A 64,858-nucleotide genomic window follows, 5' to 3' on the forward strand; every position below is an offset into this window, starting at 1 on the left:
CTCATTGATCTAAATTTTTTATATCAATCTTGAAATGGAGCGGGATCCGTGGATTACGAATACTGTTTTAAAAAGTGGGGACGCCGACGAAACGCTTTACACACTATGAGGCAAAAAACATACCAAAGAAAAATTCATGCTTTTAATTTAAGAGATATCAATAAATTATGATTTTAGTATTTATAATATCTGACTAAATATATTTATGTTTATTTAATTAAAATTTGTGCTTTTTGTTTTGATATTTCCCTCTAGTGAGTAGTCACGAATTTAATAAATTATTAATTATTATATTATTTAATTAATTAACCTTGTTTTATATCTTAATTACACAATATAATACAATATAATATAATATAATATAATACAATACAATATACATGGTGGTGTGAAAATTCTACAATTTTCTGTCTGTCATTCTCATTGTGCTTTGACTGCTTTCCATGAGAAGTCATCAACTTTTGTCTTTCTCCCGATCAATTGTACATATGTTTTAAATTATTTTTTGGTGCAAAAAGAGTTGTCCAATGATTACATTCCATATAAGACTTTTAATAACTAGTACTTGCAACATTTGAGTTTTGGTAAAACAATCTTTTTACCGAAAGAGGCATAATTTAAAAAGGAAATTTGTCCATTATTTTAATTACAATAAAATGAGCAATAAGAATTTCAATAATGGAGAAGATTTTTTCGCCTCAATTTATACTTTTTTTTTAATAATCTAAAAAAAATTGACATTTTTCTACATTTAATACTAATAATTTAATTTTTAACTTTTCATTTTATTCTTAATGAGATAATTTCTAGCCACATAAATTTTTATGACTCGTCTTATACCACAAGTTTTATCATACTTCATTTTTCACTTAAACTCCGTACCTAATCAAACACCTTCATGTAAATAAGAATGGAAGAAGTATACGCTATCGATACTTGGATCTAGAAGACGCTACCGATACTTGGATCTATAAGAGGAATTTTAATAACACAATTGATTAATTATCTAAATTTTTACCTTGTTAGTGAGAGTTTGATTCCCATATTTTAATCTCCTTCCCCATTTCCCCTTTCCCGCTCTCCAAAACATTTTCTTAAAACAATAAAAATGTGTGAGATGAACAAAAAAAACTTTTAAAGCCAATTTTAAATTTCAATATCACAGTCCATACATATCCATCTTTATTATTTTATATTATTTTTGCCGGATAACATAATAATGTTATATTATTCACTATGTTACAAATTATCCCATTGTATTATTATTCGTTGTGTATCATAATTATTTATGCATTGATTTGGTTAAGAAAGGGTAAGGAACCAACGGTGCATAATGTAAAGCTCAGGAATTGCGCGTCCCACTTGCAATTTGTTCATTTCTTTATCACTTAAAACAGACTCAAATAGGTTCGTAACTGATAGTAACAGCATCGGCCCATTAACTTAATGGGCCCACTCCGAAAATAATCAGCAGCCTAGTCCTTCACGCTGACCAATCAATTACTCTGAGCTTCATTGAATTATTGTTCTTTCTGTTTGAATTGTGACGCTGTTTCATTATACAATAAAAAAAGAATTTTAAAAAATTTAAAATAATCTTAAATATTTATATGATTGTAATAACTGAGATATATGAAATATTAATAAGGTTCTATTTCGTAATTTAACTTACAATGATATAGACAACATTTTCTCCCACCGTTCAATTTTGTTTGATATTATTTTTTTATTAGTTTGAAATGAATTACATATTGTTTAGTTAATTTTTATAATGTAAAATTAAATTATTTTTTAAAATAATATAAGAGCGTTCCTTTTTTAACAACTAATAAAAAAATAATACCACTTGAAAGAAGTAATAGAGTATTATATTTACTGATCAAAAAATTAGCTCATTAAAATATATATGTCTAATTTTTTGGTTTGATTATTAACCCGCCTTTTTTTAGCAAGGTCCATTTCTGTCCAACAAAAATTGAGTTGATACGTAGAGAATGTATACGAAATAATTTTTCTACCCTACAAAGTTAGATATGATGTCTGCAAACATCATAACCTCCCTGGACTTTACTTGTTGAGTTATAATAGTTGTTGTATGTAGCTTAAATTAACCTATGAAAAATCTTATCAGACTAATTTTTTTATTTGCTACATTATAATTAGTTATAATAAAGATAAAAAAAATATTAGGTGCTAAAAATATATAAAAATAACAAATAAAATAATTAAAATTTAACAAGAATGGAACGAGTTAAATTATGACCTACATTTCAATCCAATCTATTTAGGCCAGATAACTTGTGAATAAGTCAATTCCACACATTTTAACTCATCTAAATTTAGTCTAACCCGCACTTTTGATACCTACTTCCTCCGTTTCTATTTATATGTCAAATATTTTCTAATTTGATTTTCCTTTTTTATTTGTCAATTTTATCAAGAAATGATAGTTTTTTTCTTTTTATTATACTCTCAATTTATTAATATTGAGTTAATGTTTTTGAAAATGTAGTGAGTAAATATGTTTAAAACTCTATTAATTAATAGAAATAAAATAATAAATTCATTATATCAATTATTATTTTCTTAATAAGTGTGTCAAGTTAAAATTTGACAAATAAAAAAAATGGAAAGCGTATTAATTATAACCATATTTCCTGGCTGTTATGTCAGATTTTTTTATTTCCGTGCGAGATATTTTTCTTTGGGTGAAATCATGACACTCAAAATTAATATTTAAATCACGTGCTTTTATATTTATATTATAGAAGCAAATAAATTAAATAAACATGTTTGCTAGTCGAATTCACTTGGTCCAATTTGTTTTTGACTGGTACCCAATAGGGGCCAGTTGTGTTTGGTATTTGTGGGAGACAGTTTTAAATCACTGTATTTCTTTAATTAATTAATTTCATTTTGTTTATTAAAAATACCAATACCACTTTTATGTGAAAGAGGTATTCTAATCATTGACTTTGCACAGAAGTCATATGTGTTAAATGACTTACGCCTTATCGATCTTATTAATCATAAATATGAGATTTTTATCATTCTTCAATCATATGTGATTTAGTAAAATTTATCCGCAATCGATATACATATTTACTTTTATAATATTACTATATCATATAAACTTTTAGTAATATTTTGGATGAAATGATAAAAATGTAAATTTATATATGGCACCAGAAAGGAAAAATAGAAAAGGTGGAAAAGGACGTAAACATCATTCTCATGGCCACATTCTCCTAATCACGACTTTTTTGGAAGATTTCATTTCGTCATGGGCTCACATAATTAGGAAACAAAATAAGTTTAATATAATATGATGTTGAAAAAAAGTATGCACACACTTGGCATAATAACTGTTTAATTGCATAAACTAGTGTGAACATCATTTTGAGCCCGTTTAGATTGGCTTTAAGTTGGTCAAAACTAATTTAAAGCCCCTTTTCAACTTTTGAACGTATTTGCATAATGACAACTTTAAGCCAGAAAATCTTAAAGTCAGTCAAAATTGAAAAGTTAGGATTTCTAATCTTTTTTTTTCTAAGTGCTTAAAGTCATTTTCTTTGACCATAGAAATTACTTTTATATCCCTTATATTTTAACTAAATTCCTAAACTACCTTTTTTATTCTTTTAACCCTAAAATTCACATAATTTTCCTCATTTAAGCACTTTTATCCAAACACTCAACTGCTTATTTATAAAAATAACGTTCAACACTTTAAAGTTCTAAAAACACTTCATACATAAAAGTTACTTTTTTTAAGCCCATCCAAACAGGTTCTTACACCTTCCCCAATATCGTTTTAAAGATCACATTGTCTCCCTGGCTTTGAATAATAGACCTTTTTTATTTCTTCCTATTTATTCAAAGTTGGAGGAAAATAATGTCTACTTGATGGTATAATTTTTTTTACTTTGTACAAACTAGTATCATACACAACTAGTATGCATCACAATAATTCGTTGTTATATGCATATTATAAATTGATGAAATCATACGGGGCATGTAAGAATTTTATACAAGTACATTTAAAATGTAAATCAATTCATAAATAGTGAGAATGCATGCAAATAGAGTAGGTTGGAATGAGAGTATTTTTTTTTTAAAAAAAATGATATACATAATCAGAGCCTAAACTAATTATGAGTTCAATCGATCGAGCTCATAAAATTCATCTTAGATTCGCCATAGGCGGATCCAATTAAATGTACGGGGTTGATAAAACTCCGTTCTTCAATGGTTAAACTTGTATTTATATATACGTGGAATAAACAAGTACAAATAGAGTTATATATGTAGTCTTTATAACCTATTTTCAAAATTATATATATACCTCCATTCTTCAATTATTGGGTTTTGGTCTATCATATTCTCCAAAATTGGGTATGGTGATTGAATAGAGTCATAACGAGCATAGTAGGTACAAAGGTGGCACTATGTGATAAGTTTGGCCTTAAAACTGCAAAAAGAAGAAAAAAATTGGCACCTACTTTACTAAACTTCTTTTTCACATGCCATGTTCTTAATAATTATATATTAATTATTTTCCAATCCGTGGCTCAGTACTCCATTTACAACGAAACATTCAGGTCTAGCTGCTAACACATAATATAATTGATTGAACCATAAGTTTTAATTTATTCGTTTGATTTGATTTGATTCGAAGTTTAAGAGAGTAAAGAATTTTTTTAATTTTGTGGTCTTAAACTAAGAATATGTCAAATGTACAAAATACCCTATTCGTGTGGTCTTAAACATGTTATGTGTTATTTATAGAATTAAAGAATTGTCAAAAAAAGTAACATTTTTTTTTAAACGAACTAAAAAAATAGAACAAACAAATTGAACGAAGAGAGTAATAAATAATGTCACAAGGTTTTTACTCCTTAATTAACAAATAACGTCACATTCAGATCGAGCTATGTTTCATGGTAGGGTCTCGATTTTAGAAGTTTATATTCTTGATCTAGCTACAAGCCTATAAGGATAGGACAATATGGAAAGATAAACATTTGTAACCTAAGTAGAAACTACTATTAGTTGAACCAAAAAAATGATATTGTGTGATCTTCTTCTTTTTGTTCTCAATCATACAATATACTATATGGATTGATGTATTATAAAATAACGAGTTAAAACTAAATTAAAGTAAAAATATAATCTCGTTTTATAAGTATTCACTTTGAAATAGAAAATAAATCCGATACAATACAATATAAATTTAAGAAATGATCAAAATAATAGAAGTGATATTCCATTCAACTCGGTGTTTAATATCTACACTGAACCTATTTAATGGGGAAGTGTCCCCTTTTAACAAAAAAAACTTCACACTTATAAGTAATAACTCAAACTTGAATCGACCTCAAACTAATTAAAGGTGAAAAGAACCTATCAGTCTCGTGCCTTGTTTTAAGTCTTTAGGTGATCAAATATTGTAAATTCTTTTCTACATTATCAGTATATAAGAATTAAACTTTATGATGTTACGGTATATCTATATGGTCTCTTTACTTTAATATATCGAACGTAAAAATGGTTACAAATTCGCTTTATATCTGTTCATAATTTAGACAATTTTTGTGTGGAGCACATAACACACGTACATATAAAGTGGGATATTATTTAGATGGGAATTTTATTTTTCTAATTTCAAAATTTATTATTTAGATGGAAATGATATAATAGGATAATTAGGTTTGAAGAAGTGGACAGAGATTGAAGAGGCCAATGCCACGGCAATATAATCTCCTTATCTTTCTCATTACCGTCTTCCATTTTTTATCTCCCTATTTTTGAGAAAAGAAACTTCTTTTTTCTGATTGAACTAATTAACGTCACCATTCCCTTCTCCACCAAAACACCAATCACTACTTATTGGATGACAGCTCTTGTCATTTAGCTTTTTTGTTATATATTTTGAAATTAAAATTTAAAAATTTGAGTTTTTGAAATTGTGTTTTTTAAAATATGAAATTGTACATATATGCTTTTAAAAAAAATTGAAGTGAAATTTCTTCAAGAACAAACTTAGGGAATTTGAAGATCAATTTTTTAAATTCTGATCGAATTTTGTGGCCAAATAAATATTTAAAAATTATTTTTTAAAAATTTATGATCAAACGCTGATTTAAATTCTTACGAAAAATCTTATTTGTAAGACTATATTAGATATGTTGATGTCATTAGGCGTCTAAGATTCTTATTTCTTATAAATTTTCCCAATATAAAACAAGGGAGGACTATAACATTCTCTAGTCCATTTCACACGTACGTGTAACTCGATTACACAGAGTATTCTTTTAACTTTTTGGATACGCTCGGTAAGGAAAATGTTTTTATGAAAAATATTTTATATGGAAATAAGTGAATTTTTTATTTATTTTAATTTGTTGGTTATGATGCACTTGAGTCGGATTTTTTTATAAAAAATAGTCTATCTATTTCTATGAGGTAGTAATAAAATTTGCGTAAACTCTATTCTCATTAGCTATGTTATTGTTGTCGTCTTATTCAATACGTATGTAAAAAATATATTTAAATATAAATGTATATATACTAATTAATTATTATGAGAGATAAGGATAGGGAACTACGGGTTATGGTGGTGATGAAAACGAGGTTGTATTGTTGGAAGTTCGGAATGACATAATTCCATATCGTCATAGAAAAATCATATATTTTTTTTTAAAAATTATTCTCTCAAAATAAATGTATTTCAATTTTTTTTACCAATCTAACATGAAAAAATTGACGATCGTTTTTCTGAAAAATGTCTAGCATTGATTTTTTCTTTGAGTTGAATTGAGAGAGAAAGTCCTAATAAGAAGAGTATGACGAGGAAAATATTATCCAAAGAACATGATATTTTCTCCTTCATCCACATGCATCAACAAATTAAATATTAAAAAATGTTTTAGAAAATCAAGAGAAAGAAAATTCCTCCCCGTGTCTTTTTAGCATCTTTTATAATAAGAGGAAATTAAAAAATGACAGTGATAACGATGTAATATCCAAAAGAAGAAAAAATCCAATAAAACAATAGGGAGCTCACATGAAAGATTGTATAGTGAATTGATATGTGCAGAATCTAAATTCTTTTAGGTGGTTGCTCTCTAGTCTCCATTGAAGAATAATCAATTCCATCGAAAGAGGAAATATTGGGAGATATAATGGAATATCTAAATTTTTCTTGTTCAAGAAAATAGATGAATTTAATTACTAACTCCTAATTATTATATATACCAATATTGTACATTAATTTGCCAAACAAACAATACTAATAAACACACAGTAATATACGATAAAGAAAAAAAATTGGACCAAATTTAATAATTAACCGCAAATGAGGTAAGGAAGTCAAATTGGCGCACACACCGTCGATATTGTGAAATATTAACACACGCCCTACACATCTAGACTTGTCAATTGGAATGTGAACAACATAGTATGCATGCTCAATTACATTGAGTAAACAAAAAATTGGAATGTGTTAGACTATGATATCATGTCCGTGAAACTTTATTTTTGACATTAGAGCAATCATATGTTTAATTTTGAGTTTGAGTCTCCACGTTTCTGGTCTATGAAAAAAATTAAAAAAACACGTGAAGGAACATGTTAAGAACATAATAAATATATTATTAAAAGTCTGAGAATGCTTAAATTTTTAATAACACGTAATCAATGATTTAGTGATAATGAATCCAAATATATGTGGGTTATGGCGGAATGGTTCCATCATGATTAGAGATTTTGCGTTCGAGTTCCTAGCAGTAATTTTTTTTATTGAACTCTACAATATGTGAATTCAAATTTAGTCAAACTCAAATACAAAGGAACATCAAATATGAAACCAAATAAAAACAGTTCAAAGCACTGATTCAATATTCTCTCACCTCCATATGAAGAGTTACCCTTTGGAATATAACGGAATCTCAATTCACTAGCTTCTTATTTATTGTCAGATTTTTTTGAACTTTTCATATATCATTTATGTTATTGTATACCTACTTTTTAATTTGCCCAACAAACAATATTAATTAACTAACGTATGCTACTGTGCATTCACACCGAGCATGTGCGCATATATGGCGAAAGATTATGGGTAGTTTGGTTTGTGTTAAGGAGTGACAAAATTGACCCAAACACATAATACGTTTAATTTGTCCAAATTTTAATGAATTTAGGCAGTTATGCCCAAGTTAATCTATCGCAAATCAGTAGCCCAACCCTGAATCGTGAAAAATACATAATCTAACCATCCAAAGATAAATACCATACACTTTTTTTTAAAAAAATATCAAAATGTCCCTGGTTAGTAGGGGTGTTATATATCTAAGTACAAAAGGGGAGCTTGGCCTTTCCTCATAATACAACACAAGGATTTATAATCTATCCTCTGCAAAAGGAGAGTTAGGAGATCAATATATACAAGGTAGCCCCGCACATCTAAGAACAAGTAAATTATCTAACAAATCAGTAATATCTAAATATAGATTATCTTTTCTTTTTCGTAAATCTATTTAGCTAAGTGTGAAGAGCAATTGTTGATAGATTCAATTCATTTGTAATTTCTATCAAAGCAGGTTATTTTTTTGAAAGAAAGACTATATAAACTTAATGTTTAGGAATTTGAGATTTTAGCTAGTTCTTTTAAGTTATTGAGTTCTAAATTATAACTTTTAGAAAAACAAATATAAAGTTGGGTATCAAATTTGATAAACTTAATCCATATGCTTTTAATAGTTTGATATGTTGAGATGACATATATAATAGGTAAGTTTTTACCTATTATATATATATATATATATATATAACAACTCTTTTTCCCTTTTTGGTACAATGGAAAGATTAAATAAGCATCCTAAATTCTTTTAAAAGCTACACGATACAAATCTGTTCGAAGAAGAAAATTCATATCCTTAAATGCATTTTTCTAGATTAATAATTCTTCAGCATGTTTGTGACTTTATTTGCGAGAAAATCTGCGGATTGATTTGCCTCTCTCCAGATTTGTGTAATATTGTATGATTAGCCATTTAGCCTCTAACAAATATCTGCCATCTTTAAATATCGTTCTAGCTCTGAGATGATAAAGTTGTATGCCTTCCTTGGCGATAAGCTTGGTACAAGCAGACAACTCGTTTCCACTTTAAATGCTTTATAACTTATGTCTTTTGCTTATACGTGTCTTTGTTTAATACTCCATATATAATTTTGTGTAGTAAGGCTTGAAGTAGGTTTCAACTTTCTAAAGAATTGATTGGTTAAGGGTAGAGTGGGAATTTGGCAAGGCAAGGAAAATATCTTAAGGACTTTGAAGAGTCAGTTTTCAAAAAATGGAACAGTCACATTGATATATAATGGACTAAGTAGTCGTTATGAGGGCGGTGAACATCAATTCTACAATTTGACATATAAATTATTGGTGAAAGTAATTTGCATGCATTTTATACAATCCCATATGAGTTGTTTTGATAATCTCCAAAGCTCCATACAAATATATAAATCCCAAAAATCTCAACTCTTATATTTTTCTTAAATTCCATGCATGCATGTGAAAATATCTTACCCCATTACCTCTCTCTGATTACACACACCTCTCCAAGTCACTATTTTTTCAATTAATTAGGCGGGTGTGTTTGGAGTTTGGTACGAAGAAAATTGTTCTTCTGAGTTACTTATTTTTTATATTTGATAAATAAATAAAAATATTTATATAATTTTTAAGGTAAAAATTGGAGTTGGTGGTGGTGGGATGACGGTGGAGACACCCCATTTGGAGGTGCTGTGTCGGAGACAATTAACATAAAATATATCATTTATTGAAAATAAGAAATCCAAATATATACGTACCAAAAACACCCTAAATCTTGCGTTCTAATAGTGCCCACCATGACAACATATAAGTTTAGAAAATGTCGAAATCTTGTCTATCTTTTAACTGTATATGAGAAAGAATATACTTGCAACTTGCAAGTATTATGGACTTTGGCGATAAATAGAAGTTAGATCTAAAACTTATTTACAGGCAGTTTTTTTATTTTTTTTTATTTTTTATATTTCACCATAAAGAGCATATATATCAGAGAAGATTTTCTAAGTGAAAAAACAGCTAAGGCAAATATCATGAAAGTATTAACTAAGACTTTTGGATTTTGATCCTATACATTAGTAGTATTCTTTTTCTTGGTAGCTAAGGCATCTTTGTTAATTCAACTAAACCACAATAGTAGTTGAAACATCTAAGAGATATACATGTTGAAGACTTGACATAAATCAGTTAGAAAAGTAATAACCTTTTTTTTTATTGGGTTCAAAGTTTGAAAAGTAATTGAATTGCCTTAGGCCTTAGCCGAACATTAGAGAAGTTGGATTCCACATAGTTAGGTGCGCGATTCACGTTATTAGCTGGGTCAGAATGGTACAAGTTCAGCTTGGGTCATTCGAACAAATGTCTATTTTGGGGTGATTTTTAATTTTCATAGTCTTTAAATACGATTCTTTAATTTTTATATTTCAGCATTTCAAGTACAAATTAAGTGACAAGAAATACTCATGACAAACAACTTTCACTCAGCATATGTTTATATTTTGGTATCATAATATAGTACAAGTTATGTCGTATAAGACATAATAAGTTATATCGTACTGCGTAACGTAATTCCCATAGAACTTATGTTGTAAAAGGCATAAATTCAATTTCAAAATCTACAAGTTATTCCGTAAGAGACATAACTTAATTTTTATAGAACTTATGTCGTAGGAGGCAAAAGTTCAGTTTCAATATTACATGTTATGTCATTAGAGGCATAACTTAATTCATACAAAACTTATGACACAAGAGGCAAAAGTTCTATGAACTTATGCCGAATGAATTAGGTTACAAAAATACTACACAACTTATGCAACATATCTTGATTCCTCCGGAATCTATGCCAATCAAGACAAAAGTTTTCTAAACCTATGCCAAATGAATTATGTCATAAACAAGGATATTTTGATTCACAAATTTTCAATAAATGTGTAGCAAATCATAAATAAAAGTTCTTTGAACCTATGCTTAACGAATTAGGTCATATATAAGGATATTTTGATTCACAATTTTTTATTAAGTGAGTAGCAAAACAAAATTAAAGCCCAATGTATAGGTTTGTTTAGTTTCTAATATTTGGGCCGTGATTTATTTAATGGGCCGATATTTGCAAGGCCACCAATAGCAACTCATCACTTGAAAAAATAACTACAAAACGGCGGGAAATGCACTAGTTCAGTTTCCTCTTTCGCGCGAAACCAATTGAATCTGAGCACACAATCTATCTATAACCTATATAAATAACAAATAATTATACGTAATAAACTTACACTTCAGTCCAACACTGCAAAGAACCTTTCATCCCATCGGAACATCAAAGATGCCGACAATCGTCGACCGTCGTTCAACACGTGTCTCCGGTGGGAGTAAAGTCGCCGATCAGATCGCCATCAAAGGTGAAATCGACTCCACTCTTCGAAAACGCAGACTCAGATCCAGTTCCTGTTCCACTACTGAAGACAGTGTTGTAACTTCAAATTTAACTCCGTCGCCCAAGAAAAGCTCTCCGTGCAAATGGAAATCGCCGCGCCGATGTGTCAATGATAGCCCTAAGAGTACTCCAAATGTAACTCAACTTCTCCGACTATGTTATGGTTTCAGTATATGTTTTCTATAATAAGCATTTCCTAGCAGATTCGTGATAGTTGATCTTCTGTTTTCCGTGGAATTCAGGCCAATCGAGGAGCTAAAGCAATAAATATGAGCAAATCACCTGTGAAAAGGAGATTATCCGAAAGTTTTCTAGAGAAGCCTATGTGGAATCCAAGAGGTGAGTTTGATTATTTGGTTTAATTAATTTCTCAAATCGAGTTTGTTTACTGAATAGGTCAGTGTTTGCCAGGAGTCCTATTAATTTGTTTCTAGAGGTCTATGTATTCCTTAGAAAATGTAGAGAATCTCTTGCATTATAAATGACAAATGTGTCATTTGATGTAACTATCATAGTCCAATTGGAGTAGAATGGATATATTTTATTCATATAGCACGTCTGGGCTACTCTTGGATTTAGGTGTTATAGTTGTTCTGATTTCTTTAATAATCTACTATATTTTAATTTTGTTAAATTGATAAGGATCTTCATACTATATCTAGTGTCGTGCGATTTTTTAATTTCAAGATGTGCTAAATGCCTCTCTATCGTAGACATGGAGCAATTGAATGCAGTAAAAGAGGCATTGCATGTGTCTAGGGCTCCATCAAATCTGGTGTGTCGAGAAGTTGAGCACAATAGGATTCTGGAGTTCTGTAAGCAAGCTGTGGAACAAGATAAGGCTGGAAGTTTGTATATCTGCGGCTGCCCAGGGACTGGAAAGTCCCTATCAATGGAGAAGGTTAACAAGGTCCTGGTTAATTGGGCAGAAGAGGTATAGCTTGTTGCTTGGTGTGTTTCGAAACTTGAATGTTGGTTTGCGATGAATGCTCTTTATGGAATGATGTGAATACGTTAATGAACTGCATTTCCTTAGCTAAACAAGTTCATCTATCCACTTCATGAACTATATTTCCATTTGCAGTGTCCCAAAGTTTGCAGTGCTTTTGGCCTAAACCATGTAAAAGATGTTGTCAAATTGCTATCTATCACTTTATAATATTGTAGTGAAGTACTGACCATCTTTTACAAATTACCGTGCTTCACTGGGATTGATATAAGGTAAATGAAGGAAATTGGGGCTTCAAATAAAAGTTCGCTATTGTAGTCGCTACAGGACCCTTGAAATAATTTTACAAGGAAGAGGTAATTCATTTTGATTCCTGAGATTTAAGCCTGGAGTGATCAAATATTTGCTAGTAATGCCTTTTCGAGACTCTTACATATGTTCTTTATTGTGAGAATGTTATCTTAAATATTTTTGAATGAATTATACTAGTTCTTGTTCTTCCGTACTTAGTTTTCTGGACTGCTTTGGACTGTTTTTCCTTGAGCTGAGTGTCTATTGGAATCAACCTCTCTACTTTTGAGGTAGGGGTAAGGTATTTGTACACTCTAACCTCCCCAGACCCTTGGGACTACATGGGGTATGTTGTTGTTGTTGATTTATATGCGTTCATCTTTCAGATTAGCTAGATATTTGTCGGTGAAATTTGTACTTTTTCTGGTTTCTCTACTTGTATGATGATGTGAGGTTCTTCAAGGATAAATTTTCATGCTGTAACATGCAAAGAGACATGACTGGAGTTTTCCAGATTCAATCATGTTTCAATTGATCATACTTTTAAGTCCTCATGATAAAAGGCTCAAGGAAAGTTTAAGAGCTATATAAATGCTTTAATTTGAATTTGATTCTTCATCATATGCAAGAAATATTCTAATTTTTACTTACTGATATTGAATAACCTCATAGAGAGCATCTGCATATGAGAGTTCTGCAAGTGGTTGGAGGGTTTGCATAAGAATTTCTTTATCAGCTATCTTCCAAAGATGCATATCCAACTACTATAAAATTATTGCTAATCATCTCTTTTTTTTGCACATTGCAGTCCGGTTTTCAGGCTCCAGACACATTATCCCTCAACTGCAGTTCTCTGTCAAACACATCTGACCTTTTTGGCAAGGTACATTGCTATTATACTGATTCAACTGCTAAATAACGCATCTCTGTATGCTTATGCTTTGGTAACAAATGCAGATACTTGATAAAATTAAACAACGGAGAAAGATAAGTAGTTGTGCATCACCATTGCAGTATCTTCAGAAAATGTTTTCTGAGAAGCAGCAGTCAGCAGTCACGAAGATGATGTGAGTCTTCTTCTCGATGTTTTAGTAGTTTTTACAATTGGGGCCCCCTCTTTGCCTTTCAAAAGTATGTTGTATTTCAAGTGAAACCATCGATTCCTAAAATGATAACTCTAAGAAGCATCTATAGTGCTTATTAGATTTTTTAATCAAACTATTTCTCTGCTTACCAAAGTAATGCGTTGAACAGGTTAATAGTTGCTGATGAGTTAGATTACTTGATCACAAAAGACAGAGCCGTGCTTCATGAGCTGTTCATGCTAGCAACGCTCCCATTCTCCAGATTTATTCTGATAGGTACTGGAGCTCTTCGACTGCAAACGTCAAACTTTCTTGGTCTAATCATTTGATGTTTTTCTAATACGACTAGTTTTGGTTTTGTCAAAAAAGAAGCTATTATTCTGCTAATTATTGCTTCTAATTAGGACTCTGCTTTGACAGGAATTGCTAATGCAATAGACCTAGCAGATAAATTTCTTCCAAAACTACAATCCTTGAACTGTGAGTATTCCTTTTCGGTCAGATTGTTTCTTTCTAAACTCTTTTCTATCTTCTTTGACTTCATCTAGTTTAGGCAGAGAGGTTAAACAGGTCTTAGCTTGTGCACCTAAGTTTTCAAGCTGTTAATAATTTTAGCTTCATAATGTTAGAACAGAACATATTTTAGAACTGTTGAACCCTGCTTAATGGCTTCACCAAAGAGTTGTCTAAATATATCTTAACACAAGAAATTGGGCAGAGAATGTCAACTGGCTTTGGTTATGGGTTCTTTGATTTTCTGTAGCATATGTACTTTATTTCATAAAACAAACTTATGTGGTACAAAGCACCTATTTGCCAATTAACCTCTCAATGCACCTTATTCTAGTTGCTAGATTACTTATTGTATGTAGAACAGTATTTAATCTGACTTATACATTATTTTTAGGCAAGCCAGCAGTTGTAACATTCCGTGCCTATTCTAAGGACCAGATCATCTCCATTCTTCAGCAAAGATTACAGGTAACTCCATGGCTTCTACTCTCTTTTTCTTCCTGTGAGAAATATGCGATACTTCTATCAAATGGATATATTTGTTTTTTTTTCATTTAATGCAAATTCTCATTATATCGTGAGTGGGTATGGGCTCAAGATATGAGTAACAAGTTCAATGACTGGTGTCATAAGTATCTAAAGTCTGAACCAAGTGCTTCCAGTGATATTTTACTGATGCATTGTTGTCGAACCAACTGATTCTATTGTCAGAACCTAGAAACCATTAGAAATCACTCCACTTAATTTGCATAATACTACTGTAACTTATCTGTTTTCTTTTTGTTTATAAATTTAATTGAAAATATGTAGACTGCTTATGATATTTGCAGCCTGTTGTATGTTATCTGCATAAAGCATGGTGCAAATCATTTCTTATGGTTACCAGAGTGTCTAATAATTTGACTGCTGAACAGGCATTTCCTTACACAATCTTCCAGCCTCAAGCATTGGAACTATGTGCCAGGGTAGGTACATCAATGTCTGCAATTTGTTTAATTTTATTTTTGCACTTTCTATATATGCAGTAAGACTATTATTGCGACACATTTATTCATTACTACTTCAAACTACTGATCCAAAATTTATTATTTCATTGCAATCCACTGTTCCCTAATATAAGTGCTTCTAATATGGCAGAAAGTTGCTTCTGCGTCTGGAGATATGAGGAAGGCTCTATGGATATGCAGGTTTGTGAGTATTGCTGCAAGTTTGGCTGATAACAATTTGAGAAAGTTTCCTGATCTTATATAGATAGTGGCCTAACAACTTTGTAACTAAATTTGAGGAGATGGCATTCTAGTTCATAGAGTGCATGACTGGTAGTGTGAGTTACTGGGGAAAAAAACAAAAGGCATAAGGAGATTAATGTTTCTTACTAATTTGCTGAAGTATACTTAGCAGAACTGATGCTTAAGTTCTTCATTGAGCACGTGAGAGTATTAATCCTAGATGGAGTTTTCAAGAGCTTGTTGTACAGCTTTCCCTTGATTATAAGTAAATGTTTTCCGTTGTCATTGTTTCAGGAGTGCAATTGAGATGTTAGAATCTGACATAAGAGATTCTGTCAACAGCCTTGATTTACCATCATTACACGGGGGAGTTTCTGATCAACAGAGGGATTGTGCTTGTGATAAATCACTTATACACAAGAGCAATGTTGTGAGTATTGATGCCATTTTCACTCATTAATGTTTTTGAGTTTGTAAACTAGTGATTCTGGAGGATCTATAGTTGAGAGGGTTGCTCTGGTTTGTATAGCCAAGTCATAGTGTGATCCCGACCTCAGCATCTGCATGGGTTTCTTCACATTTGTGCTTGTTTGCTCCCTTGAGATATCAAATTCTACACTCACGGAGCCAAAGCAAAGTATGGTGTATGAGTATTTGAGAATTAAAAATGACTATGATATTCACATTATTTAGGGGTAAGTTATTGACCTAGGACCTCATTGTTCGTATATGATAAAAACATACTAGTTTAGTTGCATTATTATAAACAATTACTAGTATTATTCCAGCCTGTATATTCTCCCTTATGGACCTGCTTGCTGCTTTAACCTGCTCAGTACGGGTCAGTACTAGTCACGGTACCCTGCTTATTGCTAAATTTTCCAACAACATACAAGTGGTGTCTGGGGAGGGTGGTACACGGACCTTACCCCTACCATGTAGAGATAGAGAGGCTGTTTTTGATAAACACCTATTACTAAATTTTTCATTTTCAATAAACACCTTCTTCAGCAATCTGTATCTTTTATATTTTCCTGGTCCCTTAATCTCTTTAAGGACTTAGCTATAATTTCATGAACTGTGTATCCTCATTTGCTTTTTCTTTTTACACAGCATGTTGTGTTTTGTTAAAAGTTGTAACTCTTTAACAGGTTAGGGTTGATCATGTCGCTATTGCTTTGTCAAAGGCATATAGATCACCAGTGGTGGATACTATACAATCACTTCCACAACATCAACAGGTAAATTTTCCTAAGTTACTTGACATAAGAAGATATCTACAGTTCATTTGGTTTCATTTCCAAGTAAGTTTCTAGTTACAAGAGAATTCTTAACCTCCCCCAAAGAAAAAAGAACAGGAGAAAAACCAAAGAATGAAAAAGGAAAGCTATTGGATTATATGGTTGAAGTATCCAAATATTTGTGGTGTATTGGTCATTGAATGCAAGAGCTAGAACCAAAAGTAGATTTTCATGGCATGTGTTTACGCTTTACCAAAAGATCATCATCACAAAATGTAGACTAGTGATTTGCAAATCTATTAACGCTCAACAAAAAGTGCTCAATGGAACTATTTTATGGCGTTCTTCTAGATTATTGTTGTATGGCATTTAAATATCACTAGGTGATGGTGAGTAATGCTTAATATACTGCACTGCAGATTATACTGTGCTCTGCTGTCAAGCTATTCAGGGGGAAGAAGAAGGATGCCACTATAGGCGAGGTAATTTCTATTTATAACTATAATGGTGAGATTTAAGTAGCATAAGGAGAAACAAGATATGAAACAATTTGTAATTCGTTGCAGCTGAACATCTCTTACCTTGATGTCTGTAAATCAACTTTAATACCACCAGCTGGAATCATGGAGCTATCAAGCATGTGTAGAGTGCTAGGAGACCAGGTAAAGTGTTTAATAAACTTACATGTTACTCCCTTTTGGTCTACTTTTCTTTCTCAATCACGAGTACTCTATTAAAGAATGGGAAGAAGCATAACTCAAGGTGTACGTAAAAATACAGGGGATCCTAAAACTGGGGAAGGCTAGAGAAGAAAAGTTAAGTAGAGTAACTCTAAATGTAGATGAAGCAGACATCACCTTTGCATTGCAGGTACAAATTTATGTCCTTACTCTTTTTTTCTGATCTGGTTTCTTGGAGACTCCTGCTAGTCATAGTTTACTTTACAAGGATCATGTAGTATTACCAATAATATATGACACTGATTTTGGATCAGGGAATACGTTTCTTTCGAAATTGTCTTCAACAATCTTGATGATCGACTTAGTACAAGATTGTGATTCTCTATTATTCATTGTGTTGCAAAAACAAATTGCCAATTTATGGTCCAACCTTGAAGGTAAGCTTTTTCCCCTTGTATTTCCATTTGGCGCTATTGGATTATATATGTGTTAACTCGCTTGTTGTGTTTGAAAATAGGAATCAGACCTGGTCAAAGTGGCTATGACTTATGTATTAATGGAACAGTAACATGTGGGTTTTCCACTAAATGTTGGAATTTCCACGTGGCTCCCTTATCATACTTTTAGTTCTCAAAGAGAAAAATACAATACATTATAGGAAGAGAATAGCAACTAAGAGAGTTGTGGATGTATACAACATTGAATATCTTTCAATTTCAAGAATTTCTGGAAACAAATTTTGACATGTAAACTTTGTTGTGTTATTACCAGATGCTCATTCTCATTTTCAAGAATCAATGGGAAAAAAACTTCAACATGTAATATTATTTTGCTGTTTCTTAGTGAAAGAAATCAAATAAGGTGAAGAGTGAAATAACTTTATCCCGAACTTTTTTCTTAGAATTCCCAACACCATTTGTCCCTAGGCTCCACATTTAACTCAGTTTATGAACGTACTGCTAGTTAGTAGGAGAGCTACGGTGATATTTTGTGGAGGAAGTGGTTCATCTTCCGAGTTGTCACTAAGGAGAAAAGAAGAATTATTGGGCCTTAAGCTTTGAGTATCTAAACAAGTTACTATAAAAAAATTACTTGAGCATTGCTATCACCCAAACAAACCATTGGTCTTTCTAGCCTAAGATGTCATTTAAACTCAAACCATCACTCAGTAATCAGTATCATTACTAGGGAAATTCTGCATTAGGAAAATGTTGCAGTATCAGAGAAAACTTGATTCTCATTATGATTCCTATTAACCTAAAAAGCAATATTTCACTGTTTCTCAATTTAAAAAGTCGGGCAAATAATCATAGAGATAGCCAAATGCAACAATCAAAGCTAATGAGAGGAGCAAAATGCTCAAATTCAAAGTTAGAACTCCGCTGAAACAGAAGGAACTAATAATTCATTGCACAAAACATCTGAACAATAGCAAACCAAATGGAAATTGTTCAAAAGTATCCTAATAGACATCCAAAATAGCATTCGTCGTAGCTAGTACCAAATCTTAGGATCTGGTAGATGACAATCAAACAGGTAGATGATTAAACAACTCAATCAAACAATCCACCAACAAAGTCATCCTCATCCTCTTCAGGTTCTTCTTTCTTTTCCTCCTTAGCAGGAGCTGCTTTAGCTTTAGCAGCAGGAGCAGCTGCAACTGGAGCAGCAACAGCAAACTTGCTCGGGTTCTGCAATTTTAAGAATTTTGTTAAGATAATGTCAAGAAGAAGAGGTTTATATTAATTAAAGGTCTTTTGGAATTAGCAGTTAGTGCAAACCTTCAAGTACTCTTTCACTTTTTCAGCCTGTGGGAATGAGTACTCTGTTGCTATGGCAAATGACAGAACATTCTTGTACGAGTTGATGAACATGTGAGGAATAGCAGCAAGAGTAGGATAATCAAGAATCATGGAGAGACCAACAACATTTGTCAGTCCGGCAGCAAATCTAGTGAGAAGATCATCATCTGTGAGTTCAAGAACCTCAGGACTGAAAACTGAGCCATTGTCGTAGACAGACTGGACTATCAGGCCATAAGAGAATGGCTTAATGAGCAACTTAGACAGAAGGGCAGACTCAGATGATCCCACTTTTTCACCCTTCTTAATAATCTCCACAGGGGTGATGATCTCAACTGTGCCTTTGTTGATTTTTGTTGGGATATTTAGTACCTAAAATACACCGGGATGTGAGATCATATATAATAAACAAAAGCATAAGCAGATTAATAAGCAAATCTTGAAAGAACTGAACCTGAAAGAAACTGGTCTGTGAAGGATCAAGTCCAGTGTTTCCAGGAGGAACAACCACATCAATCGGAGCAACTAGGCCAACCCGAGCAGGTGCTCCAACCTTTTTGATCAAATGTTAAAGTTAATATTCTCATACTTTTCAGATCATAAACTCAAAAACAAAATGTGAGGATTGGTAAACTCAGATCAGCGCATTTTTAAAGGGGAAAAAAACCAAATTGATCAAAGCAAAAGACTAACTAGTCCTTGAATGCAAATAATCGTTTTTTTTTGTTCTAGAAGTTCATTCCAGGGACAAGTTAATTTAGTATTTAATCTCTTTTACACACTAATTACATGGATCCAGATCCACTGATGATACAGAAAAGAGTTTGTTTTTACCTGCAAACCAGAAAGATTAATCTTATTGATACTGAAAGGAAGATAAAGAACGTAAGACATGGACATAATTTACATTTACATATATACCTTGTACTTGGAAACTTCATCACTGACTTCTTTCAAATCTCCTTTGGTGAAGATTAGTCCCACGTTACCCTGTTACAATATTGTAAACCAATGCTATTGTTAACCAATTAAATCCCAAATTAGCTAGTTGAATTATTACTTATATAATGCTCTAAATATTCTGCTCTATTTAGACTCATTTTTTGTTCCAATATAGGAAGTGACAGACAATAATGTAAATAGTGCAGCAACAATAAATTAAACTTGCCAAATTCCAGCTAAAGTCCTTTCACCCCTTACCTCTTAGGGAAAAAACAATACCTATTTCTTTGGTCTCAAGAAACCAAAATACAGAAACAGTGATCGAAAAAGGAATGGCAGAAAAAATGGATCACTACTCTGACATATAAGGAAATCCCAGATCCGATTTTCAAAACTCCTTAGTGGAACTCTAAAAAAAAAAAGAGGAAATAAATACATTTTAGAGTACTGCAATAAATTTCTACTGTGACTTTGAACATCCATTTCCATTTTCCAATAATTTTTGACATAAAAAGATTACAGTACATAAATAGATATAAGAGCATTATTAAACAAAAAAAAATAGTAAACACTGCCGATTCCTTTTGTCCCAAGGAATCAACAAAACAAAATACAAAGATCTCAATAGATAAGAAAATAGTGGAGCTCACAAAGAAAGAAGCAAAATAATGAAAACTTCTACTGTGATTTTGAACATCCATTTCCGATTTTTTTGAAGATAAAAATAATAATTAGAATACATATTATAAGAAACAAAAACAAACAACAAATCCCTAGAAAGATAACCTATCCCACAGATTTTCTCGGAAACCAAACAAACTAGCAGTAACAAATCAGTAACGATATGATATAGTACTACGATAGAAAATGAGAAATATGAGTAGCAGTATAATAGTATAATGAAGAAGAAAGGTCAAAACAAACCACAAGGCATTCAATGAGGGCGAGAATCGCATTATTTCCGGTCTTCTTTGCATGGATCCTGATAGATCTCTTCATCATCGTGTTTTTTCCCATCAAAACGATGGAATCACCACGTAAGCCCTTGCGAATCATCTGTAGCTGATTTGAACCCACATTATCTGCTCCCACAATCAGGATCTGTTGATACGTATCGAGAAGCTTGCAGAGTTTCTTGTCATAGTTAACCTTCTTCTCAGCTTTTGTTACTTTCACCGCCATTGCTTTGTGAAGAAAATGAGAGAACTAAGAAGAAGAAAGAAAAATGGTGAGAAAAGAGTGAAAGAGAATAAGGAGTTTTCTTCAATGGGAACCCTAAAGCTCAATATATATGGAAAAAAAGGTGGTCAGGTTTTGCAGGTTGCAGGGAGACTAGTGCTTGTACGTAAAATTGATATACGTTCACAGAAACAAAATATAAAATTCCTGAATGGGGAACTTAAAGTTTTAAAATTTCAGGGAAGAGATATTTTGATTTCAGTAATTAGTTTAATTTCTTTATTAGATTAAACAATTTCAAGTCACCTAAATATTTATAACCAGTAATTAGACGATTTTTTATTATTATATTTTCACTCTGTGTCCATCATCTGATCCAGATTCGCACTTTGGAAGTAAAACTTTCCCTACAAAAAGTGATCATATTTGCATGGTTCGAATCTAAGATCCTAATTAAGTACGATATTTTTTAATTAACCTAAAAAATAAGATATGTGATTTAATACAATAGGTTAAAATATATGGATAGCGTAAAAATAATGTAACCCCTAACAACTTTCGATCGTCATTCATGGACGACTAAGTTAACAAACTTTCTAACTGCAATAGTGAGAAAGATGAGGATCAGGAGATTTATCTGGTGACGTGGAGCCTTTTATATGGTTGGAAAGGGGGGGGGGGGGTATGGTTAAAATTTGACCTGAACAAATGGTTTTCCCTTCTCTCTCGCTAATTTCTTTCAAATTTCTTTTATATTTGAAAATAGGGCTTACATTTTATTCATTTGAATCATTATGTTCAAAAGGTTAGAAATTATGAATTCAAAATTTAATATTTATTAAAATCTTACATCTATATTAATTTTCGTTGAAGAAGCAGCTCAAAAGCTATATTGGCCACTAAAAAAAGATGAAGTTTTTTGTGGTTTAGTATTGAGTTCATATTTTACGCCTTAGGAAAATGATCAACTAAGTTAATTTCATAGTATAAAAAAAAATCAAACTATGCATATTATGAGTTTGTCGATTTTGGTTTTCAATGATCCGTTTTAGTTTTTTTCTAGAACTTGGAAACTTAGGATATTTGTCAAATATATTTGCTAAGTAATGATAAATTATATGGCCAAACACTAGTTCTTCAAGTTTTTTTCAAGTTTTTCCCAAAAACTATTTGGGGCAGAACGACACCTAAGGCTTTAGCTTACGCCTTACAATATTTGATAAATATACATTCATAATAGATACTACTACTTCCTTCGTCCCATTTTATGTGACATCCTTTTCTTTTTAGTCTGTTCCAAAAATAATGTCACTTTACTATAATTAAAAATATTTAACTTTAAAATTCTTCTTTTACTCTTAATAAAATGATTTTCAACCATAAGTATATATAAATGATTTTAGACCAAAAAAAAGTCTTTTTTTTCTTCTTAAATATTATGTTAAGTCAAATAATGCCACATAAAATGAAACGGAAAAGGAATATTTAACCTTTGTAAATCATATAATTTTTCAACGATCCATCCTTTGTCTTTCTTGAGCTCTCAAAAAAAAAGTTACTAGTACTAGTTTGTCCTATTCATGCGCATTTTCAGCTGGCTGCTGCTTTCTTACTCGCAAAAGATTAATTTTCTTTTAATCTGTTTCTTTGCTGTTCTCGTAATTATTGTATTACATGTATCTAGTTTTAATTCTAGTACTAATAGCAAAATAATTTTTTTAAACACTTTATGACGAAAAGAAGGCACTGTTTGAGTTGCATATTTTGTTGTTGCTGGGCCTATGTTTCAATAGTTTCTAAGCTAATTGGGCTAGATTTGAGCTTCATGTTTATTTGTGTAACAACTGATTCTACACATTTTATCAAAGAGAAAATCACATCACACTTTTGTATAGCAGCAAGGTTTGCCAATATTTGATCGTTATTCATGAAGTGTTATAATTTTCCAACTCATCATTGGTAAATTCTTAAGAAAAGATTTTGCTGAAGTGGCTTATAATTAGCTGTATGATATAAGTAGTACAATTTTTGAAACTTCCATAAGTTTTTGGTTTTCGAAATACTCTATCCTAATCATGTCAAATTAGCTAGATATCGTTCAATACTTTTAAACTCAGTTTTGGTTTGCTTGGTAATAATATGTTCAACTTATACATACATAAGAAAATTATGACTACTAGAATGGTATAATTTCAAACTTAATGGTAACTTAAAACAACTTTTTGAACTCCTTTTACAACTACTAAAATTTTCTCTTTTATTAAAAAGGACTTTTAACAGTTTATATATAATTACAAAATATTTTATTTTATGTACAAGTACTAGACTTTCTTTTTTGCTAAACCAGAGTCGGTTACCTTTTTATGGAATGATTATTCTGGAAATTGCCTCTGTTTTTTAATCAAATAGCCCATTAATAATTAGTTCACCAAACGTGCATTGCGCAAGAAAAAGATACGTTGATTCTTATATGCATTGTTTTATCAATGCATTATTTGTAGTGTTATCTTTTTGTTTATCATTTAATACGTAATATTTAATCACATTAATGATACTCCTATTTTTTATCAAAAAAAAAAAATCCCCATATTTACAATCACCCATCGGTGACCCTCTAAAGTTGGCATCAACTTTCACTTAGACACCTTAACTAAACTTTGTTCATTTTAGACACCTCAAGTAAGGTTCCGATGTGTCATTTTGACACTTTTTTTACAATCACCCAATATCTAAAGTGTGTGTAATACACTTGCCGATGATGTGTCAAAGTGACCAATTAAATGAAGACATGCGACATATATATCAAAAATAATTTTAAAATAATGACTTTTGAGTAGAAAAAAAATGGCCATTAACTTGATGACATATGTCATTTTTTACCCAAATAATAATTAAAAAAAAAAGAAGAAATTCATCTTCTAATAAAAAGTGATTTTTGAAAAAAAAAAAACACCCCCACCTAGTTGTCTTCTTCACCCACCCCACCCAGTCATTGTCGTCTTCTCCACCTCCACCCACCCCAACCCCAACTCCTTCCCCACCCATATTGTCTTCTCAAGAAACACTATCAAAAGAAACTATTTTGAAAAATTTATTTTACAAAGATATAATTTTTTTTACTTTACTTTTAAAAAATCAATTACTAATTAACAATAGAAGAAAAACAAGAACTAGATCTAGACAATGACAATGAGATTACAAAATCAAGATCCAAAGTTATGGAGGAAAACATCTAGAAAATGGAGAAGAAGAAGAACAACAAGAAAAAAAATTAATTTTTTTTTTTTAAAAAAAATGATAGTTGCCAAGCAGGATCAATAGCTACGTCCTTATATGAGGATAGTTCCCTATCAATGCAAACATTCCTCACAAAGTCTTGACCAGCTGCATTAAGAGCAGTGTGAGTTAAGTAGTGGTGATTTGAGAAGAGAGCTCTTGGTGAGGTAGAGGAGTTTATGGTTTGGGATCTAAGTGATTTAAGGTTTGGTATTGAATAGACATAGTCAATAATATGAGATGGGGTTTTATGTGATCTGGTGGACCTCCTAGGTTCAATTTGGTGAGGGGCATGGTCTTGGTTAATAGGTACAATGTCAGGTGGTGGTGTAGGTGCATTATTTGAAGGGGAAACAACATGTGGTGAGGGTGAATGGACCAAGGTTCAAGAGGCAAATTACATGGGACATTTGGTCTCTCTGAATTAGTTGGAATGCTCTGATATCATGTCAAAATAACAAATTATGTAATGATACCAACTTGAATTCTTAAGAAGGACACTAATGGAAGCTTTTGATCATCATCATCAGAAAGGAGGAGAATCACTTTGTGTGAAATGCAAAGCTTAGCTTTGATTTGTATTGCATCAATGTATATATATATATATATATATAGAAGAAGAGGAAGACTATCTAACTGAATTTGAATGTAGATATCTAACAAACTAACTGTGCAGCATACTAACTAACCGACTAATAACTAACTGATCTCCTAACAAACCCTGTCAGTTGTACAATTATATACATTACAAGTTTAGTAAGTATAATTAAAACTAACCCCGGAGAGGAGAATGGAGAGGAGCTTCATCCATAAAATTAGATATTTTATATTTTTTTAAATTGATATAATATTATTTGCTAGAACTCATGTTACAAGAAGATTAAATGGTGCATTTGATTGAATGTCAGAATTATTTACTTAGAAGGAACTAAGGATCGATTCTATACTCCCCCCCCCCCCCTTCTTTTTAGTGTTGCACCCATAAAGTAGATGTTGTAACAAAAAATTATTTAATCCTACAATATACGAAAAAGACGATAGTGTATATCATTATGTAATATTCTTTATGATTATTATAAATTTTCGGTTTCTAGAGTCGAGTTGAAAGAGAGTAACCACTACAGTAGTCGATCTTTATTGGTGTATTATTTCATTTAAACATCTTCGATCGTTGTTGCTTGAATCCCCATTTTTATGTGAATTTCTTACAGCATAGGAGTAGAAAAAGTGAAGAAAAAAAACTGAAAAAGAATCATTAATTATCAAAATGGACAAAACTTAAGTTTTTGAAAGTCTATATTTCTCAACAATTCGAGCTGAAAACATGTGATGTTTCGTGTCCCTAACACGTACTTATAGGCACATTTTCGACAACATAAGATGCCTAATTAATTAGTTGAACCCTAAAATAGATATATAAAATAATATCTAATAAAAAATAGTGTCAAGTTTGGGGTTCATTGATGTATTTGTCAAGATGTTTCTTCTCTTTAATTTATGCAATAGCATGGCAGAATTTCACCCTAGGTCCTGCGATATTTGATGGATTGATAGGTCAATCATGTAATTTATGGATTGATAGGTCAATCATGTAATTTATCTCTCAAGTTGAATGAACTTGACCTGCTCCTTTAATTGTCTACACAACCTGACCTCTAAATCAAAATAATCAAATCTGCCTATGAATGATCGATTGCTCGGGGGGGTATTAATGTTAGCAAACAGATCACCATTTATGTAGAGCAGTAGCAGAGTTGGGATTTTGAGTTTTAAATTTTAGTATGACAGACTCAAAATATTATGTTAGTAATTGTGTTCTAAATATTATACATATTTGATGAATTTATTAACAAACTACACAATTGGATCAAAGCTACTATGACTCATATCTGTACTTTCATTTCAACATTTTGCATATCCGCGCAATTTACGCAACATCTCATGTTCAAGGAAGGGCAACTTTATCATAACAATTTCGGGCCAACCTTAAACAATCTAGCCAATGCAGAATCTGGGAATTGGGATCCCTCTCTATAACAACATCTGAAACAGTAATCTGAAGATTACCTCTATAGCTAGTGATCTTACCACGAACTCGAGCAATAACCCCAAGCTGGGTTTGGGAAGCAAAATCGGCTGCCATTTGGGCAATTAGTCGAACATGTGATGGGCAACGACGGGAGAAGTGACGCGAACTTTCCTGGTTGAGCCACAGGATACATGGTATGCAGCCGGTGCCATCGTCAATATCGAATTTGATAAATCTATTGGGCTTAAAGTCTCTGCTTACGACGATACCCACTGTCTCTGCGCGCGATAGGCGTCTCCCCTTGCGAGAAAAAATGGTGGGTTCGTGGTTGATTGGTTTGAGAGAGAGAAAATCGAAGGCTAAGAGCTTGACGTGTGTGTTGACAAGCTGTAGAGATTCCATCAATGGAGTTTTTCTTTTCGACTGAGCCGTCTCCTCTAGTGAAGATGGAGTTTTTACCCTTACTGCTACTCCCACTGTTCCCTTGTATGCTAAAATCCAATTTTGTATTTGGAAACAATTAACTTTTAACCCTTTTATTTTATCGTTGTTAATATTATTTTATAATTAACACAAATGTTTTTATAGTCAGAGAAATATCTTGACATTCAATGATAGGTACACATGAAATTGAAATTGGTGATTTCCCATGCTAATATATCCTTTATACCCCATGGTAATGTACTGCTGATGTTTACAGTCTAATCAACTAGGACCTTAAACACTACATGGTAATGTAATCCTGGACAACCTTAGGTGATGTCTATTGCTTGGATTGTCATGGCACAACTGGCTTTTTTGCTTGTCGTTAGGCACTATTGTCTGTCATGTTCGGGATAACCACAAAGCTTATACCATTATGATTCATGCCCTTACCCCTCCATAATATTTTTTTTTAAAAAAATTAAAATAACTTCTATAAAAAAAAATTGACCTTCTCTCCACCCTACCCTCACCCATCAGACTCCTGTGCCCACCCCACCCCAAAATTTTATTTTATTTTTAAAAAAAATTAAAAGAAAATTTTAAAAAAAAATTATTTTTTTGCCTCCCTCTCCCATACCCCCGCCCCCCCAATTTTTTTTTAAAAAATTTCAAAAAACAAGATATTTTTTGGCCCCCTCCCACTCACCCCCACCCTTCCGCACCCACCCTAATTTTCTTTTTTTTAAAAAAATAATTTTTTTTTAGTGTAATAAGAAATTTTTGGGTGATCTAAGGGTCTATATGGATACCTATATTTTACCCACTTCGTCCATATTTATATGAATTTTTGAAATAGGTCAATCCATATTTACCCATTAAAAAATATGAGTGATCCATTTAAATAAATATGGGTTAATAGATTCATTTTACTTAAATGGGCTAAAGTTGTCACCCTTAAACAGAACTAATAATCCAACAACTTACCTTCTTGGTGATTTATAAATTACGTAAAAACCAAATTGCACTTGACGTCAGAAAATATTTGTGAAGGTATATCACTGCTTACCTGAATAATAGATAATATATACGTTTATGTCAGAGTACATGTAATTATTCTAGAACATAATATAATCATGCTTAGAACATATAAACTTGCTAAAATTTAATTTTAAAAAATATCTCAAATTGTGAGTAGATATCTTCAGGCAAGTACAACAAGTAGTAATCAAAAAATTAATCGCTGGACTCTTTCAATACTTGAATGAACTAGTAATGTGAAAAAACTTATTACTTTTAAGGCCTTATATTTGCAGAGGCAGACCCACCCTGTGGCGTACTACCCACCTGGTGGCTTAAGGGTGTATAATGATATATTAAACGGAAAAGGGCTTAAAATGCTCTCGAACTACCGGAAATGGTACAAAAATGTCCCTCATCCATCTATTGGACCTAAAATATCCTTAACATCCACTTTTAGGTCTAAAAATGACATTTTATTTAACAAAAAATGGCATTTTAGGTCAAATATATGGATGAGGGACATTTTTTTACCATTTTCAATAGTTCAAGGGCATTTTAGGTCCTTTTTCGTGATTAAAATTCTGTTAAATAAATTTTAATTTATAATTAATTTTAAAAATTAAATTGTAACCAATAGATGACCGCCATGTGCTCAAAAAATTTATTCAAATTATTTAATTAAAATTCTGTTAAGTAAATTTTAATTTATAATTAATTTTAAATAATTAAATTGTAACCAATAGATGACCACCACGTGTGTTTAAAAAAATATTCAAATTATTTAATTAAAATTTTGTTAAATAAATTTTGATTTATAATTAATTTTAAATAATTAAATTATAACCAATAGATGGTCGCCATGTGTTTAAAAAAATTATTCAAACACGTGGCGCCATCTATTGGTTATAATTTAATTAAATAAATTGAATTTAATTAAAAAATTATTCAAACACGTGGCGGCCATCTATTGGTTACAATTTAATTATTTAAAATTAATTATAAATCAAAACTTATTTAACAAAATTTTAATTAAAAAAATTGAATATTTTTTTTAAACACGCGGCGGACATCTATTGGTTACAATTTAATTATTTAAAAGTAATTATAAATCAAATTTTATTTAACATAATTTTAATTAAATAATTTGAATAATTCTTTTAAACACGTGGCGGTCATCTATTAGTTACAATTTAATTATTTAAAATTAATTATAAATTAAAATTTATTTAACAGAATTTTAATTACGAAAAATGGCTTAAAATCCCTCGAACTATTGGAAATGGTACAAAAATCTCATCCATCTATTGGGCCTAAAATGTCCTTTTCCGTTAAAGAAAATGTCATTTTTGGACCTAAAGATGGATGTCAACTGCGTTTTAGGCCAATAAATAGATGAGAGGTATTTTTGTATCATTTCTAATAAATCAAGAACATTTTAGACCCTTTTTCGTATATTAAATTGTGCACTCTCATAATAAAAATGTACTAGGTGCACTAGATAAATCTGTGACTAAATCTCACATCACTGTGAATTCCATGCCAAACAAATTTTTTTTTTCGCGTGCCCACCCTATACAAAAATAAATTTCTTTCCTTGTCTACCAAAAAAAATAAAAATTTGAATCTTGTTATAAAATAAATTAACTTGAAAATTTAAGAAGGAAAGAAAGTAACAAAAAATAGAGAGAGTAAAAGAGGATTTCCGTGTAAGTATTTTTTTCTCCGTATTTTTTTTACCACCAATCTTGCATATATATTTAGGCACAAGAAGAAGAGCAAATACCAAGTGGGCAAGTTGCCCACTTAAAAGTGGGCCCTACTTGGAAAATTACATCCAATACACAACATGGTGTGGAAAATTACATCCAATACACAACATGGTGTGGAAAATTACATCTAATACACAACACTCCCTCATTAAAAGAAATTTACGAGAAATAATATACATATTTATTCTGAACATCCATAGGTGTTGTGCCTCGTTAAAACCGTACTAGAAAAAATTCAATGGGAAAAAACCTAGTGAAGGAAAAAGAGTACACACATCTGATAATACGCCTTGAGTGCTGTCTCATTATAAAAAACCTTACCAGAAAAATCCAGTGGGATAAAACCTTGTCTAAGGAAAAAGGAGTGCAGCGCGTATTTTACTTCCCCTGATGAAAACATCACTTAATATCTCGAAGACGACGCATAATTGTTTCGTCCTTTACCACATCAACGACCGCTGCTGCGATAATTATTTTGTCTCGATTCAGACTGATTATGTGATGCTACAACATTCACTTTAGGGAATGGAGCAGACCCAGTGGGACGGGCTTCATGATTTTTCATCAGTAAAGTATTATTCTGCTCGGCCACAAGTAGGCATGTAATTAATTCAGAATACTTCTTAAATCCCTTTTCACGATATTGTTGTTGTAGCAACACATTTGAAGTGAAAAGTGGAAAGAGTTTTCTCAAATAAGTCATCATCAGTGATAGAATCTCCACATAATTTTAACATGGAACTTACCTTATGGATAGCAGAATTATACTCTGTCACAGTTTTAAAATCTTGAAATCGAAGATGTATCGATCCTTCAAATTATTTCATAATTCAAGAGGGTCTTTCACAGTTAAATATTCAGTTTTTAATCTTTCATGAATATAATGACGGAGAAAAATCATGGTCTTTGCTTTATCTTGGCTTGATGCTTTATTATCTTGTTTAATAGTATCACCAAGACCTTTAGCGTCAAGGTGAATTTTAACATCAAGGATCCATGATAAATAAATTTTTTTCAGAAATGTCAAGTTTCACAAACTCAAATTTTGATAGATTTGACATGATAAAACTGAGATAGAAATTAATTTAGAAAGAATAAAGACAACTAAAAATAAAATTTTTCAGTAGATATATCTAATATAAGAGTTAATATATCTGGAGAAAATTAGAATTCGTACTAATAACGTGTTCTAAAATAAATTAACTTGAAAATTTAAGAAGAAAAAAAAGTAACAGAAAATAGAGAGAGTAAAAGAGGATTTTCGTGCAAGTATTTTCTTCACCGTATTTTTTTTTCTTTGCATCAATCTTGCATATATATATATATATATATATATTTATATAGGCACAAAAAGAAAATCAAATACCAAGTAGGCAAGTGGGGTGAAAAATTACATCCAATACACAAGAAATCTAATTATGAACCACGGACACCTAGCCGATAGCTAAACAAAAGCATAAAATCTTGCCACGTGGCTGAAACTTTCGAATATCTCCGTTAACGGAAGTTAATGTACTAGGAGCTAAATCACTTGCGTGTTGAAGTGAAGGTGTTGTTAATTTGTAAGCCAATTATTTTTGGGGCAATTTTCAATTGTGGGTTAAATTTGATCATCAAACTATGGCAACAACTAAGGTGTACGTAGTGTAAGTGCTCGATTGCCTCCTTATTGAAGTATATGAATGAATTTGCAGTAACATCTCCCTTCTCTCTGTTTATCGATCTTTTGTTTTCTTAATTTGAATGGTAGGTATTACTCACTTTATGGCCATGTGGAGACTATGGCCCGAGAAATACAACGCGGAGTCAATTCGGTTAAGGGCGTCGAAGCAACACTTTGGCAGGTAATCGCTACAGCTCAGCCTAAGAGAGTTTTTTTGTTTTCGTTTCTCATCTGGTTTCCCGTAGCCAAGTGGAGCCGACTAATCTGAATTCGCACAGTATAGGGCCCGTTGGGGAAAGCGCTCCCTGCTAAGGGCTCTAAATTGAGAAGTTTGGTTAAGCAAAGAGCAACTCTTACTCCACATCCTTTGGTGGTGACTTGGAGAGTTATTAGAATTGAAGTTTCTGCTTTAGCTCTATGGGTTTCAATTTTTAGTTGGATTTTAGTTATATATACCGATTCTGACAGTGTAAAAAAAAAGATTCATTATTGATGTAGTTTATGGGGTTGTAGTAGGTCATTCACCTCATTATTAATGTTATTAGTCCATGCCTAGTATAGTCAATTATGTGTAATCCGAATGTAGGAGGTTCAGTTTAATATGTGCAAGCAGGGTAAAAACAATTTTTTGTGTGTATATAAAAATTCTTGAATCATATTCATGGAAGAGGAGCTTTTAGTAGTGGAAAAGTGATTCAAAAATTACTTTAGGTGGCAAGTTGAATCCTTGGTGTGCAAGGTCTTGCATTTTTGGGAATTCCTTGTTAGAATTCTCGGCTCCGCTGCCCACTGTAATTTGCTCTTTATTAAGTTGATAAAGGTTAGATTCTATTTATTACTAGTTCCATGAATTTGATCCATAGACACGTAGGTTCCGGAGACACTTCCTGAACGGATATTGGAGAAGATGAAGGCTCCTAAAAAGCCTGATGATGTGCCTGAGATCACGCCTGAGCAGCTCTTGGAAGCTGATGGTTTCATCTTTGGTTTCCCTTCTCGTTTTGGTGTGATGGCTGCCCAATTCAAAGCCTTTTTTGATGCCTCCCATGAGATATGGGCAACTCAAGCGTTAGCTGGTAAACCTGCTGGAATCTTTTGGAGTACTGGTTTTCATGGAGGTGGCCAAGAGCTTAGTGCGTGAGTACTTCGTTATCCATTCTTTGCTTTCTTTACTCTGTGCTCTTATTGCATTCACATATATTAATTGACTATCAGTATAGATTCTTCACTTGCATTGTATTGAGTTTTTAGGACTACTATCCTGCAAGACTTGGGACTATAGAATTTCTAGTTACCTAAGTGCTTCAACTCGGTATACGTATGAAGTTACAGCTCTTTCATTATTAACTGTATAAACAGTCTGAGGATTCGTGCTTGACGAGATCCATAGAAGTAATTTGAAATTTTTTCTAGTGGCAAGTGGATTGAAGCCTAGAATACTGTTAAGTAACCATAGTGGGGAAAGTTCATGCCTTTGCTGTTATTTCATCGAATAATTTCAAATTTCCAAAGTTTTTACATTACGTAGAGGACTCGCTCTGACACATCAAATACTTTTCACCTTACAAGAAATATAGCTGTACCGTCAACTATCCTTCTACCCCAAAAAACACAGTTTACTTAAGTATCCTTTTGCTGTCCCCTCCATTTGGAAGCTGAATTCTTTTTTAGGGATTGCAAGGGAGGAGGCGGCTTATTTGCAAGATTTTCCATCCCCTTATTCATTTTGATTTTGATATTGCATAAAAACCAAGGCCACATATAAGAACATAAGAAATCATTCACTTACGTTTCCAAAGCAGGACACATGCTTCATGAAACTGAAGTTGCGTTTAAGATCTTTGTTATTGTTGTCTCGAGAGTGACTTTTGATTCAAATGTATATTTCCAGATTGCCTTGGCTCTTACAAAGAACATGCAATACTCTTCTTTCCTTTCCTCTTTTTTTGTGGGGGGATAAGTATGCAATATTCATGTATCATTGTAAGACTAAAGGTTCAATTTCAGCATTTGGGCTGATAAACTCAAACGCAACGCAAACAGATGCATGAAGTTTCTCATGGATTGTTAAATCATTTGGAGAATACCATTTGTTGTCACTATTGTTTCGTATATTTATATCCTCTCTTTTATTGAGCGTTCTTTTGACATTTCTTTCATTGACACGAGTTCTTGTTGATTGCAGACTAACTGCCGTAACTCAGTTGGCACATCATGGCATGATATTTGTTCCTCTTGGATATACTTTTGGTAAAGGAATGTTTGAGATGGATGAGGTAAAAGGTGGATCTTCCTATGGAGCTGGAACTTATGCGGCAGATGGTTCTCGTCAACCCACAGAACTGGAACTTCAACAAGCCTTCCATCAGGGTAAATATATTGCTGAAATTACAAAGAAACTCAAGTAATTACTCACAGAACAAAGAGCAAAAAGAGGACAAAATACAATCAAGACATAATTGAGCAATCTATCACTGAAATTGGAAGTCCAGGAAGGTACACTCTGTCTACAAATGTACATTAATTGTAAAGCCTTTTAAGTCTGTAAAGAAATGCATAAATGTACCATCATTAGTGTCTTCCTTTGCTTATAGTCGGTTCGTGTTAATTGATCCTCTACCCCTACCCTGAACCCGTGAGGGTGATTGAATTGGTTGAGCAAGAGATCTCCATCAGGTTCAAAATCCTTCCATGTTTTTTTTTTGTCGAGCTCGATGCATTAAGTGCGATTTAACTCTCCTATGTGATTTGTGGGCTATTATAATGGAGCGGAGTTTACCTAGTTCAGACTCAAAGGTAGCAGCCGTGGGTTCCTTGTCATTAAAATAAATTAAAGTTGATCCTCTGCCCTGTAAATTTGTTAACTGAAATGTAAATTGATCCTCTATGTAGAATTTCATTACCTGCCAATCGGTTTTCTCCAAGAAGCCTCTGTGGCCTAATGATCCTTTTTTCTATCATATTATATACAAATTTAAAAGTGAAAATAGAACCCAATATGTTTAGTTCTAGGACACAAAAACTAAACAATTATATTTTCATGGGAAAAGACTCAAATTTAAAAGTGAAAATAGAACCCAATAGGCTCAAAAAGGCTCATATACTATTTTTGTTTCTTCTTTTTCAAAAACACCAAGAAATTCAAATTTTCAACTTCTTCAATTTTTCACGAAATCACCTTAAATTTTAATAATAGCATCCCTCCGAACTAAATATCAAAATTCAATATTTTTCAAGTTCGAATTCAACCTAACTCAATAAGACACTTAATTTTTTTTCAAAGTTTCAAAACTTTAACCTCTTTTATGGTTGAATTTTCGCCATAATTCCAAATTACTTCAAAATTTTAAACAGTCTAATTTTTTTGAAAGTTCGATGGCCAATTCTTCTAAAAATATCTGTATAGTTAAACTAAAACATTTGATTTGTCATTAAAGAGTGTGCCTAAAAAGTAAGATATGGATAGAAACTTTTTAATATACTCCATCTGTCCCACGTTTGTTTAGCATAATTTGATCAGCAAAGAACTTGAGAAGTACAGGAAATTTACCATATACTCTCCCTTTAAATTTACGTGGTAAATTTGAAGCACGGGAATCAAATTAATTAATATTTGATGTGCATTTATATTTTTTATTTTTTAAAAATAAAATTACATATATAAAAAGAACATAAAAATATAATAAATCACAAATTTTTATTACTTTAAAATATTTTAAAAGTGTTAAAAAATGATATAATTTAAAAATCTCATTTAACTCTCTAAATAATAATTAAGACACATCAAAGGAGTAACGAGATTTATTTGTCTAAAATACAAAAGTGCTGTTATTATAATGGGATCACATAGATCATATCAACCATTTAAAGAGTATCTCGTCAATAGTGAAGTGAAACTACGTGAAACTATAATATTTTGAAACAAAAAGAAAAGTATTGATCATTTTGAGACTGACAAAATGGAAATAATGCTAGCAGTTTTAAAGAGAGATTAATTCACAATATTTATGACCATAAATATATATTGACAAAATAATAAAGTACACCTCCGTTCTTCTCAAAATTATAAGATATTTTTTTTTTTGAGTCAATTTAATTATTTCTAAAGCTAAATTAAATTCGATCAATTTAATAATTTTAAAATTATCTCTGCAAAAAAATATTATAAGATTGTAATTCTTATCGTATTAATATAATAAAAAATAAATACCCCTTCCATTTCATATTAAGTGATTTTTGAGGAATTTTTTTATTGTTTAAAATAATTGAATTGTTCAAAGTTCAAGATAAATGTTTAAAACTTTTTTTATATTTATTCTTTCATTTATTGAAGTTTATATTTTTTAGAAAATAAATCATACTTACAAAGTTATAGTAGAAAGTATGATTCAAATTATATCATTGCTTCACAAATTTATTTAATATGAAATGAAAGGAGTCTATTTTAAAATGTTAATTAAAATTTACAGTACTATATTTGTAAGAGATTCGCGAATTAAATGAAGAAAAAATCTATTAGCAGTGACAGCGAAGCACAGCGATCTCTCCTCCGTCGTTCCGCCGGCGATAAATAAAGATACCAATCACAGAACTCCGCACAATTCGAAGCCCAAGAGCCATCTAAAATGGAGAGTCTATTCCGATCAGTGACCGGCGCTAACCCTAATCCCTCAGACTACGAGGAAATCGAATTCTGGTCAAACCCTGAGCGAACCGGGTGGCTCACGAAGCAAGGCGAGTATATCAAGACCTGGCGCCGTCGATGGTTCATTCTTAAACAAGGCAAGCTTCTATGGTTCAAAGACCCTTCGTCAGTAACACCCTCCGCCATTCCGCGTGGAGTTGTTTCCGTTGCCGAATGTCTCACTGTTAAAGGAGCTGAGGATGTAATCAATAAGGCTTTCGCTTTTGAGCTCTCCACAAGTCGTGACACTATGTATTTCATCGCCGATTCTGAGAAGGAGAAAGAGGAATGGATTAATTCCATTGGCCGATCGATTGTTCAGCACTCGCGGTCTGTTACCGATTCTGAAGTTGTTGATTATGATAGCAGGCCGTAGTTATCTGTGAGGTGCATGTCCTATAACTGTTCGTACTCTTATTCTGTTTCTCTTTTCATGTTGTATTCTGCAGACTCTGTAGTAACTACTGGTTCATATGAAGCTTTCATTTGGTTGTATGAGTTTATGTTCAATGAAAAAGTTTGGTTTAATCACTTGATATTTAACTTAAAGATATTTATTCTCATTCATAATTTGAATAGAGCTTAAATAGATATAGAGGATTTATAGAGCCGATCACAACTATGTTTGAGATTGAGGTGTAGTTGATTGATTTTGATTCGTAGTGTTCCTTGTGTGCAATTTGATCAAGTGTTATTGGGAAATATTTTCATTTCATTTGTAGGGAGAACTATACTATGAGATGAAGTGCGCTGGTGTGTTGGACTATGCAGAATTGATCATTCTAACTTTTCCTTTTTCATTGAGCAGAGATTAAGAGTTTGAAGATCTTTTACTTCATTAACTCTGTCAGTGTGACGGGTTTATCTGATAGGGGTGCTAATTTCACTTGTAAATGAACAGTACCTTCGTGACTATTGGCTTCTATTTCTAAGTTATCCTTTTGAAGTGTATAAAGGTGGTCTACATCAACTATATCTGGCACTGGAGAAGGGAAACTTGCAGATCACTGCACTAAAAAGGAAGAAAAAAGATGATAAGAAAACGACGAGAAAAAAGATAGACCAGTTATTTTTGTTTGAAGAAAAAGTTCCAAATAATTTATTTCAGGCTCTGTTCTCTCTTCAATATTCACCAGTAGGGCAACCTGTTATAACTTCTTGTGGTACCAAGAAACATTTCTCTTATAGTCGGTATTCCCAACTCTGCATATGAAATATTCATTTTATCCCTGAAAGTTGTGCCATACATGAAGACTTTCAGTTTCTATTAATGTCTATCCCGTTTGGACCAGAAAAATTCGTCCCTGGATTTAGTCAAGTAGCTTGTATGTGTCCCAGATTTGCATCAGCTGATGAGGTTATTCCATTTTGAGTATCAGATCATCTTGAAATGGTTCAATAGCTGGTCTCTTTCTTGTAAACAAACCCAGCAAAATGATATGTGCCTTAAACTCCCCTTGTTTTGGTGCCTCAGACTTATTCATACTCCGGAGATTTGGAAAATTATCACTTTGATTTCATGCAATAGAATGAACTGCTGCATTTGGTGGGTAAGATCTAAACAAAGGAGAAACCATTGAGCTATTTTTCTTACTTTATGTTTTTCCTTGAGAAGTTGTGTACCTCATGCCCCTTTGGTTCCCTAAATATCAGTAGAGCTGAACTGATTCATAGTGTGTACCACCTGCATGCCCTGTGGTTCCCTTTATATCAGTAGAGCTGAACTGTTTCAAAGCTTTATCTAATTCTGATCTTGAGAGGTTCTTGCAAAACAAAGTCACTTACATGGCAATGGTGACCCTGTTGAAAAAAAATTGCTTGGCTTATAGATCACAGTGATAAGCATTTTGAAGTGGCTGTGAATAGTTGTGATTATTCTCTTCTGAATGTGCCTATTGCATTTAACCCTTTATCTTTTAAATCCGCTTCAAGCTATCATGACAATCCACCAATCTTGGGGTAAACTGTCTCTATTGCTTATGTTTACTTTCATTAAGAGGAGGATATAGAAGATGTATAAAGGATTTATGTTGCCGATCTCAACTAGTTTGGGATCGAGGCACAAAGATTGATTGATTTGACCCTCGTTTAGGTGCAACAAACTGTCCTAGCTGTTGGCATGAAATCCTTGCAGTCAACAGTTGAGCAAGCAGTTCATACCATGAGAAAATAGCAATTTGAGAGGGTCTTTAGAGCTTGGCATTCAGCCATGATATTTTGGAAACCTCCGTACTGCTAGTGTCTATACCTCAACTACAACAAATGTTTCATCTCAACTGAGAGTACATTAGTATACAAATTCAATATGACCTGAACTGATCATGTTTTCTGGAGAAAGGCCACTGGTTTGTATATTGCCTAAAGATGTGATGTTTTTTTTTCCACCTTCGTAGCTCAATGCAGCAAAAGATAAACCAAAGTGAGTGCCAGAGGTAGAAAATAGATATCAACTCTATAGCTTCTGGCCTTCTTAGTATTTGAGCAGTGCATGGCTTCAACTGCAGCTCTGTTACATCTACAAGATTAGGTTACAAGCTAGCTCAAGCAGAAGTTGCCAACTGAAACTGGTAGTCTCCCCAGTAAATTTTTGGTTTCTATCTATACACTTTCTAGCTTTAAGAGCCTTTAAATTGAGGCAAAAATGCTGCCCAGCCAAAGGAGTTCTTACCCCTTTTAAACATTCAATTCGACGAGGTTTAAAACATCAGTAGTTATCCACTCTCCAAAATTGTTTCCTTCTGGGCGTTAGCATGTCAGTTTGTTGACTGATTAACAATGGAGGGAGATGGTACACAGCCAAATTGGTTATAGTTCTCCTTTTCCGTACTTTTATTTCTCTCTCTCTCTCTCTCTTTTTGGTTATGTTTTTGTACATTTCTTCAAAAATTTGAGGCCATCTTTCAACGTTATTTTGATTGATGACGCATAGTTGCTATTTTTATTTCATTTTATTTTTTCCAGAAATTTAATTTTCTTCTGTCTTTCAAAAAGTTCTCTCTCTGGCAAATGAGATGTACAAAGAACACAGCGATTAAGGAGAAAAATAGAGTCCAAGCTTAGCCTCTATTGAAACATTTGATAAATGGATAAATACATATGTTACGAAAAATAAAATAAGAACTTCTCCACAAACAAGTTTTCCACAACCACTACACCAAAGCAGGAGCTTCGTAAAAGAATATCTTCAAATCGTTGACGTTGATGATTTTAAGAAATAAAAGTATAACTATAATATAGACCTCTCGATTTTATTTATTTTTCAAACAATTTTGGAAGAGTAAAAAAGGATTAATAGGCTATGCGAGACTATAATTCGAACTTCGAAGTAGCATCCCAATCTCAATTTGACTCTTGAGAAACGAAATGTGACAAGTAAAAATGAAGGAATAAGAGTATTTAATATTAAAAAAAAAACTCATACATTTTAGAGAATTAGTGTGAAGAAAATAAAAGTGGCTATGTGGTAATATATTTATTTTTATGTATGGTCTCTACTTCAATTTGTTTAGTTTACTTTTCTTTTTAGTCAGTTTCAAAAAGAATTTGATAATTTTTTAATTGTAATTTGTCGCATGATATGTTTAAGATCTCAAAGCTAAAAAATATTATGATATATTATATATATATCTTTAATTTAAGACCATAAAAGTAAAAATTACGAACAAATTAAAATAGAAACGAGGAAGTACATATATTTCATTTTAAGGTCCAAAAGAAGTGACGAGGAGATTATGGCGACTCCATACAGTCAGGTTATTCCCCTACCACGTCACCAACACTTTCCAAAACCGAACCCGATTTCCAAAACTGTCATCAACGACCGCTATTTCGAAAATCACCCGCTAGTCTTACTCATCGATAAATGCCACAGCATCAAGCAGCTCAAACAAATTCATGCTCAAATGCTCCGTATTGGGCTTTTCTTCGACCCATTTTCAGCTAGCAAACTCATCGAAGCTTCTTCTCTATTGCATTTCTCAAGTCTTGATTATGCCCACAAAGTGTTTGATCAAATTCCTCAACCAAATCTCTTCTCTTGGAATGCGCTTATTCGTGCCTATTCTTCTAGCCAGGATCCAATTCAAAGTGCCTTGATATTTGTCAACATGCTTTGTGAGGGTCGTGAGTTTCCCAGTAAATTTACTTACCCGTTTGTGTTCAAAGCATCTGCCAAGATGAAAGCTTTTCGATTCGGGAAAGGACTTCATGGGATGGTAGTTAAAGGGAGGATTGGTCTTGATATCTTTGTTCTTAATTCTTTGATTCATTTTTATGCTGATTGTGGATGTTTGGATGCGGCATACTTGGTTTTTGAGAATATGGAGACAAGGGATGTTGTTTCTTGGAATACAATGATATTGGGTTTTGCTGAAGGGGGTTATGCAGATGAGGCGTTGAAGATGTTTCATAGGATGGGGGAGGAGAATGTGAGGCCTAACGATGTGACAATGATGGCAGTATTGTCTGCTTGTGGTAAGAAGTTGGATTTGGAGTTTGGTAGATGGGTGCATTCGTTTATCAAGAGGAATGAAATTAGGGAGAGCTTAATTTTAGATAATGCGATTCTTGATATGTATATGAAATGTGGGAGCATCGAGGATGCTGAGAGATTGTTTGGCAAGATGGGGGAGAAGGATATTGTTTCTTGGACAACTATGCTTGTTGGGTATGCAAGGGCGGGAAATTTTAATGCAGCAAGAAATGTTCTGAATACCATGCCTAGCCAGGATATTGCTGCATGGAATGCTCTTATCTCAGCTTATGAGCAAAGTGGTAAACCGAAGGAGGCTTTGTCTGTTTTCAATGAGTTGCAGCTCATCAAGAAGGCAGAACCTGATGAGGTAACACTTGTCTGTGCTCTATCTGCGTGTGCTCAGTTGGGTGCAATTGATTTAGGTGGGTGGATCCATGTGTACATAAAGAAACAAGGAATAAAGTTAAATTGTCACCTCACTACTGCATTGATCGACATGTATTCCAAGTGTGGGGATGTGGAAAAAGCACTTGAGATGTTTGATTCTGTCAACATTAGAGATGTTTTTGTATGGAGTGCTATGGTTGCTGGCTTAGCAATGCATGGGCGTGGCAAGGAAGCAATAAGTTTGTTCTTGAAAATGCAAGAACACAAGGTCAAGCCTAATTCCGTTACACTCATAAACGTATTATGTGCTTGCAGCCACTCAGGGTTGGTGGAGGAGGGGCGGGCAATCTTTAACCAAATGGAGAACGTTTATGGGATTGTGCCAGGGGTAAAACATTATGCTTGCTTAGTTGATATACTTGGCCGTGCAGGTGAACTGGAAGAAGCTCTAGAACTGATAAATAATATGCCAGTAACCCCTGGTCCATCAGTTTGGGGTGCTCTGCTTGGGGCGTGTAGATTACACAGCAATCTTGAACTAGCTGAACAAGCTTGTAACCGTTTAGTTGAGCTGGAACCTGAAAATCATGGTGCGTATGTACTTTTATCCAATATTTATGCGAAATCAGGGAAATGGGACGAGGTTTCCATGTTAAGGAAGCGTATGAGAGAATGTGGATTGAAGAAAGAACCAGGTTGTAGCTCAATTGAAGTCCACAGTATTGTTCATGAGTTTCTAGTAGGAGATAGTACTCACCCTCAGTCGCATAAAATCTATGCAAAATTGGATGAGATTGCAGCTAAACTGAAGCATGTAGGCTATGTTTCCAACAAGTCCCAGATACTGCAACTTGTTGAAGAAGAAGATATGCAGGAGCAAGTGCTAAATCTTCACAGTGAAAAGCTAGCCATGGCATTTGGACTTATCAGTGTGGCTCCATCTCAACCAATTCGTATCGTGAAGAATTTACGTGTTTGTGCAGACTGCCATGCTGTAGCCAAGCTTCTCTCCAAGCTTTATGATCGAGAACTAATATTGAGGGATCGCTACCGCTTCCATCATTTTAAAGAGGGGAATTGCTCATGTAAGGACTACTGGTGAGTGTTAAAATTTACTTCATAGTGCTATAGAGAGAGGATGCTACTTTTTAATTTATTGCCTCCCTATGGAACTAATAGATCAGGTAGGACGTGCTGATGATTGCAGATATGTTGTTAATTAGCATGTAGATGAAACATGATGTAGACTAGACACACCAAGATAGGAATTGCAATATAAAGCCACCAAGGTTATTTATTTATTTCGCTTAGTCTACTTTAAAAAACTGTCAAACATGGGTAATTGTTAACTTTTCTGAGTAACATAATAGTCATGTTGACACAAAGAGAAACAAGAAAAGAAAAGTACCAATGAAGGCAAAGCTATAGCATAGGTCAATTGTATCTTTACCCTGAACAGATCTCTATTCATGTGGAAGAGGAGGTCAAATAAGTCCAATTACAAACCTTAACCGCATTATGATTCACCTTTTCTTGAGATCTCCACTTTCTCTGAATGATCTAAAATTCTGCTCAATTTGTCTCTGATGGAAATGAGATTCAAAATAACTTGACCCATGTTTATTCTGGCTTGTGGAGTTTCCACTGAACAAGCAACACCAGCAGTAAGAATAGAAACCAAGCATTCAACAAGTTTGTCTGTGAAGTCACTTCTGCAGCTGAGTATATCCATTAGATCCCCTGGCTCTTTCTCGTACAAAGCAGATTGATCTACAACATCCATCACTTGACCGGGCAATGCCTGCTTAACAAAACTATGAAGAGTTTCGTTGTCCTCAAATAGTTCACTGGTTGGTCTTCGTCCTGTGAAAATCTCCAATAGAAGAACCCCAAAGCTATAGACATCTCCTTGACTTGATACCTGACCACCCATGCCATATTCTGAAAAATTTGATGCATCAGAGAAGGTGTTCCATAGTAATATTAGAGATCCTAAGCATTTGTCAAAAATGCCTAAGCAACACAGATCACTTGTATCGATTTTCCAATAGAGAATTACTAGTTATGTTAAATGCCCTAAAAAGCTGAAACCTCCTTTTCAGGTCCTTCGAAAAACTATGACTAGTCAGGAATTATTTGAGAGAAGAGACGTGAGGATCGTCTAAGATTCTTAGAATTGAACTCATTGTACTTTTGAAATTATGGGTTCAATATATGATATTTGTTGAAATTTAACTAGTTTTTCCACTTAGATATTATTCAGTGTCGAAAATACTAGATTTGGTTGAATCCATTAAACTAAGGCTGCCTCTGCCTCTGGCTGTAAGTATCAATTGCGCAAAATCAGGAGGTAGAGATCTGCAAAGGTAACGGATGCTTGGGGCTTAGGACAAGGAGCATGTAGAGTCTCTCAAGGAAGTATGTAATTGCAGAATTAAATTGTTAATATGTTATGGTCTTTATGGAGAAAAAAATGAGGTTCAGACAATATTTAGACTAAGATCTCCACAATAATATTTACCTGGAGCAGCATAACCTACTGTGCCTTTAATCCCACTTGAGCTGAACTGATTTACATAAGCATTTTGACCCGAGTCAGACAGGAACTTTGCCAAACCAAAGTCGCTAACAAGAGCAGTCAGATCATTGTCCAATAGAACATTGCTTGGCTTAAGATCACAGTGTACAATAGATGTATGGCATTGACTGTGAAGATAATGCAATGCTGAAGCTACATCTATTGTGATGTTTAGTCTGTGTAAGATACTCAATCTCTTCTGCAGCATCTGTTCCTCCTTCGGGTGCAACCACTCGTCTAGGCTCCCATTTTCCATAAATGGGTAAACAAGAGCTTTGAATTCATTGCCATCAAAATCAACACTTGAGCAAACAGTTGAGATTCTCACCAGGTTTCGGTGCCTGATGTTCCTCAAGGCTTCACATTCAGCCAAAAAGCTTTTCGAAGCACCCTTTTTTTCAAGTTTTACTACCTTTACTGCAATAATTGTTCCTTCTGGAGAAAGATTTCCTCTGTAAACCAAGCCAAAACTTCCTGATCCTATCAAGTTATTTGAAGAGAACCCACCAGTTGCATTTAAGAGATCTTCATAGGAAACTTTGGTGTATCCTTCCCTGAATAAAGATGCTGAGCTAGGCCTATGCTTCACCTTTTTCACGTAGCAATATGAAACTAGCAGCAACAAAGTTAAACATGCAGCAATTGTACCCAGTGCCAGTACCAAAATGAGGGAAATGTGCTTCTTGGATCTTTTATTTGCATGCTTGAGACATGGATGCAAATGCAGCTCTTTGATTCCCCCACAAAGATTCAAATTTCCCATCACTTGAATTCTACTTGCATCAGTAAAAACACCTTGAACTGGCACCTCTCCATCAAGGTGGTTAAATGACAAATTGAGGTTCTGTAAAAAATCATGCTTGGTGATACTCCCAGGAATGTTGCCTGACAAGTTATTACGTGAAAGATCAAGATACTGAATGTTTTTCAAATCAGTCAGTGGAGGAATTGTTCCTTCAAAGAGGTTTCCTTGCAGGTAGAGTATTTCAAGGGATGAACAGCTCTCCAGTGAGTGTGGAATTTCACCAGACAGTTTGTTGTTCGATATGTCAAGTGCAGCAAGATTGGTCAGGTTACCTATTTCAACAGGCAAGGGACCACTCAAAGAGTTGTAAGACATATTAAGGAATACCGAAAGGGAGGAGAGTGCAACGACTTGTTTGGGTATACTACCACTGAGTTTATTCTGAGAGATGTCTAAGTTTTGGAGAGATGTACAATTTCCTAAACTTGAAGGTATGGTTCCTTCCAAGCTATTGTCTTGCAAATAAATGTACAGCAATCCTCTAATGTTTCCCAAGGAAGAGGGGATATTTCCTGTCAACTGATTTGATTCCATCTCCAGCTTTTTCAAGTTTGATAACATTCCAATAGAATCAGGAATGCTACCATTGATAAGAGTTCCTTCGATGCTAAGCATATCCAAGTTGACAAGGTTGGAGATCTCTCTAGGTATGGTTCCACTTATCTTGTTGTCTCCAATCAGTAGCTTTGTCAAAGTTGTCGAGAGATTAGTTATAGAGTAAGGCAACATACCTCCAAATTTGTTGTTTGCAATGTCCAGGAACTCAAGCTTTCTGCAATTGGTTAATGAATTTATGAAATTTAGATCATCAGGTGCACCACTTCCAAGCTGGTTATTGAGAACATTAAGCCATAAGAGATTCTTGAGGTTTCCAAAACTCAATGGTATATTTCCCGTGAAATTGTTTATAGGAATATCAAGCCGCAGAAGACCTGAACAATTGGACAATGAAGCTGGTATTGAACCAGTGAAGTAATTGTTTGCCAAATACAGTCTCTGAAGATTTGGGAAGGCAAGGCCAATATCTGGTCTAAGACTGCCTCTGAACTTGTTAAATGACAAGCTTATAAGTTGAAGGGATGAAAGATTGTAGAGTGCAGGGGGAAACTCTCCGGAAAGAGAGTTCACTGACACACCTAACTCAATCAAGCTTCTCATATTGACAATTGTTTCAGGTAATTCACCTTCCAAGTCATTGTAGGAAATGTAAAGCTCTGTTAGAGATGTAAGATTTCCAATAGAATCTGGAACATTTCCTGTGAGATTGTTGTTCTTGAGGTACAACATTTCCAGCTTTGTCAATGAACCAAGTTCAGTAGGAATGTGTCCTTCAAGGATATTATGGTCTAGAACAAGGTTAACAACGTTAGCGCAACGAGACAGGGTAAACGGGATTTCACCTCCCAAGAAGTTGAAGCTTAAGTTCATGGTTTGAAGTCTGATCAATTGGCCAAGATCTGGAGGGATTAGACCATGAAAGGAGTTATCCGAGATGTCAAGAATTCGAAGAAATGAAAGATTGCCAATGCTAGGTGATATAGTGCCAGCCAATCTATGGCCTTTGAGATCTAAAGAAATGACCCTTTGATGTTTATGGCCACATGTAACACCAGCCCATTGGCAGACATTGAGAGTGGCATTCCAAGAATCCATGAGTCCTTGTGGATCTTCAGTTATTTTGGACTTAAGATCAAGTAATGCAAATTTGTCTGTCTGATTCCCAAGTATGCCTGCTGAAGCACACTCTGGAAAAGATAAGTATAGGAACATGAAGAGAATAATATGGAATGACAGAAAAATGAGAGAGCTTGAATCAACAAAAGTAGTTTGAAGCTCCATTTGGGGATTGAGAAGGTTAGGAGATATGTGAGAAGGGAATACTACTGAGTGAAATTTGATTCTGCCATTTATATTGAGTTCACTATTCCTTATGTGGGGTACCAAAATGTTTGAAAAAAGGGGCTTAAAGTTGTACACACAGGTAGTGTACAAAGTCTTTCACACACTATCAGTGCAGTTTAATCTATTATATCATGTTAAATATCATATTTATGGGGTTATCAATAATTATATATTATAGACATTTGCATGTAATTATCTTATAAGTGACATGATCATGTAGTTATTTTTGACTCAATGAGTGCATACAACTTAAATCTCAAAAGAAAAAATGATGAGAAGCAAAAGGACATGACTCTGGAATTGACAACAGAGGCGAAAACTTACTTTTTCAAGTCAAAGTCAAAGTCGGGTAGACTAAGATGAAGTTTATTTTACAGTTGTCCGTCCCTTAGCCTAGTCTATATCCATAGCTGACGCAACTCCGTACCGACGCCTCACTACTACTTTCATTTTTGGAATGGAATAATATCGATTCATACAGAAGAAAGAGCTAACTTTCTTTATTATTATGTAAGATTAGAAGGTGCAAAATGAATGAGCCCGTTTGGATGGGCTTTAAGTTGGTCAAAACCAACTTAAAATCCCTTTTTAGCTTTTGGATGTGTTTGCCTAATGCTAACTTTAAGCCATAAAGTTCTTAAAGTCAGTCAAAAATGAAAAGTTAGGATTCCTAACTTTTTTTTTCTAAGTGCTTAAAGTCATTTTCTTTGACCATAGAAATTACTTTTATATCCCTTATATTTTAATTAAATTCTCAAACTACCCTTTTTATTCTTTTAATCCTAAAATTCACATAATTTTCCTTATTTAAGCATTTTTATCCAAACACTCAACTGCTTATTTATAAAAATAACTTTCAGCACTTCAAAGTTTTAAAAACACTTCATACATAAAAATTATTTTTTTTAAGCCCATCCAAACGGGCTCATAATGTTCAAGAGTCGTGGACATGGTTACTCATTTGTGCTAGTGAAAGGTAATAGATATTTCGTAGAATTAGTCAAAATGCAGATGAAAATTTACCAATCAAACATGGTACCATCTCTTGAGTCAAAGTGTAAGTAATGACTTTAAGTGTTCGACAAATATTGACCTGTATAGGTAAACGGCTCTTCCTTTAAGAGAAAGGAAAACAACAAAGAGTTTCTTATTTGTTTGTCTCGACTTTTTATGTCCAAGGAATGGTATTGATAGCTAATGGAATTCAGTACATCTTTGAATAATGAGATGAGTAATGACTAATCAGTTGACATTTGACTTGAGAAACTGAACTTCCCTCATCTCTATGCCACATAATTGAATCCCACCAGAGACGCTTTGTTTTTTCTTTTAAATTTGTTCTAAAAGAAATTAAAGGATTTGCTAAAAAAGTTTATCCAAGAATTTTACGATTTAATACTAATTCAATTAATATATGATATTAAAAAAGAGCAGTCCGGTGCACTAAAGCTTTCGCTATGCGCAGGATTCGGAAAAAGGTCCGACCACAAGGGTTTATTGAATTAATATATGATATTGTTATTATTTAATTAATACTATATTTTCACCTCAATTTTATAATTTAATTTTAATGTATAATAGTGTAGTGCAAATATCAAGTATGATGTTGAAAAAAGAATTTTTGAAGTCGACGAACGTAAAACCAACTAATTGATGAACGATGGTGACGTATTGGAGGCATATGACTTTGAAGGCTTTTTATTGTCTCATTTCCCGGCGTTGCTTTTTTTTTTTTTTATCTTTCCTTATGAAAATAAGAATTCATATAGGGTGTTAGGTACAAGGATGTTTTTTAATTTTTTCATATTAGATTGATTAAATATTTTAGAAAATATTTATATTATTTTTTTTAAAAAAATGAGAAAAAAAACTTTTCTAATGAAAGTTGAGAAAACATTGGAGATACTATTGTTTCTAGTACTGAAATTCCTATAAAAATGAAAAATGCTCTACCGTTTGAACTATTGATTTACGTAATTGATTATAAGTTCTATTAATGACATTCCACATTGATTATATTCTTCCACCCTCTGACGTAACTCTTTTCATCTCAACCCTCTCCCCACCACCATATACCCCTACTTCCCATAATATTTATTCAAATTATATACAAATATTTTTAAAATAATATTTTTACTTATTTATCAAATATAAAAAATAAATAAAAAACTTACTTATGTTCTAAAAGAAAAATCCAAGAAATCATTTTCCTTCCCACCGAACACACACAGGGTTACAAAAAACACCCCTTACCAATGGAACAAGCTCCATTCATTACAAATCGAATGAATTCAGTTTAAGATTACAAAGATATTGTTAGGAAAGAGGATTCCAAGGTATCCAACCTCAAATTAAAGTGTGAAAAAGGGGCTTAAAGTTATACACACTAGTAGTGTACAAATTCTTTCACACTATCAACATAATTTAACCTATTATATCAAGGTTAGATATCAATAAAAACTCATCATAAATACTTGCATATAATTGTCTTATAAGTCATGACATGATTGTGTAATTATTTTGACACAATCAATGTTAGCAGATACTCCATTTCAAAATAAGTGAATTGTTGAGGCAATGCACACCTATTAAGAAAAAAAAGTTTAAGACATAAATTGAACACCACTTTTCAATTTTGCCCTTTTAGTTTATTCTCAAATTATTCTTAAAATTATAAATAATTCAAAGTAAAATCATAAATATGAATAATTAACTCTAGCTCTTAAAATTATCACCTAGAAAATGCAAATGAGGAATAAAAATGAAAAAAATTTCCAACAACTGTCTTGAACTTTGAATAATTCACTTATAATATTTCATAGTATGTATCGAAATACGGGTAAGTTGATCTGAATATTGGGATTATAATAAGAAAAGGTTCTAGATCTTCTAATTAATCAATCTTGGTACCATCTCTTTGAGTCAAAGTATGGCCAATGACATGAAGTGTTTGGAAAATATAGACTTGTATAGGTAAGCGGTCTTCCTTTAAGAGAAAGGAAAATAACACAGAGTGACATATATTTTTGTATCAGTTTTTTATGTCCAAGTAATGGACGTAGCCGATGGATTTCACAGGATCTTTGAATAATGAGATGAGTAATGACTTATGAGTTGACATTTGACTTAAGAAAGTGAACTTCCCTCATTCTATGGCACCTAATTGAATCCCACTAGAGGCGTTTTTTTAAAAAAATATTATTATTATTTGTTCTAAAAATAAATAAATTAAAAGGCTTTTCTAGAAGGACAAGTTTATCTAAGAATTTTGCATGTTACGATTTAATACTAATTCAATGTTACGATTTAATACTAATTCAATTAATATATGATACTGTTATTATTCAATTATAGTTAATTAATACTATATTTTTCACCTCAATTTTATACAATTTAATTTTAATACTAAACGAGTTACATGTTCAACAACTCAAACATTGTATACTAAATCAATTAGTTAAAAGCTAGTTGATTTATGTTAAGTTGTATACTATTGAAGTTCTTTGAATATTAGATTTTATGTGATGATCCACCATAACGTCTATGTCTTGGCTGAAACGACATTAAAGCCTCAATAAAATCAACTTCTTCCATGTCAGGGAACAACTTCTTTGCAAAATAGAGTTCAGTATAAGCTAATTGCCATAACATGAAGTTGCTAACTCTTTGCTCTCCACTTGTTCGAATTAACAAATCTGATTCAGGAAATTGGGCACAACGAGTTTCCAGTTCTTGTTCAAAGAGGCCCTGGTCGATGTCTTGTACAGCTAAATGTCCATTATTTACTTTACTGGCAATCCTTTTGGTTGCTCGTAATATATCATGTCGTCCACTATAATTGATTGCTATCATAACATGCAAGCCGAAGCCTTGACAGACTTTAGGCATGATAGGCATGACAAAAGTAAGGGAAAAGAAACAAAGAGTAGTCATGCCAAAGATGTAGCAGGGGTAAGGAGCAATACCCTCCCACCAAGAGCCATGATGCCAACAAGTCCGATGACAGGAAGTTCAGACGACAGGGCTATGCCGAGAAGAAGAAGCAGACCACGAAGGGTAGCGGCTGCTATATATATGGAGGTCCTCACGGCTATTCTAGGTGCCTGGAGATGAAGAACCTTGGTGCCATATTGGGGAGCGAAAGGATAAGGAAGTGGACCAAGGGCAGAGTTCAGGCACGTCCCAGTTAGAGGCATGATTGGGCTTCATAGTCTTACTCAAGAAACTATGACAGTTACAGATTACTATACTAACCTAAGAGGGTGTGGAATGAGTTTGATTCGATCATGTCATGCCTAAGGTGTTCTTGTGCTGAATCAAAAAAGTTCCAAGAGCACTTTGAATACCAGAGATTACTTAAATTTCTTATGGGATTAAATAAGTCATATTCAGTTGCTAGAGTTCAAATACTGATGCAGACTCCAATTCTCAGCTTAAACAAAGCCTACTCTCTGATAGTAGATCATGAAAGCCAAACAAACTTGGCAAGTGCAGGTCATGAAAATGTCATTCCTAAAATTGTTGAAAGCACTGCTCTATTAAACAAAAATGGTGGATGTGGTCCTAATCAGGGCCATTAACCAAGAGGTGATGGTAAGTCAGGAAGAGGACACTATGATAACTAATTCAAGCCACCAAAGTCTCAAAAACCACTTCTTGTGTGTGAATTCTATGGTTACAGGGGACATACTAAGGAATAATGTTTCAAAGTGAAAGGCTATCCAGTTGGATGGAAGTTAAAGAAGAAGAGTGGAAACACCTGCTTCAATTCCTATGCAAATCAGGTTGAGGCTACTCAGTTTGTAGGTACATAACCTACTGCCAACACAACTACACCTGCAACACACAGGATCAGTACCATCAGATCATGCAGATGCTGGCCAAAGGAGGTGAAAATGAAGGAGAACACTTAGCTAAAGGAGCTACTGCAGGTAGTGTTCTATCTACTTTAGTGTCTAAATATGTAGATAAAAGATGGATAGTTTATACTGCAGCCACAAGTCATATGACCTTTAAGATTGAGCTACTAGATAAATGTCACACAATACCACAATCTAAGAGGAGACAAGTTCTTTTACCTACTGGGAATGTTATGTCAGTCTCACATATTGGTAGTACACATATCCTTGGTGATCAACTTATTGGCAATGTTCTGTTTGTCCCTGACTTCAAATGCAATCTCATGTTTGTGTCACAACTCACCAAAGATCTCAAGTGTATGACAACTTTCTTTCCGGACTTCTGTATTTTTCAGGATCTTTTCAGTGGTCAGGTCAAGGGGATTGGTAAAGAGGATCAAGGTCTCTACATTCTGAAGGAAGGTGTTCTGAAGGTAGCTCTCAATAGTGTTACACCTCAACCCACAAGTATAGCTTCTGCTCTTTCTGCAAGGAGTAGTGTCAACTCAGTTGGTAGTTCTACCCCAGCTTCTCTATGGAATAAAAGACTAGGTCATGCATAGATATAATAAATAAATCCTCCAGTATTGATGTTTTAGACAATGAGCACTCTGCTTGTACTGTTTGCCCACTTGCTAAGAAAACTAAACTTCATTTTCCTGTAAGTTCTCATATTTCAAATGCAGTATTTGAGTTGGTTCATTGTGATATTTGGGGTCCCTATAGGGTAACTACTCATAATGGGATGAAGTACTTTGTGACTGTGGTAGATGATTATTCTAGATTTACTTGGGTATTTCTTATAGCCTCTAAGTCAGATGCCATAGTGGTGTTAAGAGATTTTTTCACACAGGTTCATAATTTATTCTCCACAACTGTTAAGATACCAACAACAACAACAACAACAACTCAGTGAAATCCCATATCGTGGGGTCTAGGGAGGGTAGAGTGTACGCAGACCTGACTCCTACCAATGTAGGACGGCTGTTTCCGAAAGACCCTCGGCTCAATAAAAGCATAGAAAAAGGTCAGACAAGAATATTAGAGTAAATAAGTAGATGACGAAAACGGTCCAAACAATAGTATAATCAAAGCACAAAAAATAGTAGATATTATTAGATAATAACATAAATACCATAAATAACATTCATCAGAGTACAAGAAATCATAGTGCGTTAATAGGCCTACGAATAAGGGAGAATAAAACCACTATGTACTAGCCTTCTACCCTAATGTGTGTCCTCCACACCCTCCTATCTAGGGTCATGTCCTCGGTAAGTCATAAATGCGTCATGTCCTGTCTGATCACCTCTCCCCAATATTTCTTCGGCCTACCCCTACCTCTTCTGAAACCATCCATGGCCAACCTCTCACATCTCCGCACTGGTGCATCTGGGACTCTCCTCTTCACATGTCCAAACCATCTCAGTCGCGTTTCCCACATCTTGTCTTCCACCGAGGCCACTCCTACCTTTTCTTGAATAGCCTCATTTCTAATCCTGTCACTCCTGGTATGCCCACACATCCATCTCAACATTCTCATCTCGGCAACCTTCATCTTTTGCACGTGGGAGACCTTAACTGGCCAACACTCTGCCCCATATAACATAGCTGGTCTAACGACCACTTTGTAGAACTTGCCCTTAAGTTGTGGTGGCACCTTCTTGTCACATAACACACCGGAGGCGAGCCTCCATTTCATCCATCCTGCCCCAATACGGTGTGTGACATCCTCGTCGATCTCTCCGCTGTCTTGCATGATAGAACCAAGGTACTTAAAACTACTTCTCTTTTGGATGGCTTGGTCCCCGAGCCTAACTTCCGCGCCAACCTCTTGAGGTGTCTCACTGAACTTGCACTCTAGGTACTCTGTCTTGGTCCTACTCAGCTTAAACCCCTTAGACTCCAAGGTGCGTCTCCAATCTTCCAGCTTAGCGTTAACTCCGCTACGAGTCTCATCGATGAGGACTATGTCGTCCGCAAAAAGCATACACCATGGCACCTCACCTTGAATTTGTCGCGTCAATCCATCCATCACCAAGGCAAATAGGAACGGGCTAAGAGCTGATCCTTGATGCAACCCCATCAACAACTGTTAAGATACCGAGAATTGATAATGGGAGTGAATTCTTTAGTACTGCATTTCACACAATGGTATCTACCCTTGGAATCCTCCATCAAAGTACTTGTGTATATACCCCTAAACATAATGGTGTTGCTGAGAGGAAGCATAGAACTATCTTAAAGATGGACAGGACACTCAGGTTCCAATCTTCTGTTCCCTTAAGATTCTGGGGTGAGTGTGTCACCACTGCAATATATCTTCTCAATAGAATTTCCTCACAACTTCTTCACTATAAGACTCCATTTGAGATACTTCATTTGCATCCTCCTTCCTTAGATTACATTAGGATCTTTGGTTGTCTTTTCTATGTTACATGTCCAAAAATTCTTGACAAATTTTCTCCTAGAGCTATACCAGCTGTTCTCATGGGCTACTCCTCCTCTCAGAATAGCTACCTGCTATATGATTTGAACTCTAAGTCCTTCTTTGTTAATAGACATGTTGTGTTTAAAGAAGATGTCTTTCCTTTCAAGGATGTGCAAGTTTCTTCTGATCCTATCTTTCTAGTACTCACACTTGTAGATTCTTCTCCTACACCTCCTGCACACCTAGACTCGAGTTCCATTCAACCATCTTCTTCTTCTCCTCTTGAAGCACCTCTTGATCAACCTTAGTCTCAACCTCTCTCTACTTCTATTAACTCTCCTAATATATCTCTGCCTCTACTTGCTCCTGTCCCTTCTAGGAAATCCTCTAGATCTAGTAAGCCTCCATCTTGGCTTCAAGACTTTGTTACCAAACCCAAAAGCAACTCTTGTTCTTTTCCTATTGCTGATCACATGTCTTATGCTCATCTTTCTCCATCTTATAGCACATGTCTAGCTGCATAGTCAGCCATTACAGAACCAACTTCTTATAAGGCTGCCTTTTTTTATCCTCAGTGGGTTCAGGCCATGCAGTTGGAGATTGATGCTTTAGAAGCTAATCATACCCGATCCTTAGTTGATTTACCACCTAGCAAGAGACTTATTGGCTGTAAGTGAGTGTACAAAATCAAATATAAATCCACAAATGAGGTGGAAAGATTGAAATCTAGGCTAGTTGCCAAAGGCTTTAATCAACAAGAAGGCTTAGACTACAGTGACACCTTTAGTCTAGTAGCAAAAATGGTCACTGTGAGAGCAATTTTGGCTCTTGATACTTCTAGAGGGTGGTTTATCCATTAAATGAATGTCCACAATGCCTTTGTCAATAGGGATTTATTAGAGGAGGTGTACATGTCTATTCCAGATGGCTTTGCTAGATAGGGGGAGAATAGTACTAAGGTCTGCAAATTTTATAAGTCATTGTATGGACTCAAACAAACCCCTAGGTAGTGGAACTTAAAGTTAACTGAGTCCTTGTTGATCATGACTACTTATTGTTCACTAGGCAAGTTGATAGTGATATACTTATTGTGCTAGTTTATGTGGATGACTTATTGGTCACTGGTAGCAACACAAGTTTTGTAGATTATACAAAAAGGATCTACAAAAGTAATTCAAAATGAAAGATCTAGGTGAACTCAAGTTTTTCCTAAGTATTGAGTGTGCTAGATCCAGTCAAGGAATTTATATGTATCAGAGGAAGTATGCCCTGGAATTGATTGTTGAATGTGGCCTAGGAGGAGCTAAGCCTATAGGAACTCTATTAGAATAGAATAAGAAGTTAACCTTAGTGAAGTATGATGAGTACATTCCACATGAAAGTGGAGTTGAGGATCAGCTATTACAGCAACCTGAAAGGTATTAAAGACTTGTGGGAAGACTCCTATATCTCACCATGACCAGACTTGATATAGCCTTTCCAGTCCAAGTACTGAGTCAGTATATGCATAGTCTTAAAGAATCACACATGGAGTCAACACTCAGAGTAGTCAGATACCTAAAGGAAGCTCCAAGCCTTGGTTTGTTGATGCCATCTAAAGATACAAATACACTCACTACCTACTGTAACTCAGACTGGGAGCTTGTCTAGAAACAAGAAGATCTGTCACTGAATACCTGGTGAAGTTTGGTGGAGCATTAATATCTTGAAAGTCAAAAAAATAAGAGACAGTGTCCAGAAGCTCAGCTGAAGTTGAGTTTAGAAGCATGGCCAATTGTGCAGCTGAGATCACTTGGCTAGTTAGTTTGTTCAAAAAGCTGGGAGTTCACATTAAATTACCTATTTGTATGATCTATGACAGCAAGGTGTAATCCAAATTGCTGCAAATTCTATCTTTCATGAAAGGACCAAACATATTGACATAGATTATCATTTTGTAAGGGAAAGAATATGCCAAGGAATGCTGAAAACTGAGTTTATACACACAAAGGACTAGTTAGCTAACCTGCTTACAAAAAGTCTAGGGAAAACTCAACATCAACAGCTGCTGAACAATCTTGGAGTTATGAATCTATTCAAACCATGAGCTTGAGGAGGAGTGTTAACCATAGCTTAGATTTAGCAAACTACCATGGTTAAGATTCAGTTAGAGGTTGTTAGAAGTTTGTTATAAGTTGTTAGAAGGTAGTTAAACATTCCAAAAAAGCTACTGTGTAGTCTATAAATATATCACACTATACATGTGCTAGGAATTTTTGTAACAAACTAAGATTCTCTCATTCAATATAGAATTCTCTCTTCTCTGTATATTCTTCTTCTTCTTCCACTTATGTCTAAGCTCAACTAATGGAGTTATCAATAACTACTATGGATGAATGCTTCAGTATCTATATATTAGTAATATTTTCTTATTACCAAAAAGGAAAAAATAGATATAAAATGATGAAAGGAGAAATTTTCCATAGATGTAGATTTAGCTTCCCTAAATTCATTAAATTTATATTGTTAATATACTTGGATATTGATGCTACTCACATGTCACATATCAACCAAATCAAATATAGCAGGTTATTATAGTCCTTTTATATATATATATATATCTTCAATTAGCTCATTTCCCCCCTTCGTGGCTAAGCATTGTACACTAAAAGTGGTCCATCCAAATTAGTAATTACTACTAAATGGTAATAGACATGATGTGCAATTTAGATATATTTAAGAAAAGTAATAAGTTACCTTAAGTAGTTGTATGAAAAAAGTTACTATATTTTACTGTCGATTTAATATTCTCTAATCATATTTAAAATGTATTATTATCATCTCAAAAGTTGATACCGTAAACAAATTTAAAAAAGTGACGCATATTATTAAAGAAAAGAATTCGTCATCATCAAATTTTTGAATTTTTTTATCCTAATTCTCTCTTTCTTTTTCATGATCATCTAGTTGTGCACCCCAAAGTAGGAGGACATATATAGATGCATGTTAGATGAGATCAAATTAAAAGAGCATGTTTATGTATTATGCCTATATATATATATATATATATGTTATATGCTACATGAATCAATCCACATATATAACTTCCAAGGATGAGTTATACTTATTTCTTACGGTAACCAGAAATCGACCCAACATAGAAATGAATAATTAGTACTTACTAGCTATTACTCCTAACAATAAGAAATTCAAGAGAGAATACATATTTTGAATAGAGGATTAATTCTCAACTATATATTAAAGTTCTTTAATATCAGACTTTATGTGATCGATCCACCATACCGTCTTCCTCTCGACTGAAACGAAATTAAAGCCTCGATGAAATCAACTTCTTCCATGTCAGGAAATAACTTTTTTGCAAAATAGAGTTCAGTATAAGCTAATTGCCATAACATGAAGTTGCTAACTCTTTGCTCTCCACTTGTTCGAATTAATAAATCTGGTTCAGGAAATTCGGCACAACGAGTTTCCAGTTCTTGTTTAAAAAGGCTCTGGTCAATGTCTTGTACAGCTAAATGTCCATTATTTACTTTACTGGCAATGCTTTTGGTTGCTTGTAATATATCATGTCGTCCACTGTAATTGATTGCAATCATAAGATGCAGTCCCGTATTAGATTTCGTCTTCTCCTCCATCACAGTGAGAGCTCCCCGTAAAGACTTGGTTAGGACTGATTTATCCCCAATACATGATACTCGTATATCATCCCTATCACGTAAAATAATGCGTTCAATTTTTTTTTTTTAGACATCACAAATATTAAGATGTAAATTAAAAATTTAAATATTTAATCTGAATACATATCTAAATATTAAATCATCAAAAATGGATGGTAATGGTTAGTGATGACATGATGATGATTATGGGTGTCAACTCGGAATGGTAGTCTTAGCAAATAGTGATAGTGACTGATATTAATGATTCACGTTCGCCGAGGGTGAGAACGAGAATCGAATCGATTGAATCACAAAGATCTATTCACTTATATAGAAGAAGAATCGAAAAAGGAGCGGATGGTTCATGTAGCAGTGGAAGAGTCAGTCGCCTTGGTGGTGGAGAGTCACTAGACTGATAACGATGACAGTGGTATGACATAGTGATGATTGGCATGGGTGATGATTGTAAACGGTGGTGGGCGATTATAGGAATTGATAACGATGGTGTTGTGGCTTAGGATGGTGGGTGGTAGGGTGATAGTTAATAATAAAATGCAGCGGTTGGGATACGTAATTTACAATGGTGGGTAATGATAATATATAGTGATATAGACATTTTAATTAATATTAAGATTTTACAATCAATTTTAATTATTTAGATATATCCAAACTTATTAAGGAATTGCAACAAGAAAAATAATACTTAATGATTATACAGGCAAACATTTTAAAAGATCCTACCTTGTCCACTCATCCAATTTTTCTTGTGAGCTTGCCATATCTAAAAATAACTCCATGAGAAAGTCAACCTCCTCCTGCATCACCCAATTATTGAGATTCGTTAACAGATAAAATAGAGAATTCATTTTTCTTTTTCACCTTGATGATTTTTATCATGGGGTTATTGTGTGTATATATATATATATTAATGTATTAGAAATAAATAAATGACGTGTAATATAAATGTATATGATTTCCTCTTCAAATAGGAAAATATTGTCCTTCTGTATATCTGTTGTTAAAAAAGATAAGAGTTACCTCTGAAATTCAAACATCCTGCTTCAAAAAATTCAATGATATTCAGTAGTATTCGATTACGCCTTATCCAAAAGTTATAGTTTTTTATTTTGAAATAAATGGTTTGAGATGATAGATAAAAAAAATGATAGTTTTCATTGTAAAATTTTGTCTCAAAGAAAATTAAAAGAACGACTTACTTTAGAGCGAATCCAATTTTCAGTAGAAAATGCAAACACCGTGAGAACTTTGACTCCCCACTTGCTACAAAGGCGAGTGAGGACTTGAAGTTTCTCTCCGCCAGCACGGTGACCTTGCTCTACGGTCAAGCCTTTCTGTGTTGCCCACCTTCTGTGACCATCCATAATGACCGCCAAGTGTTTCGGCATCATTTCTCGCTTGAGGCCCTCCGGCAGTGCCACTTCCGGCCCTCCAAGCTCCACATTATCACTGTTTGATCTGCTAGTAGTAGTTGCAAGAACCTTGTGGAATTTGGTACGAAAATTGTATTGGTTTCTGTTGGTAAGTGTAATATTGGAATTAGGGGAAAGTTTGAATCCCAGGGATAACATGTTCCTGTACGTTTCTCTATTTCAAAATGCATTCTAGGCATCTATATAAATAGTCAATAGATTAAAAAATTAAGCTTTGCATGAAGCTCGTGAATTTTCAATCATAATGTAACCCGTACGCTTACGCTAATTACCTGATATTTCTCAATTCTTTGTCGGTTGATCTAGAGCATTGAGCCAGAAATTAAGCCTAGGCACATGACACATGTGCTCACACTTCATTTGTGTGAGTCTAATTTTTTTTTTAATAAATCAAGCACGTAAAATTTTTTGACGTGACCATCTCATTTAAAAGCATAATAATTAAGCTAACTGAGAAAACACACTTTTATACACTCTTATATTCTCAACATGTTGCAAATGTAAGCAAACTGAAGTAAAATAATCATCCGATCGAGACACAGAGTTCATCCCAAGATCCATTCAATTTGTTTCTCTAGTTGACGGACATATATGCAATAAATACGAGCTACACAGTTGTATTCAGTGAAGATCGCTTTCATCTTCATACGAATCTATAACCACAGTTCTTCACGGAGAATATGAGAGAGATTGTTTTCTATCTTTTTGGAAGAGAGATGTCTTTCTTCTCTCTTTATGTCTTGGAGGAAAAAATTATATTTTCTCAAGCTAAGAATTTTGAATAATATTAAGACTCTTTATATTTCTGAAGTGACACAACGCTTCAGAAGATATGTCTTTTTTCTCATTTTGTTATTAATATTGCAATAAATAGGTAATACCTATATATTTATTTAGTTGGATAAGGATCTTGATCCACCCACATGGGTGACTTAATTTCAATTTTAAACACAAATCATACGAAATACAAATTTAAAATTTAAATTTAATTAATTCAACTTTATTGTTAAATTCATGATTGTACTTTTGAAATTATGAGATCTTAACTAAATTATGAGTTTAAAAATATTTATTGAAATTTTAAATATTGAGTTAAGTTGAACTCATCATTGAAAGGCTCCATCCGCCTTTCAATTTAGGTATCTGGAATGGTAAATTTGAAATCTCCACGTTTTGTTACTTTTATAAAAGAGTTTTGCTTAGGTTACCTCATTGTTAATAATTTTCTCTTCATGATTTGTCTTTTAAATTGCCCTTGCCTTTTTATTACTTGAGGATCATATCAATTTGTATATATTTGAGTCGAATAGTTAAGGAATTTTTTTATTTGACATGAGGATTATGGGCTCTCAAGTGTTGGTATATTCCAAACAAGAGAACTAATTAAAGGAAGAATGAAAAAGCCAATAATTAGAATAGGGAGAAACAGGAGGGAATTATAAATTCACAGCTGAGGGTAAGCGATCTTATAGATCAACACCGGGAATAATCAAGATCTTCATTATTATTTTGCCCAAATGATATCAACTCCATTTTGTCTATCTCAATATCTAGCACGGAAAGTACTGATAAAGTTATTTAGCATTATACAAATTCAGAAAAATACGAGATAAGATTTGGTTATCATCTAGCAAAAAGTCTAGCCAATAATACCGACCCTAAAACTAAAAAACCTTAAACTAGTGGTCAATCTTTCCCTAAATCTTTTTGGACTTTTTTGTGGTCACTTAAAATAAAAAACAAGTATAAATATTTCCTTAGGAAATGCATTCTTAATGTTCTTCCTGTTAATGCTTATATTTCTAAGAGATTGCATCAAAATTGTGATGTTTGCGGGGTCTATGGCTTAGAATCTGAAACAATTGACCATATATTTTTTAGATGCTCAAAAACTCAAATAGTTTGGAAGTTGGATCCCATCAACTGGCCCAATTTAGAAAATGTTATGAATTTTACAATATGAAAGAATGGCTTATTTTATAATACAGGTCAATATCCAGAATCCATTGAGCTACTAAGGTTGAGTGTTTCTCTCTTATGGCAAATGTGGAAAGTGAGAAATTCATTGTGCTTTAATGGTGGCACATCTGAACCTAACGACATAGTTAATAAAACTTTATTTGATTTACATGAATATGATGATGTTGTGCAAAATTTGGCTTCTTTGATTCCTATACCTAACAAGATGTATGATGTAACGATTACTATGGCCCGAGATGGAGTTGTTGTTTTCACAAATGCAGGTTTACAAAGGGAGAAGGAAAAAACAAGCATTGGAATGGAGGCTATGGATAGTTGTGGTCATTTGCTTCATGCCTTTGGCACCCATATTCAATTTGTAGGGAAGGCCATAACTGCTGAAGCACTAGCAATACGGAAAGCTATGGAAAGAGCACTACAAAAGGGTTGATCAAAGGTTCACATTCTATCAAATGCAAAAAATGTGATACAAATGTTGCAAAAAGAATGTGATGATATCTTGGGAAAGAAAGACCATTTGTGAGGATATCTGGCGATTGATGAAATCTTTTGAAGAAATCAAGATTATACATATTCCTCGAACATGGAATATGTTAGCTCATAATTGTATAAATAGAATTTCTTGGGATTCTGCCTTTCCAAGCTGTGTTGTAACTGGTGACATAGTGTCTTATGGACAACTGAAACAAAGTTTTAAATAATACAATGAAGTGTTTTACCGGAAAACGAAAAGGGAATTAAAATGTTTTGGTGCTAGGTTTTGAAAAATAACTACTTCTTTCATATATAAGAGAGGAGCTGGAAAGGGATTTTCAATCTTCTCTTAATAAATTAACTTATTAAGGGACAATATCAAAAAGGTTCTAAGGTACAAACACAAATGTTCAGTTACTTGAGCAGGAATAGTTAGGAAATAGGAGCGAAATTCATCATCTTCAACAAAGATGGAGCTAGCATGTTATATTCGAGTTCATGTAAATTCACTAAAAAAATCAATTTTATATATATATAAATAAGTATTTGATCATGTACTCAGTTATTATATATTGTATTATATTAATTTAAAATTATCGTTACAACTCATAAAGTTCAAATTTTAATTAAATCTGTCTCCTTTCTTCAATTATAACGCATGAAGAGGGGGTGGATCTTAGTATGTTTAGTGCCATTGAAAGCATGAGGAATATAACCGAAGATCGAGAGAAAATGGAAAGAAAAAAGAAAAGGAAAATGAGTATCTAAGGAAAAACTACACAAATTGGACTTATTAGACAAATTATTTTGGGACAATTTCAAATATATACATAAACTAATTAGTTTACAATAAATATAGTCATATTTTATTTACATAAAAAATAGCCAAAATCATAGGATATACAGTGACTATACACTGACTATATAATATAGATTACTTACACATGAGCTATACACTGAATATACATTATGATACACTCAAAAACTGAATATAGCTTGACTATACATGAAATATATACTGACTATACATACCTATACAGCAAATGATCATTTTGGTAATTACTTTGGCCGAATGGCTACTGTGTGTAATTTGTCCAATTATTTACTCAAATTGGACTCAATCCAAACCATTTACTCAAGTTGGACCCATGATCCAAATTATTTACCTGTCTGCCCTATTGTTCTATTCACTAAACCACTATTTCTTTATTTTTGATACCATTGGATTATATATATACTCTAATGGTATTTATATATATACGTTGATAGTATTTATATACTTTGATGATATCAAACAGTAAATGAGTAGTCTTTTCATTGAAACATTGATTGTTATATATATACTCTAATGGTATCAAGGAGTAACTAAATAGTGTTCTCTACTTTTCTCTTTGATACCATGAGAGTATATATATATATATATATATATATATATATATATATATATATATATATGCACCGATTGTATCAAATAATAAACACGAATTAGCAGTTAAAAACGAGGATGGGTATGAATGTTTTCCCAATATCTTGAGCTTATTCTAGAAGGTCCAGCTGTAAATATATGTACACCACTACATAATAATCATAAATTTGGAATCCTTGGACTGGGGCTGTTTCAGAGTTGGGCTCCATAATTCGGACAATGGTGGGCCGTCTGTTGGGCCAATTCGAATTCATCGCCAATATCACATCAATTTTTGCACGGACTGTCCATATTTGGAGTAATCTTTAATTTTTACGCTTCAAATTGATAATTTTTAAGTTTTGTTTTTGTTGTTTATTTAATAAAATTTGCAGTTCAAAGTATTTTTAATTATGAACTAATTCCGTAAGATAAAAGTTTGTGAAGTATCTCATTCGCAAGGCAAAAGTTTTGTAGTAACAAGTTATGTGTCTTAAGCCATATCTTTGTAGATTGTAAAACTAAACTTACGCCTCTATCGGCATAAGTTATGCAGGAACTAGGGGTGTGCATAGATCGAGTTGGTTTGGATTTTTTACAAACCAAACCAAACCATTTGTGTCGGGTTATTAAATCTATAGACCAAACCAAACCAATAAAAGTCGGGTTTTTAGATATCAATTTTTCTCGGGTTTTTCAAGTTTTTTCGGGTTTTTCGTTTTTTTTGGATTTTTCATAGTATCTAATAAAAAGCATAGAGCAGGCTTCTTAAAAAGAGTTCTAGTACAAAATATCAACATATAAGATGGAGGCAGAACACTGTTTGAAGTTTTAACTTTATAAGATGAGCTTTTTTTGTATATTATTTAGATGGGCTTCTCAAGTCCAAATCTAAATGTAAGAAAGAAAACAAAAATTATGAAAAAGAGTGTCAACATATCTCACGAGATGAGAATCAGGTGTTCTTGCAGATATGATATATAAAATAATTTAGAGATTTAGAGAAACTCAAAGTGATGTCTCGTAAGTCTAGTGCTCGTTGACATCTTCAGTTGAGGAGTGTCTTTCTCCTATTTGCACCAATACATTTCGTGTCCTCTCAACCATCAGTGAGGATACCTATCGTTGTATTGTTTTTCAGATATTCCTCAGAGATTATACATTGGTGTGTTCTTCCAATTTTCTGAAGGAATCACTTGTTGTTGTGTACTTTTTGGGGATTGTATCTTATGACTTAAATTCTTCCAATTATTCACAAGACTCATACATTGTTATAACTATCCCCGACTATTGTCGGGGATGGTTTTCCTGTAAAAATATGAGAAAAGTATGAAAGCGGGACTATTATAAAATATAAGTAAAAAATAAATAAATATAGGAGTAAGACTTCATTGTCAAAAACTTCCCTGATTTATCTTTCAGGCTGTGTACTGGTGTCTTATAAAATTTAAGGTCATCGTTATTTTCCATTAACTCTTTGTCTCTGCAAGATTCACAAGAGAAAGGGTTATGATTTTTTTAGATTAAAGACTTGAAAGAGACTAGGGTTAAAGTTTGTGGCTGAATATTGCTGCTGATTTGGAATTACAGTGATTTCCACTCTTGAAATGATGTCGTCTCTCCTGCGTACAAAGGAAACTTCTTAGTTAGGGAATGAGTGTTGACCTCTCAAAATTGAGATCGAATCATTTATCAGATGATGTCCTTTGATAACAACAACTTTATTGAACCCTCGATCTTTGAGAAGTAAGCAACTTTGATTTCCGACACAAACTAGTCTCTCCCTGAAAAAGAAGAATAACTCAAAAGCCAAAGTATGTTTGTAATAATTAATGCAAAATATCACACAAAGAACTAAACATATAAATGTTGCTTTGTTTGAAGACAAACTAATTCATGGGTGAAGAAAGACTAAATGGACAGAAATTGACCCATTTTAATTTTAGGATCAATGTATGAGAAAGATTGACTTGTGTTGAATCATGAATTTCTTACGCTTCAACTTTTGTACCCTCATTCTTCTTAGATGCAGAAGAAGTTCTCAATTTCTTTGAAAGAATGAGGAAAAATTTAAAACTTCAAAGACAGAATCGAGCCTT

General features: G+C 33.4%; 9 protein-coding genes across 9 annotated transcripts; 4 read left to right on the plus strand and 5 right to left on the minus strand.

Moving 5' to 3' along the window:
• Positions 1–11,316: 11,316 nt before the first annotated feature.
• Positions 11,317–18,274, plus strand: LOC129901589 (cell division control protein 6 homolog B-like). The gene is made up of 17 exons (XM_055976829.1): positions 11,317–11,675; positions 11,783–11,879; positions 12,254–12,474; positions 13,589–13,663; positions 13,738–13,847; positions 14,035–14,141; positions 14,286–14,345; positions 14,773–14,846; positions 15,293–15,343; positions 15,516–15,565; positions 15,902–16,037; positions 16,759–16,848; positions 17,268–17,330; positions 17,415–17,510; positions 17,629–17,718; positions 17,843–17,965; positions 18,046–18,274. Exons 1-16 carry the CDS (start codon positions 11,430–11,432, stop codon positions 17,879–17,881), a joined length of 1,605 nt encoding a protein of 534 aa, XP_055832804.1. The 5' UTR covers positions 11,317–11,429; the 3' UTR covers positions 17,882–17,965; positions 18,046–18,274.
• A 637-nt stretch (positions 18,275–18,911) lies between these two features.
• On the minus strand, positions 18,912–21,679 carry LOC129900551 (60S acidic ribosomal protein P0-like). Its single transcript, XM_055975548.1, has 5 exons — positions 21,197–21,679; positions 20,252–20,320; positions 19,785–19,883; positions 19,310–19,702; positions 18,912–19,219 (listed from the first exon to the last, which is right to left on the minus strand). The coding sequence occupies exons 1-5, from the start codon at positions 21,452–21,454 to the stop codon at positions 19,082–19,084; spliced, it is 957 nt and encodes a 318-aa protein (XP_055831523.1). The 5' UTR covers positions 21,455–21,679; the 3' UTR covers positions 18,912–19,081.
• A 4,807-nt stretch (positions 21,680–26,486) lies between these two features.
• On the minus strand, positions 26,487–27,311 carry LOC129900260 (CST complex subunit STN1-like). The gene has a single exon (XM_055975190.1). It carries the CDS (start codon positions 27,156–27,158, stop codon positions 26,673–26,675), a length of 486 nt encoding a protein of 161 aa, XP_055831165.1. The 5' UTR covers positions 27,159–27,311; the 3' UTR covers positions 26,487–26,672.
• A 4,058-nt stretch (positions 27,312–31,369) lies between these two features.
• Positions 31,370–34,416, plus strand: LOC129901223 (probable NAD(P)H dehydrogenase (quinone) FQR1-like 3). The gene is made up of 4 exons (XM_055976348.1): positions 31,370–31,617; positions 31,722–31,815; positions 32,506–32,771; positions 33,820–34,416. The coding sequence occupies exons 1-4, from the start codon at positions 31,592–31,594 to the stop codon at positions 34,040–34,042; spliced, it is 609 nt and encodes a 202-aa protein (XP_055832323.1). The 5' UTR covers positions 31,370–31,591; the 3' UTR covers positions 34,043–34,416.
• Positions 34,417–36,112: 1,696 nt separating this feature from the next.
• On the plus strand, positions 36,113–36,849 carry LOC129901341 (pleckstrin homology domain-containing protein 1). Its single transcript, XM_055976490.1, has one exon. It carries the CDS (start codon positions 36,260–36,262, stop codon positions 36,692–36,694), a length of 435 nt encoding a protein of 144 aa, XP_055832465.1. The 5' UTR covers positions 36,113–36,259; the 3' UTR covers positions 36,695–36,849.
• Positions 36,850–40,010: 3,161 nt separating this feature from the next.
• On the plus strand, positions 40,011–42,484 carry LOC129901153 (pentatricopeptide repeat-containing protein At2g29760, chloroplastic). The gene has a single exon (XM_055976278.1). It carries the CDS (start codon positions 40,050–40,052, stop codon positions 42,279–42,281), a length of 2,232 nt encoding a protein of 743 aa, XP_055832253.1. The 5' UTR covers positions 40,011–40,049; the 3' UTR covers positions 42,282–42,484.
• On the minus strand, positions 42,438–45,368 carry LOC129901155 (putative receptor-like protein kinase At3g47110). Its single transcript, XM_055976279.1, has 2 exons — positions 43,701–45,368; positions 42,438–43,120 (listed from the first exon to the last, which is right to left on the minus strand). The coding sequence occupies exons 1-2, from the start codon at positions 45,289–45,291 to the stop codon at positions 42,696–42,698; spliced, it is 2,016 nt and encodes a 671-aa protein (XP_055832254.1). The 5' UTR covers positions 45,292–45,368; the 3' UTR covers positions 42,438–42,695.
• LOC129900205 (putative receptor-like protein kinase At3g47110) lies at positions 45,326–50,352 on the minus strand. Its single transcript, XM_055975131.1, has 3 exons — positions 49,998–50,352; positions 45,406–46,307; positions 45,326–45,334 (listed from the first exon to the last, which is right to left on the minus strand). Exons 1-3 carry the CDS (start codon positions 50,350–50,352, stop codon positions 45,326–45,328), a joined length of 1,266 nt encoding a protein of 421 aa, XP_055831106.1.
• A 6,519-nt stretch (positions 50,353–56,871) lies between these two features.
• On the minus strand, positions 56,872–59,039 carry LOC129900549 (cis-prenyltransferase 7, chloroplastic-like). The gene is made up of 3 exons (XM_055975545.1): positions 58,667–59,039; positions 58,191–58,264; positions 56,872–57,501 (listed from the first exon to the last, which is right to left on the minus strand). Exons 1-3 carry the CDS (start codon positions 59,036–59,038, stop codon positions 57,054–57,056), a joined length of 894 nt encoding a protein of 297 aa, XP_055831520.1. The 5' UTR covers position 59,039; the 3' UTR covers positions 56,872–57,053.
• Positions 59,040–64,858: the final 5,819 nt, after the last annotated feature.

This window comes from Solanum dulcamara, chromosome 8, assembly GCF_947179165.1.
Source record: "Solanum dulcamara chromosome 8, daSolDulc1.2, whole genome shotgun sequence".
In the NCBI taxonomy this organism is placed as follows: Eukaryota; Viridiplantae; Streptophyta; class Magnoliopsida; order Solanales; family Solanaceae; genus Solanum; species Solanum dulcamara.

What these genes read in the sequence shown, in the direction of transcription:
- LOC129901589 (XM_055976829.1), top strand. Translation starts at nt 11,430, where the DNA reads ATGCCGACAATCGTCGACCGTCGTTCAACACGTGTCTCCGGTGGGAGT. An exon ending in CTCCAGATTTATTCTGATAG is followed by an intron (nt 14,142 to 14,285) that starts GTACTGGAGCTC and finishes CTGCTTTGACAG; the next exon opens with GAATTGCTAATGCAATAGAC. An exon ending in TTCTTCAGCAAAGATTACAG is followed by an intron (nt 14,847 to 15,292) that starts GTAACTCCATGG and finishes ACTGCTGAACAG; the next exon opens with GCATTTCCTTACACAATCTT.
- LOC129900551 (XM_055975548.1), bottom strand. Translation starts at nt 21,454, where the DNA reads ATGGCGGTGAAAGTAACAAAAGCTGAGAAGAAGGTTAACTATGACAAG. An exon ending in CCCTCATTGAATGCCTTGTG is followed by an intron (nt 20,321 to 21,196) that starts GTTTGTTTTGAC and finishes ATATTGTAACAG; the next exon opens with GGTAACGTGGGACTAATCTT. An exon ending in ATGAAGTTTCCAAGTACAAG is followed by an intron (nt 19,884 to 20,251) that starts GTATATATGTAA and finishes TTGATCAAAAAG; the next exon opens with GTTGGAGCACCTGCTCGGGT.
- LOC129900260 (XM_055975190.1), bottom strand. Translation starts at nt 27,158, where the DNA reads ATGGAATCTCTACAGCTTGTCAACACACACGTCAAGCTCTTAGCCTTC.
- LOC129901223 (XM_055976348.1), top strand. Translation starts at nt 31,592, where the DNA reads ATGGCAACAACTAAGGTGTACGTAGT. An exon ending in TCGAAGCAACACTTTGGCAG is followed by an intron (nt 31,816 to 32,505) that starts GTAATCGCTACA and finishes ATAGACACGTAG; the next exon opens with GTTCCGGAGACACTTCCTGA. An exon ending in GGTGGCCAAGAGCTTAGTGC is followed by an intron (nt 32,772 to 33,819) that starts GTGAGTACTTCG and finishes TGTTGATTGCAG; the next exon opens with ACTAACTGCCGTAACTCAGT.
- LOC129901341 (XM_055976490.1), top strand. Translation starts at nt 36,260, where the DNA reads ATGGAGAGTCTATTCCGATCAGTGACCGGCGCTAACCCTAATCCCTCA.
- LOC129901153 (XM_055976278.1), top strand. Translation starts at nt 40,050, where the DNA reads ATGGCGACTCCATACAGTCAGGTTATTCCCCTACCACGTCACCAACAC.
- LOC129901155 (XM_055976279.1), bottom strand. Translation starts at nt 45,291, where the DNA reads ATGTTGCCTTACTCTATAACTAATCTCTCGACAACTTTGACAAAGCTA. An exon ending in AGTAGGTTATGCTGCTCCAG is followed by an intron (nt 43,121 to 43,700) that starts GTAAATATTATT and finishes CAAATTTTTCAG; the next exon opens with AATATGGCATGGGTGGTCAG.
- LOC129900205 (XM_055975131.1), bottom strand. Translation starts at nt 50,352, where the DNA reads ATGCCTAAAGTCTGTCAAGGCTTCGGCTTGCATGTTATGATAGCAATC. An exon ending in GCCAAGACATAGACGTTATG is followed by an intron (nt 46,308 to 49,997) that starts GTGGATCATCAC and finishes TATCTTTTCCAG; the next exon opens with AGTGTGCTTCAGCAGGCATA.
- LOC129900549 (XM_055975545.1), bottom strand. Translation starts at nt 59,038, where the DNA reads ATGTTATCCCTGGGATTCAAACTTTCCCCTAATTCCAATATTACACTT. An exon ending in AAAATTGGATTCGCTCTAAA is followed by an intron (nt 58,265 to 58,666) that starts GTAAGTCGTTCT and finishes TGGGTGATGCAG; the next exon opens with GAGGAGGTTGACTTTCTCAT. An exon ending in AAATTGGATGAGTGGACAAG is followed by an intron (nt 57,502 to 58,190) that starts GTAGGATCTTTT and finishes TTTACGTGATAG; the next exon opens with GGATGATATACGAGTATCAT.